The sequence below is a fragment of the Elgaria multicarinata genome, chromosome 11 (genome assembly GCF_023053635.1).
Source record: "Elgaria multicarinata webbii isolate HBS135686 ecotype San Diego chromosome 11, rElgMul1.1.pri, whole genome shotgun sequence".
In the NCBI taxonomy this organism is placed as follows: Eukaryota; Metazoa; Chordata; class Lepidosauria; order Squamata; family Anguidae; genus Elgaria; species Elgaria multicarinata.
Window position 1 is genome coordinate 8,177,969 of NC_086181.1, and position 60,544 is coordinate 8,238,512.

General features: G+C 44.6%; 2 protein-coding genes across 3 annotated transcripts; both read right to left on the minus strand.

Moving 5' to 3' along the window:
- Positions 1-20,796: 20,796 nt before the first annotated feature.
- Positions 20,797-30,027, minus strand: LOC134406638 (keratin, type I cuticular Ha4-like). Its single transcript, XM_063138155.1, has 7 exons — positions 29,533-30,027; positions 27,262-27,344; positions 25,634-25,790; positions 24,801-24,962; positions 24,553-24,678; positions 22,773-22,993; positions 20,797-21,100 (listed from the first exon to the last, which is right to left on the minus strand). Exons 1-7 carry the CDS (start codon positions 30,025-30,027, stop codon positions 20,797-20,799), a joined length of 1,548 nt encoding a protein of 515 aa, XP_062994225.1.
- A 7,803-nt stretch (positions 30,028-37,830) lies between these two features.
- LOC134406575 (keratin, type I cuticular Ha6-like) lies at positions 37,831-45,753 on the minus strand. Of its 2 annotated transcripts, XM_063138062.1 has the most exons (8): positions 45,298-45,753; positions 42,199-42,281; positions 41,869-42,025; positions 40,423-40,584; positions 40,197-40,322; positions 38,688-38,944; positions 38,442-38,483; positions 37,831-37,960 (listed from the first exon to the last, which is right to left on the minus strand). In XM_063138062.1, the coding sequence occupies exons 1-8, from the start codon at positions 45,751-45,753 to the stop codon at positions 37,831-37,833; spliced, it is 1,413 nt and encodes a 470-aa protein (XP_062994132.1). The 2 variants fall into 2 exon arrangements, with proteins under 2 accessions (XP_062994132.1, XP_062994133.1); XM_063138063.1 differs by lacking the exon at positions 38,442-38,483 and having other exon boundaries at positions 37,831-37,969; positions 38,724-38,944.
- Positions 45,754-60,544: the final 14,791 nt, after the last annotated feature.

Sequence of the window (60,544 nt, forward strand, 5' to 3'; positions counted from 1 at the left end):
TGCATTTTGTGTCAATTCAAAATAAAAAGGGATGCGGAAAGGGAAGCCAACTGTAAACAAATGCACTTGGCAGACCAGTTTATGTAGGCATTTGCCTGAGGTGACGTGACAAATTTGTTGCTGGAATTTGTGACTGAGACAAAAAAAATGAGAGCTCGGTGCCCATTCTCTCATCCATCCATCCATCTATCTGTGTTATTGCTATTCCACTTGCCCATTATAAATAATACTCAAGGCAATTAACAACAATAAAATGCAAGATAAAATACAAAATCATAGTTAAGAATAAAAGCAAATCAATTAAAAACACATCAATAAAACTAAGAAATGAGCAGCACCCACCAGTTAAAACCTACTTCAGCAAACAAGTAATCTTAAAAACCAAATGCCTGTCCAAAGAGAATTGGAAGAACGTCAAAGACCTTACCCCAAGATGAGTTCAGTTTCACAAATGAAATGGCACACAGGCCTGCTGGCTAACTGAACCCAAATTCCACCGCCAGTCTTGCCCCTTCCTCTATGCTCTGGACTGGCTGTTCTTTTTCTTTTCTTTTCTCCCCCCCCCTTTTTTAATGCCACATGAGGGTTCATGCATTTGTTCACTTATTTGTTGTTACCTTTTTAATTCTCTCTCCCCCCCCCCAGTCTCCTACTTTAAAAAAAGAAAGAAAAGGATTTTTTGTTGTTGTTGCAAAACTACTCCAGGGATCCCTTGGTGAAATCACAGGGCAGAGCCAGCCAGCCCTGTGCACAACCAGCCATTCCTGCTGCAAACCTGGAGAACGGGCTTTCCCAGAGCTAAACCCTGAAGAGGAATAACTATGTTTGGAGAGGATGTAGCAAGGACGCTTCCTGTTCAGCTCTTCTTCCTTCAACCACCGGCACAGGAATCCATTATAGTGGGCTTGTTCCAATGTCAGGGCTGGGGATATACACAGAGCCAAATCAGTCCTGTTTACTGGTACCTGTGGTGGAGTATAGTGGGTGTAAGCAGTGGAGAAGATGGAAAAGACTTAAAAGGTCAACATAATTAACTCAGTATGATGGGTACTGTAGGTGACTACAAAGTGGCACATGCAACAGCTACCCACGTGACTGCAAAGCCTTTGGGGGAGCGGAAGACCCAACAGACCCTGAAAAATTCTTGTGTTTTTCAGGGGAGAGAAGAAACCAACCACCCTGCACAATTCTTGTCTGGATGCAAAATCAGGCTTGTCTTAACAATGAGCAGCATTGCTTCCATGTTTCTAAGCTGCTGAAGGGTAAAGAAGGGATCCTGATTTGAGTAGTGGCTTACCTTTCATTCCTTCACATAATCAATCATTCGATAAGTAGGGTGGCCATTTATTCCTGGCCAAAAATGAAACGGAAAGGAAATGCATCATCAAAACTGAAGACAAAAGAGGAGATTGGTTTTCATAAAATTTGCAAATGCTGTTTATATGTATAGATGAAAATATAGACATAAATACTATAATTTAAATAGAAATATCATCTTACCATAGTCAGCAAGGCTGTGACCAGGTGATCTCCATGCCTGACGGGCAACTTCAAGGCCCCTGCTGGACTGCCCTTCAAACAGAGGACCCCTTTAAATAGAGGACTGTCAAGTAGGACACATGGCTGTCCTATCAATAAGGAAAGCAGTCATGCAAGGAAGAACAGCAGATCTCTCTTTAGCTGCACAGAAGAGGGGGTGAAGACAACAGAAAAATGTGCCTTCAACTAGAGTTGAGCCTATATATATATATATATATATATATATATATATATATATATATATAATCATTGTTCTAAGAATTTTCATTTTTGTCCCCCCTCTGAACTGCTGGAGAATATTTGACAAAATGCTTTTCCCATTCCAGAGTGGAGAATTTCAAGATCCTGTTTTAATATGGTTCAATATTATTTCAATACTGTTGAAGGTAGCAATCAGTTTGGCTCCTACACCTCCTTATCCAAGTCATTAATAAAAATGTTGAAGAGCATCGGGCCCAGGACTGAGCCTACGGTACCCTGCTTATTACCTCCCCTCAGTTTCAGCAGGTACTATCGGACCCTTTGAGTCCGATTCTATAGCCAACTGGGGAGCCACATAATAGTTGTTCCATCTAGCCCACTTTTAGCTAGTTTGCTAATCAGAATATCATGGAGCACTTTGTCAAAGACTTTGCTGAAGTCAAGATATAGTATATCCACAGCATTCCCACAGTCCACAAGGGAGGTTACCTGATCAAAAAGGTACCGCCCAGAGAGCTCCGGCTATTGGGCGGTATAGAAATGTAATAAATAAATAAATAAATAAATAAATAAAATAAAAAATGAGATCAATCTGGTAGGATTTGTTCTTCACAAATCCATCTTGGCTTCTAGTAATCACTGCATTGTTTTCAAGGTGTTTACAGATTGACTTTTTGTATAATCTGCTCCCAAAATTGCCCATGAATTAATGTTAGACTGACTGGTGTGTAGTTCCCAGATTCCTCCTTTTTGGCCTTTTTGAAGAAAGGGACAACATTAGTCCTCCAGTCGTCCGACACTTCACCCGTCCTCCATGATTTCGTAAAGATAATAGTAGTTCTGAGAGTTCTTCTGCCAGTTCCTTTATTACTTTAGGATGCAGTTCATTGGGCCTTGGAGATTTGAATTCATTCAAAGTAATTAGATGTTCCTTGACCATTTGCTTATCAATCTCTAGCTGCAATCCTGCCCCTTTTGGCTTGCACTTCATGTGAGGGGTGTGTTATAGACCCTCTTTTGGGAGAAGACTGAGGCCTCATCTTCACCAAGCAGGATATTGCACTATGAAAGTGGTATGAAAGTGGTATATAAAAGGCAGGAGCCACACGACTTCTTTATAGCGGTATTGAAGTGCACTGACAACTGTTGGGGCCCATTGACATATACCATATACCACTTTCATACCTGCTTGGGGTAGCTCCTGCCTTTTATATATCACTTTCATAGTGCAATATCCTGCTTGGTGTAGATGAGGCCTGAGCCAAAATAGGAATTGAGCACTTCTGCCTTTTCTTTATCATTTTGCCATCCTCATTGAGTAGTTGAACCACCATTTCTTTCCTCTTTCTTTTACTATGCACATACTGGAAGAAAGCATTTTTGTATGGTTCGAGAGAGAACAACTTCAGGAAGTGAACAGGTTTTTCCTTGTGTCTCAGGACCACTTAACATATTACTGATTTAGAGTGACAGATTAGGAAAGAAAGATGCAGAGGGATGTAACAGATTGAAGGTGGATCAACCCATTATGATAAAGATGAGGTCACCACCAGAAAACATAGCAGCCTTGGGTTGAGAACTTCCCCTTCACAACATGTAATAAAATCAAGAGGCAAACTTTGCCTCTTGATAACAAAAGAAATACACGTGAAAACACCAGCGAAATCGGGGCCAGCTTTCGCTACACAACATAATAAAGAGGCTCCTTGCAGATAGAACACCACCTTGGCAGTTGGGACAGGAAGCTGTATCCCAAACCTGGGATACTGGCTGAAATAGATTAGCCCAATACCTACTTTAAAAAGCAAGGGACAGTACCATCTAGTGGTATTGGCAATTTGTAAATAGGAAAGGAAAGGAACCTCTCATGCAAGCACTTGTGTCATTGCTGACTCCTAGAGGGATGCCTGCTTTCGCTGACGTTTTCTTGGCAGACTTTGTAGTGGGGTGGTTTGCCATTACCTTCCCCAGTCATGGTTACCTTTCCCCCAGCTAGCTGGGTACTCAGAAGGATGGAAGGATGGAAGGCTGAGTCAACCTGAGCCGGCTGCCTGAGAACCAGCTGGAGCGTGTTCAGAAGAGGGCAACCAGGATGATCAGAGGTCTAGAAACAAAGCCCTATGAAGAGAGACTGAAAGAACTGGGCATGTTTAGCCTGGAGAAGAGAAGATTGAGGGGAGACATGATAGCACTCTTCAAATACTTAAAAGGTTGTCACACAGAGGAGGGCCAGGATCTCTTCTCGATCCTCCCAGAGTGCAGGACACAGAATAACGGGCTCAAGTTACGGGAAGCCAGATGGACATCTGGAAAAACTTCCTGACTGTTAGAGCAGTGCAACAATGGAGCCAGTTACCTAGGGAGGTGGTGGGCTCTCCCACACTAGAGGCCTTCAAGAGGCAGCTGGACAACCATCTGTCAGGGATGCTTTAGGGTGGATTCCTGCATTGAGCAGGGGGTTGGACTCGATGGCCTTGTAGGCCCCTTCCAACTCTGCTATTCTATGATTCTATGATTCCGCTGGGATCGAACTCAGGCAGTGGGGAGAGTTTTGGCTGCAGTAACTGCCGCTTTCCACTCAGAGCCATACGAAATACTAAATAACTACTTAGTATTTCTAAGTGTCTATATAGTACATGTGACCACTGAGGAAGACCCTCCTTTAGGGTCGAAACGAGTTTGATCTATTTTTTAAAAAAATACCTTGACATTGAGTGTTTTTAATGGGTTCTTAGTATTTGTTAGTGTGTTCTTAATGTGTTCTTAATGTCAGACTACACAGCCCTACAGTGGCAATATACTTTTTTCTGCACTAGTGAAACTTATTAATGTATTAAAAGGCTTTTATAATACTTATCCACCTTTGTAGTATATGTGAACACTGATAGTGGTACGATCCGCCCCTTTCTCTTAATTTACTGTCTTTACTTTAAGGGACCTGGATAGCTCTTTTGCTTATCTAAAGATGAGGTTACCACTAGAAAACATAGAAGCCTTGGGTTGAGTACTTCCCCTTCACAACATGTAATAAAATTATTTATTTATTTATTTATTTATTTATTTATTACATTTTTATACCGCCCAATAGCCGAAGCTCTCTGGGCGGTTCAAAAAAATTAAAATCGTAATAAAACAACTAACAGGTAAAAAGCACAAATACAAAATACAGTATAAAAAGCACAACCAGGATAAAACCATGCAGCAAAATTGATCTAAAATTAAAATGCAGAGTTAGAACAGTAAAAATTAAATTTAAGTTAAAATTAAGTGTTAAAATACTGAGAGAATAAAAAGGTCTTCAGTTGGTGACAAAAAGAGTACAGTGTAGGTGCCAGGCGGACCTCTCTGGGTCCTGACATCACAACATTCCATATCATTGACAAGCAGGGCAGAGAAACACATATCTTGACATTAGGACACAGATAACTATTATTAGACATCAAGGGTGCAATGCAAGGCATGCTTGAACAGAAAAAAGTTGGCTGGGGAGTGCTGGGAGTTGTAGGATATTTTTGCACCCTAAGAAGGGAAAGAGTAAGAATTTTCACAGGGCAGCTGTATTTAGCAGTAGCCCTGTGTTTGCGATAATGTGTTGGTCCTCCCATATTCTGGTGCAGTGTTACAACTAGAGATGTGAAGGCCTGGAAAAATTAGGGGGGGAAAACATTTTTTTTCCAGGGATGGGTGGGTTCGAAAGACTTTTTTTTGTCCCCGTCCCCCCCCCAAAAAAAAAAATTAAAAAATGAAGAAAAAATGGATTATGGAATGTTTTATTTTAGCATGATGAATAACATGTTTAAAATAAGATGTTCATATATTTACAAATGATTTCTAAAAACTATGTACAGTTTCAGATTATTACAATGTCTGTGCACTGAGGACAAGCAAGTCCTAGGTTGCAAACTGAGACTACAACTCTCAAATGAAAGAGCAAAATGCATTTCTGCCTCTAGGGGGCACTGCCATTGAGCAGAGACTGAAACTGATAGTGATAGCTATAGTTCAGAAAATGAGTCTTGATTAAATTTCATGCATATTCATTGAATCTTGGTCCCCCTCCTTTTTTTTCTCAGTTCTTTTTATGGGAATGGGTGCTTTATGTCTGCTTGACACTGTGGCGGTCTAGCAGAGACATAAATAATTTTCTTTGTTACTATGGTTTTTTCTGTGTGTGTTTTTAAATTGTATTTTGCCTGCTCCTCATAAACTGGAAAAACCAAAGAGATTCCTTACAGTTCAGGAGCTTGTAGATCCATCAGTTAAAAAAAAAAAGTAAAAATTTTAAAAAGCAAATTCAATTTGTAATAATTGTTTGAATACACTGTACTTTTAATATACCAAAAGTGATGATTTTATACCAAACCAATTTGTACATAATTACACTTTATGTTCCTAAAGTAACAAAGTGACCTTCAATCTGTAAAAAGTGCTAATATTACATTTCCCCCCAAATATTTATTTATTTATTTATTTATTACATTTTTATACCACCCAATAGCCGAAGCTCTCTGGGCGGTTCACAAAAATTAAATATCTGTTAAAAAAATCTATTAATATCTATTAAAAAATATCTGTTTTTTTCCAGAAAAAATGGAATCCCCCCCCATGGCTTCAAAAGTTCTGGAAATTTTACATCTCTAGGTACAACAGCATAGTTGTCCTTCAGAGATACATGTGGCGGGGAGCTATGATTGGATGTGACTACTTGGCACATGTGTAAGCCATAGGTATGCAGTGAAATACACTTATGTTGCTGCTTCAAATAATAGTACACACTCAAAATGTGAAGTGAGCCATGCAGCCTGTTCCCATGCTCAGGCACTTGAAAGTAGGTCCTATTAACCTGGTTTGCATGTAAGGACAACCCAGAGTACAGCTTGACTATGGGTTGACTGTCGGTTGCCATTGAATTGTGGTGGTGGTTGAATCAGGGGTTGTCATTACATGTAAACCTGGAACTGTGGTTTAACTATGGGTTGTTAACCACAAACAATTCAGAGTTCACAACCCAACAACAAATCATAGGTTCTCTTCTTAGGTTAACTTAGCACTTAATGACAACCCGTGATTCAATAACAACCCATGCTTCAATGAAAACAACCCAAATTCTACCCATACTCTGGGTTGTCATTAAGTGAGAAATAGGCCATTCAATGGGAGTTAATTCCTAGAAAACACACTTTGGATTCTTTCCTTAGCAAGATAATGCTGGGGTCTTAGCTAATGTGAAAGTTTTGCAGAATCCCAAAGTCCAATTCTGTAGAATTTGTGGTTGTGATACATACTACTCATTGGCATATGTCCATCCTGGCAAAGGATCTCTGTTTTCCACCAGAAGTATAGCAGAGACAGAACCATTTGTTGGACAGGTTGTTCATATGACTCTAGACTCTGCTGGTGACACAGAGCCCTGGCCAAGCTCACTTCATGAACCAAGTGAAGTAGTTTGGTGATCACTTCAATATTTCTCCACACGTGCACTCCCATTACTATGCCACTGCACTGTCTAGCAAACAGAAGCTTTTGCTTTGTAAAAGAGGTGTCATCCACCCACTGAAAAACTGGACTTGGTTTTCTAAGGAAGCCATCATACAACTGCCTTGGCCTTCACAAGACAGGTCACAGCAAGATGTGCCTAAGTCATCACAGGTTGGCCTAACTGATGGAAGATGTGTATGTGTGTGTGTGTGTGTGTGTGTGTGTGTGTGTGTGTGTGTGTGTGTGTGTAGGGGAGTATCCTTGCATGATGAAATCCTTTCCCAAGTAATTATATTGGATCAGAAAGAGCTAACACTTGTAATACTTTAGTGTAGCTGTTGCCTTTCCAAAAGTTTAGGTCACCTGGGGAAGAGACCTACCACCCTTGCCCTTATATTTATTTAATTTAGTGTAAAACGTTGGTGCCCTTCCGTTCTGCCTGATGACAGGCCCTCATGGTGGCTAACCATCAGTAAGAATGAATGCATTATAACACAAAATAAGGTTCATTAAAAGGCAGTGGAGACTTACGATGGCGGCAAATGTCCACACATCAGACCTTGGATATTGATGCTGCTGGTGGTGCTGTGATGGCTGCTCTTTGAAGGTCCCAAGGAGACCACAGAGGAGAATAGCCTGTCCCCTGATGTGTGCTTCTTAGCAACCAGGGCCAGGTAGCACCAGATCTTTTTGTCTCTGGGAGGCTGTGGGGCGTCTCACATGGGCAGCTAGACAGTCGTCAACTCCTGGCTCTTCCCAGTGGCAGGGGCAGTCAGGGTGCGGGGGGGGGGGGAGGGGAGTAACAGCTAGAAAATGACCTTTTCTGTGGCCTCCAATTAATAAGACAATTGCCTTGTGGAAACCTCCCTTCCTGTTTATGATCTTGTATTATCCCTCAGGTAGCTGTGGCAATTGGTTTCAAGAGAGCAATTAAACAAGCACAAAAACCAAGCCCTAACTAAAGAATGTTAATGGGATGTATTCTCATTCTTTTTAATGAACAGTGTGGTTTAGTGGTTAAAGTATTGGGCTTTAAGTGGTTCAAATCCCTCTTTAGCCTCAGAGCACACTCGGTGACCGTAGGCCAGTCCCTATTTCTCATTCTAACCTACCTCTCAAGGTAGGCGGTTGTGAGGAAGGCATGTATGCACCCTGGGGCTCCCTGGAACGCCTTGGAACCTCACAACTATTTATGAAGCTTCCGGTGACCTAGGAAGGAGAATACAAAGGCAGGGATTTCGTGTATGCCTTAATAATGTTGTGTGGTGGTCAAGGGTTGTTCTTCTTTTCACCTTTTTAAAAAGAAATCTTCCCTGCTGCTCTCGAACTCCTCCCTTTCTGGTGCTCTTCTTGGAACGGCCATGGGAAGATGTTACCTCATGACATCATCCCATGGGCATTCCAGGAAGCATGGCTGACCAGGGAGGCAGATTGCAGAGACAACAGAGAGAGGCCTGTATTACTATCTTTTATATTAAAAAGAAGAAATTCTGACTTTTGACTCCCTGACCAGGGCACTTCCTGGAATGCCCATGATGTAACATCCTCCCCTGGGTTGGAGTTGGAAAGGCAGCATACAGTAGTACAAGTATTTATATTTTAAATTAAAATGAAGCAAGTTCCTTGGGCATGTGATAACATTCATTATTTAATAATCACCAAACTCTACTGCAGCTATCTTTTCCCCACCTCTCCTCAGTTTTCAAGGAGATCCCCACACTCCTATGAATGAGGGTGTTTTTTTTTTAAAAAAATGTCTTGGTTGAAAATATCTGTCTGCCTCAATTTCCATGTGTAACAACTGTCCCAGATCTCAAATAAGGTATAAATGCTAATATTAAAAGAGAAAAGAGGCATGGGCACCCCAGGGGAATGGAAGTCATCTAAGCTAAGCAGACGCTTCTCCAGGGTTAGCAGAGATTAATTTAACTGACTACTCATCAGAAGAAATGATAATTCAGATTCCTTCCGAGAGAAGATGCACTGTGCTTCTCTCATTCCATTGAGTAATTGGAACCAGCTCCCTCATATCTCAGAAAAGGGGGGAACGGCTTCCAAAGGCAGAGTATATGAAAATTCAGGCAAGTTTGAATATTGCCACTTCTTTTTTTAAGATATCCATCACTCGTTTCCATTGAGTTAACTGAATTAACACTGAGATTAAAAGGGTGGGTCTGCGAAATTTCCACTCAAATTCTGCTATTTTAAATTTGAATGTGGATATATTAAAATCTGAAGTTAGCTAACCCCCACATTTAATATTGGAAGTTAAGTTTTGTGTGAAAGTTATATTTTTAGAGCTAGTGAGCAGTGAGATGAGTAAGGAGAAGAAACCATCACTTCCTCATGCCCCTTGTTCTCTGGCTGTAGCTAGACCTAAGGTTTATCCCTGGATCGTCCAGAGGTCAAACCTGTTCATCTAGGGCCATAGCTAGACCTAAGGTTTATCCCTGGATCATCCAGGGGTCAAATCTGTTCACCTAGGTGACACACAGGGGATCCAGTGCTCAGGCAGGGCGAACCCTGGATGATCTCAGGATAAACCTTAGGCAGCTAGACTGAAGGTTTATCCTGGGATCATCCAGGGTTCGCCCCTGCCTGAGCACTGGATCCCCTGTGTGTCACCTAGGTGAACATGTTTGACCCCTGGACGATCCAGGGATAAACCTTAGGTCTAGCTGTGGCCTCTGTCTCTGGTATTAATCTGGCCCAAAGGAAGAGGCAAGCAAATGGGCTCTGGCAACAGCGGTGTGGAGGAGAAGGACGGCGGCCCACACAGAGATGGCTGAGCACTGAGAGAATCTTTCCCAACGGCCTCCCAAAATCAGGAATCAGCACATCACATCTAGTTTGTTTGTCCCTGAGGTAAAGAGAAATGTTAGCGATTCACCAGTACTGTACTGGGAGTATTGTACAACTCCCAGCATTCTTGCCCATTAGCCATGTGGGCTGGGGCTGATGGGAGTTTTAGTCCAAAACATCTGAGAGGCACCATATTCGGGAAGGCAGCAGTAATGAAATATGTTCAGGGGCAGGCAATTTGGGGTGTATGTAAAGTTCTTTTTAAAATCCAATCTGGGTGCATAGTTAGTTACTGTCCTTGATGGGTTATGAATTTTATAAAGCTATATGTAAATGGTATGCACAATACGAGTGGAAGGCACTTTACTAGTTAAAGTTCATAGATTTATATCGCTGAACAAGAAATCTGACCTGCTCCAAAGAAAATTTAGAAAGGGTTGGGAATTTCAAAAACTCCAGATTCATAATGTTTTGTTGGGAAGAATGATGGATGTTTAAAAGAGACTATTAAATACAGTAAAACCCCAAAGAACAGCATGATAACTTTTGAAGAAGGAGGGATGCTGGTGATTAGGAGTAAGGAGAAAGAACCACCACTTCCTCATTCCCCTTGTTCTCTGAAAAATTCAAATGAAGTTTTTGATCCTCCCCAGCAAGTCCAAACAACCAACACAGTGAATGAATTAAGGCAAGTTGGTAATTACCCTAAGAAAATAATGATGTCATGAGAATTCCTTATAGGTAGATGAAATGTAAATCCTGACTGTCAAGAAAAAAGAGAGAGGCTGTTACGTGCTTGTCAGTGGGCATAGATAAAAATAATCATCATCACAGATCGACTATTTCTGCCTTTCTTGAACTAATGCAAATCAGAGACTGTTTGCAGCAGACCCACCCAAATTTCCCTCTGCCTTGTGTAGCTCTTCACTGCAGATGGGTATAATCACAAGTCCGGAGCATTGAGGACTGCCTGGATGGTTGCAAACATAACTTGCCTATTTTATATTTAACTAGCATATTCCTTATATATGGTCCTCCACAGGCGTCTGTTTCCCAGCTTTTCTTTTATCCCCCCATGGCCAGACCTTACCTCAATGATTAATGACTCTCTTAATTACATAATAACTTCCTCCCATAGTTTGGCGGTGACCTATTTCCTAAAATCACACTAACCTGCAAACTAACACTAAAATCACCTAAATAATTTCCTAAAATTACACTAACCTTTGGCATCCTAACCAAAGCTGTAACAGGACTCAGTTCAAAGTGCTGGGCTTGACCTTTAATGCTATAGCTGTGTGCAAATGGCCTCTCAAAATTCTCCACCCCTTATTTGTGGACAGAGAAATGGGGATCGGGGAGCTATTTGTGAACTGCCCAGACAGCCTGGGCTATTGGGCAGTATAAAAATGAAATAAATTAATAAATTTCACCAAATTTCTCCAGGGGAAGGAACATTTTTTTGCTGCTGCTGTGGCACTAGCAGCAATTGTCTTGGGAGCCTATCTGCCATTTTGCATTCTCCACAGTGCTTCAGACCTAAAGTCATTCCAGGGCATTGTGGGGTAGAAATAGGGGTCACAACAAAAATGGTGGCAAATCTTAGGAGGAAATTCTGTAAGGTTTTTTTTTTTTTTTTTTTTTTTCAGGGGGAAGGAAGGAGGTGAAAAAAGAAATATCTTATAAATATTCTCAGAAAAACATCTCAGAAATTTCAGAACAGCTCTATAATTAAGGATACCTGTCTCCACATGTGCCTGTCCCCTGAAATCTTCAAAAGAGGCCCTTTTCTGGGTGCGTTCACCATCTATGGCAGATGGTTACCAGGGAATGGAACTTATTGATGATGTTGCCCTATATGTGGAATATTCTTACCCAAGGCTCTCCTAGTGCCTACTTTGATGTGATTTTGAATCCAGGTGAAGACCATTTTATTATTTTGTGAGGTCTTCTGATTCATTTTGATCTCTTTTATCCCGGCAGATTTTAAAAATGTTTTTAAGCCTCTTACAGACTTTGCTGCCATTGGCATACTTTAGTATGTCTTTAATTTGTTTTATTGTGTTTTGAAATGTTGTGAACAGTTCTTGGGATTTTGATTGACAGGCAGACTATACATACTTCTAAAAAATAAAGTAGTAACCTGTTTATTCACTAACTAGCTGAGACAGTGCTATCCAGCATAAGGTCAGTTACCAGCTCCTCAGCTCACATACTGTGACACCTTATTCAGGAAGAGGAATTATCAGTTCAGCCTTCAATTTCAGCGCATGAAAGTGGCTACAAAGCTCTCGTTTTTTTTATTTCAAACAGCACACATCAATCACATGTGAGACTTTGGATCAGTGTCTGGATATACTTCTCATTCAAATCCTTCTTTGCACAGCAGTGTTCAATCAAGTATGGGCAAGGACTACGCTCTGTAATGTGAGAATTTGTTATGATAATACCTGCTACTTGTTGTGGTTTTATTTTGTCTATTAGAAGGTGTGTGCTTTCAAAACTTTTTTATATACTCAAGACTCTTTTCATAACATTCAACTAAAATCGTTACAGAGCGCCTGTGCTGAAAAAAGCTGGAATCACACATTGTTTATCAAATGAAAACAAACCCCGTCATAAACTGCCTGCACACACACAAAATCTCCATCATTGTGCATCATTAAGGCAATTTGCTTCTGGTTTTTGGTGTGCTTTGTCTGTAGGGTAAGGTGTGTATGTGTGTGTGTGTGTGTGTGTGTGAGTGTGAGCATGAGCATGTTATGCAGAGAGCTCATGCTGTTGTGTAATGCTTATTCATAAGCCAAAGATAACACAACTCCTAACTTTCCAACTCAAGTCCAAATATGTAAAAGGCTTAACTGTATGTAGAGTTGTTAAGAGTTGAGCCAGCAAATGATGTCATTGTCCTATCTGCCACTGGATTGAAAAACACCCAGCAACTGTAGAACTGTTGTTGTCTTTATTGCTTTTTCCTTTAGCAAAAGGAGAAACTAACCAAACAAAGACAGCTTGAAGAGGGGCTGTCCACATCTCAAGCATGCCTTAGCCTTCAGACACGTGCGCTTGACTGAGACAGACACTGTGTCTTGTCCAGTAGCTCCTCTGAATGGACCTCCATGCCTGGTGAGGCAATCTATTCACTCCAGTGTTGACAATTGCCACACAGTGGAGAAAGTGTGTGTGTGTGGCATCTCATCGTACTGAAGAGAATGGGGCGGCCCCTGTTCACGTAGAGCTCTGGACTAGACTGAAGTCCATGCTTGATTCTGACTGACCCATCAGGATACAACACTTTGAAAATGTTTTGAAAACTGAATACGGAGTGTGTCCTGGGCCCCAACAGTTGCCACTACTGTTATAATCCATTTTAAAGCAATAGTGTAGATCCTGACCATGTATCTTTTAGTACAAATTCAGGAATTAGATCTAGCACTATGAAAGTGGTATGAAAGTAGTATTTGGTATGTGTCATGGGCCCCAACAGTTGTCAGTGGACTTCAATGCCGCTATAAAGCAGTCATGTGGCTCCTGCCTTTTATATACCTCTTTCATTCCGCTTTCATAGTGGAATATCCTGGTTGGTGTAGATGAGCCCTAAGGGCTGATTCAAATGTGCATGTTGAACACTTGATTCAGCATCCAATAGTGATTTGCATGTATGAATGGGCCATTACAGATATAACATTCAGAACTTTTATCTCTCTCTAAACACTCTGCTCTTCAATGAAGGCAATTCACAGGCTTGTACTGCTATAATCGAGGCCAGATCTACACGAAGCAGGATATGACACTTTGAAAACTGTTTGAAAACTGTATATGGAGTGTGTCCTGGGCCCCAATAGTTGTCACTACTGTTAGTGTAGATCCTGACCATGGGCCTTGCTAGACGAGGCCTTAGCGCGCTTTGAGACCTGGTTTCCCTGCTGTGCGTCCAGATGACGCACAGGGGAATCCGGGCCCAGGCCACACTGAAGCCTGCTTTAACGCGCCATAAGCGAATTCGCTTATGGCGCGCCTTTTCTGCAGCCCCGGCCTGAGGCTGGGGCTGCGGAACGTCTAGCAAGGTCCATGGCTTTTTGCGGCTACTCGCTTACTCGCGCTGTGCCCATTGGGCTGGGGGGATCCCGGGGGGGGAGATGGGGGGGGAAGGCCGGATAGGCAGGAGAGGGAGATGGCAGAGGACGACACGGGACAGCGAGGGAGAGGGAGGACGGGCGACACGGGACAGCGAGGGAGAGAGAGAATGGGCGACACGGGACAGCGAGGGAGAGGGAGGACGGGCGACACGGGACAGCGAGGGAGAGGGAGGATGGGCGACACGGGACAGTGAGGGAGAGGGAGGACGGGCGACATGGGCGACGGGGACGGGGAGGGAGGGCGGGGAAAGAGTGGGCAGGAGGCATGGGAAGGGATCAGGACCGGATGGGCGGGTTTAAGTAAAAAAAAGGCTCTTACCTTCTCTGGAGTCTTCGGGCGCATGTGGCCCCTTTAACAAAACAAAAAAATGGCCGACGCTGCAGGGCTTCCATAGTCCCTGAGCGTCGGCTGTCTAGGAGGCGGGGCAGCGCGCGTTAAAGTTAGCGCGCCGTCGCCCCGCCTCCAGGCCGGCTCAGCCGGCCTGGTCTAGCAAGGCCCCATGTCTTTTTTAGTGCAAATTCAGGAATTAGATCTAGCAGTAATTATGCCACACAGCTGAGACTCACTGAGTTCATCTTAGGTAAATTTGTTTCTGGATTTGTCTAGCTAGAATTTGGGCTGGATTTGTGTGTGGCAGGGGTCTAACTAGGGTGAATGTTGTTGTTGTTGTTAGTTAGTTAGTTAGTTTGTTTGGAGAGCTTATTAGAATTTCTGGTGAGTTTTATGGGTTCCATTACATATCTTTTGAGGCAGGCCTTTGATGAAGGGCTGTAGGCTATTAACATATGCTACTAAGATTACTCATGCATGCTGGGGATTTAGATCTTTAGGGCTAGATCCATTATCAGGCAGATCTACTAAGGAAAGTGTCACTCCAGTGATGTTTCTAGAAAATGTTCCATTTTTGCCCCTCTCTAAACCTGGATCTACTCATTGCCGAGACTAACTATGAATGTGCCGAAGCATTTGGAGCTTGTGTGCAGGCTGCAGCCATTACTGTAGGTATCAGTGGCACTCTATCACCTCTGCATGGTTCTTCTTGCTGAGGAAGCAGGGATGGTTGGAGCCTTTGCCAAAGCCACTGGCAAAAGGTAGCAGTTGCTCATGAGATAGTTCACTGGAGGGACCCCCGGCACTCTTATAAGAGGACACACGGGGGTTGTTAACTCAACACTAGGCAGGTGCCCAGCTGAAATATGGTTAGCAGTGCCCAGTGTGTGTCACTGAGGTGATGGCCTATACCCACACTGGGCACTGCTAGCAATCCAGCAGTTGCATGCCTATGTGTTCTTAACAGTCTGCACACCTCCTCTACCTCTTTGCAATGCGCTCTGGTAAGGATGCCATGGCACCCTTCACCATGATGATGGAGCTCAGTGGCAGATGTTAGTATCCTCTGGAGAACCCCACTGCCGTATGAAAATTTAGCAAGGACTCCAGCTTTTTAGAAGGAAAAGACGCTGCTTAACTTTGCAAACATACTCATTTTGACCCCTTTGGGCACTCTGTAGCTGCTGTAAATGCTATTTTTGGTGGATGGAGAAACACACACACACACACACCATTTTGGAGGTGGCAGGAACCACATGCGTACAACATGTTGCCCACCTCTGTGCTAAAGTAAATGTTGTAACTACAGCGGAATAACTGGAAAATGTTTCATGGAACATTTTCTGTAGCACAACCACCGGGTCTCTCCCATCTTCAGACATCGCTTCTACTTCAGTGCCAGGACCCCGCCTTGTTCATGTTCACCTGCTTCCTGCTATGGACCTGTTTTTTTCCAGATTCCAGCCACCTTTCCATTTGTAGAACCGGTTGTCCCTGCTGGCGTGGTCCAGTTTCTCAACGGACTGGAATGTTTTAGAGCCCAAATCAAACACCTACACTACCCTGTTTATAAACACCAGCTGAAAGCTGTGTTTACACCTTGTGCGGTTGATCCAACAAAGCCTTTGTTTGCATGCAAGACACATCCAGGGGCTTTTTAATTTGAACATGGGAGATTTCTTGGGTGTTCAAGCTTCCTATACATTCCAGGGCCAGATCTACACCAAGCAGGGTATAACACTTTGAAAACATTTGAAAACAGTATATGGAATGTGTCCTGGGCCCAAACAGTTGTCAAAACCATTATAAACTGTTATGAAGCCGTAGTGTAGATTTTCCAATAGTAGCGACTACTGCTAGGATCATGCTCTGCTTGGATTGTTGCTGTTCCATCTATATCAGCTGCACCAACTCAAGCCTTTCAAAGAAATAACAACATGATTTTTTAACTTTCTTTCCCCAGAGCTGAGAAGTTCAAGGCAGATGTTGCTCTGTTACACATGATCACGTCAGCCTCTGGCACCTTTATTTTTAGTTAGACCATGCTGATGTCCAGCCATGCTGCTAAAGGGCAGAGTTAGTCATGTGAGTCTGACATCATGTGCAGAACTTGGTGTGGATTGGCTTTTGGCACATGATGGCCCCATTCAGAAGACACCTTAAACCATGGCTTTAACCACGGTGGTTAAGCCAGAAAACCAGGCCGTGTTCAGAAGACACCTTAAACCATGGCTTTAACCACAGTGAATAAGACTTTCTGGTTTACCCACCGTGGTTAAAGCCATGGTTTAAGGTGTCTTCTGAACACAGCCTGGCTTTCTGGCTTAACCACCATGGTTAAAGCCATGAATTAAGGTGTCTTCTGAATGCGGCCGATGTCTGAAAACCATAGGTTAGATCTAGATTTATTCATAGTTTAAGAGTAAACTCATTGAAATCAATGGGGCTCTGGGTAATTTAAGTCTGATTGTTTTCAATGAGTCTACGCTAAAAATGAGTAAAACTGGATCCAACCCCAAGGATAACTTCCTGTATAAGCTTGTTTATAGGCAGTTTTCTTTGGAATTGAGAAAACTCAAGACATTGTGGCCATAGCTAGACCTAAGGTTTATCCCTGGATCATCCAGAGGTCCAAACTGTTCATCTAGGTGACACGCAGGGGATCCAGTGCTCAGGCAGGGGCGAACCCTGGATGATCCCAGGATAAACCGTAGGTCTAGCTGTGGCCTGTATCTTTGTTTATACAGAAATGTTCCTGTTGTGTTTGAAACAGCTCAGATGCTGTGATAAGTACAAGCCATGCCACAGTCAAAGCAGATCCAATGCCCAGATCTGGTCATCAAGACCAGATGGCAATGCATTATACTGTGCAGGTGGTTACCTGTTGGGGTGTTATATGATTATGGTGATCAGATGGCAAAGAGAAGAATCTGGCACCTGTGGTCATCTTCAAGACCTAAACTGCTAAAAAAAACCCTGGTTAGATAGTAGACCAAATGCTAGGCTTTGACCAGATAATTTCTGGGTTAGATTTTGCATTCATTTGCCACGACTAACATTGGGTCGAGTGTTGTTGTTTTTCCTGCCAAGCTAGCCATTCTGAAACTGGGTATGGCAAGTTGACAGCACTTTAGTTCCCCCGTGTGGTTATTTGTCAGTACTGGATGCTGGCTTCAGAATTGTTTTCTTCTGATAATTTCCCCATTGCTGCATTCTCATTCCAAGATAGATCTTCTGTTTGTGAGTTGTGTATCTTAAGCTATAAGCAATTTCATATTGAGGTGGGACCTTTTGGATGGGATCCACAAAGAAATAATGGTGGGAGGGAGAGGATTTGGCTGCAATTGATTTTCATTGTTTTGGGCTGCAATCCTGTGGTCAGAGGATGTCTCAGGGGCAATAAGATACTACAGACTTCACTCCACAGTCTTAGACAGAGAGAGATGTCCGCCCATGGAGGCCCTTCTAGGGTGGTGGCAGAGCTTTCTGCTGCTATGGCTGCCCCAGGGACAGGTGAGAGGAGACTTCAGATACACCAAATCCAAAGCCCCCTCTTTCCCAAGGGGCTGTGTTTACGGTGCCCGATTGGCGGCACTCCACCACCAAAGCCCGCGGAATCATTGGTGTGGGGCAGTGTGAGCTTTCCAGCAGCCTGGCTCACCAGGCCCGCCCCATCTGCCTCCCGCAGCTTCCAGTGACCAATGGCAGGTCACCTCCCACCCAGGAATGCCCCTGGAGCAGCACCCGAGGGATGACAGATGGGAATGACTTGGGCAGGAAAACTCAGATTCAATCCCCGACTTTTGTGCTCTGCACCTTTGGCACTTTGCCCTGGGGTGGATACAAATCAACGGCTGTGTCATATAAGCGATGCAGGCTGGATCTGGAGCCACCCTGGGCAAAGACAGCATATAGACAGCCCCCTAGACTAGACAGGGGAAAGACTATACTAGCCCTTGATTTGGCATGGTGGCTGTAGGCAGCTGTAGGGGACAAATCAAAGGAAAAAGAGGGCCGAGGAAATAGTGGTTCTTCAGCCATGAATGTCCCTTCCCCTACTCCCATAGTATAGTTCTGCTCATGATGTATCTATGGAAGGTATGGGCTTAGGGATCTTTTTGGATCCAATGGAAAAGGGAATTAAACACCTCTCCCCTTCTATCTATTTCTCCCTCCCTCCCTCCCTCCCCTCTCTCTGGGTGTATGGGTGTGTATATGCATATATGCATTAGGTTTTGACTTTTTAATTCTAACATGGGGAAAACCTGACAAGTGTAATGATGTGATTACATTTTTTGTGTGCCTGGTGATGTAAGAACATAAGAACATAAGAATTGCCCTGCTGGATCAGACCAAGGGTCCACCTAGTCCAGCACTCTGTTCACACAGTGGCCAACCAGCCATCGGCCAGCGACCAACAAGCAGGACATGGTGCAACAGCACCCTCCCACCCATGTTCCCCAGCAACTGGTGCAGACAGGCTTACTGCCTCGAATACTGGAGATGCCACTTTTATACCAATCTTGAAAATAAGTGTGGTGGGAGATGGTCACCTGGGCTGCTATTCCTCTTTCCAATTCCTTCTCAAAGGGATTATTTGGATGGTGGGGTGGATGGAAACTGATAGATTGTGTTTTGGACAGTGTGAATTATGAAACCTTGGAATAAGACAACATACATTAAACAAACCCATGCTGATAATTATTAGTGGGATTTGGAAGGATATAAAATTCACATTGTTGCACAAACTGACTTGCTTTTCTTTAGTTCGTAATCTGAAAAATCTGCCTGCTCTCTTCAGTCGGAAACATCGTACCTCAGAAAGCCTCTTCTGACAGCAGGTGGCACCAACGCCTTACGTTACCCTTCACTGTGAGAAGTTAAAACTGATAGGCTGGATCCAGACAAAGTGATTTGAATTTCGGTCTCACTGAAATCAATGTGAAAAGCAAGTCATTGACTGAAGTTATATCCCAATCAGACTTAAGTAGGGATACTTGAGGAATTTGTTCTGTGAACAATCTGATGTACTGATCTGTGTTTCTGGGACTAATGTATGGCTTGGAATGTAATTGTTCTTCAGATTTCACACTTCCCTGCATTTTGTGATGTAGTTCTCAGCTCAAAAATATTTTCAGGATAAAATGTGTTGAGAAATGTGTACTTCTTAATATGACACATTTAGAAATGTGAATTTTGTAAGAATATATATATATATATATATATATATATATATATATATATATCTGTTTATATTCTAATGTGAAGAAAATGGAACCACCTTCTGATTGAAGTGAAATGGACGTGGACTGGAAATAGACTGACCCACCCTAGACTTAGGGGATAATCTGGTGCATGTTTAAACAGAAAAAGGTCCTACAACTACCAGAATTCCCCAGGTAAATGGGTAGCTGGGAGTTGTAGGACTTTTTTTCCCCTGTCCAAACATGTATAGGATTGTGCCCTTATTATTATTATTTATTTATATAGCACCATCAATGTACATGGTGCTGTACAGATTACACAGTAAATAGCAAGACCTGGATGCAGCCCAATGAGATGTAGTAACTTTGGCTTGGATGAGCCATTACCTCCCCTCCACCCACACAGAGATCCACCAAGATTTCCATTAATGGAGGACGTAGTCTCAAACTGCTGTAGATCTGTTGTCAGGGAAGGACCATTTGCACGCCTTTTCAACATGTTTAGGAGTGAGCTCTGGGACTGAGCCTTGCTCAAACTAAGCCTTGCTTGGGACCCTTGGATTGGATCCATATTTAAGCGCACGCAACTGGGCTGGCAGAAGCAGTTTTCCCAGCCCCCTCCTCCCCCCAGGAACCCCTCTAGCCCCCTGAGAGGGGCTCTGCTGGGCGAGCTGTGGCATGATGGGGAGGAAGGGGGGATTCTTGAAATTCGGTAGAGGCATCTTCCATGTCAATGGAAGGCAGAACCTAGATCCAACCCTTTTCTTTCATCTGGGGACTGCCACTCTCTTGTCACAAGCAAAATGTTCCTCAGGAAACACAGTCCAGATGCCATGTTTTTGCTATGCCAGAAAATGAAAGTTTATTCAAATTTAACCAAAGAATCTTCCGTGTATAAAGTATGAAAGCAGCAGGGGAGGGAGGGATTACCATGCCACCAGAGCCACCTTCTACACAGTACACACTGAACTTTCGTATGGCTCCCAGAGGAACTTTCTAAGCACAGGAGAGGGACACATGTTTTCCTTTCCTTTCTCTCTTCAAGTTCCAGCCCCAATCAGTCCCTCCATGCCTTTGGATTTTATGCCTGGGCAGCGAGATTTCACATGCGGCAGATCTTGGTGCTGATTCGCGGGCCTGGTGGGCACGGGCCACACGGTGGTGGGCAGGGTGGCCTACATGGGCCACAGACAGGCGGTCCGCAGGGTGGAGGGCCACATGGAGCACAAACTGGCCCACAGGGATTGACACAGGATGGGGCCAGTTTGGGCTCGACCACCGGCATGCAGGGCTTGCAGTTTGGTGGACAGACGGGAGCACAGACGGGCTCTGGCACACAAACTGGTCGGCAGACGGACGAACGGATGGCGGTTGCACACTCCGGGTTGCAGGGACGATTGGGTAGCCTGGAAGAAGAACATATGTCAGTTTTTAGAAGGGGGGAACGATGTGCTTGGAGGAAAGTCAGTTTGAGAACATGAGATTATTTTTAAGAAGTAGTGAGAGGTGTTACGTGATGGGCCATCTTGAGCACTTCGGTTCTAAACACACTTCCCATTGGTCATGCTGTCTGGCAATTATGAGAACAGGCCAGTCCAACTGGAGGGGACCAGTTTGAGGATGACTGTACTAGCAACACTTACGCTCAAGCCATGCATCAACATCAGTCCCTGTTACAGCCCTTCTGAACCTTGGATTCTGGGATGTTGTTGGACCACGATTCCCATCTCCCCAGCCAGCAAGGTGGATGGACAGGGATGATGGGAATTGTGGTCTAACAATACCTGGGGACTCAAAGTTGGGAAAGACTGTGGCCTATTAGCTGATACCTGTCCCTTGTAAAACACCATCCCTATTTTCCTTTCTGCAGTGATGTTAGAAATACTTTAAAAATTATGTTAGTGCACTACAATTTTTCACATTTCAGCCTCCGTTCTCTACAAGGTGGGTAGATGCATCTAGATTTTACTACACATCCATTAACTGGGAACACATGGGCACTAAATGCCAGCACGCTGCTTCCCTTCTGCCCTCCACCTCATAACAACCTACACAGAAAGGAAATGCTCCTGTATGAGTTGCAGCTAGGGCTGTGCACCGCTTCCGCTCCAAATTCCGAACCGAAGCGGGGCAATTCAGACTGAGTCAGTCCAGTTCCAAAGTGGGTCCAGATCAGTCCGAAGAGGGTCAATCTGGTCTGAATTGCTTCGGATCGCTCCAGACTGATCCAGAAGATTCAGAAGCCCAGCCCCAGCCTGCCTGGACGGATGGCCTCACACCTGCCGAGCAGCTGCCCCCACTCGTGACCCCCCCAGATGTGTCCAATGAGTGTGCGAGCTGCCTGCTGAGCCATGATACCCCCTGCTCCTTACCCGGACACATCACAAGTGCCCGCAGCTGCCTGCCTTTTCAGAGAGCATCAGCTACTGAGTGGTATAAAAATGCAATAAATAAATAAAATGGCGACTCAACTATTTTTGTAAACAAATCCTGTGCAAAGCAGTCATGTACTCCACATTACAAGTTTAAATGGGATCATTGGGCATGTCCACAGGTGGGGCGGAGCAAGTCGCTTCAGATGTCTGAATCTCAATTCAGATCTGGATCTGAAGTAGGACAGCTTGGGTCCGAATCAGGCGGAGATGGATTGGGGGCAAATTTGGAAGCTCTGAATCGGCCTCTGAAGCAAGTTGGGGGGGGGGTTGTACACAGCCCTCATTGTAGCTATTCATTAATCAGCACAACCACTGTGACAGCAAACATTACATTTAAAAGAAAAGGATGCAGTTGTAATGATTTTACGAACACATCCTGTTTCAGAATCCCTCGCAGCAGAGGCTGTTGTGGAGAAAACGAATTAGCACAATGAAGAGCAAACAGCCTTCTCCAGTGGGGAGTTGGGGACAAGTAGCAATCCTTGGTGGGAGGACAGACGTTAGAAGCACACCGACGTTCCCCTATTTTCATCTGGGAAGTGAGTTCCAAAGAACGTTTCAACCATGGAGCTCCCTTCCAGGTAGGGGGAGCTCACTGGATCCCCACTGGGCCCGGCCCACAGCTTTAATTTTCCACACATACTTGCAGTCTTCTCCTTCCAGCATGTTGCGGTAAGTGGCAATCTCACAGTCCAGCCGGGCCTTTTCGTCGAGGAGGGTCTTGTACTCGCAGTTCTGGCGCTCGATGTCGCAGCGGATTTCGGCAAGTTGGGCCTCCACGTTGCTGATCAGGCACTGGAGCTGGGAGAGCTGAGTGCAGTAGCGGGACTCTGTTTCTTGCAGCGTGCACTCCAAGGCACCTTTCTGAGAGCGGGAGGAGGCAAAATGCGTCATCAGGGCGGCAACAGGGGCTCCTGCTTGCACACAGCACAACGTGAACGTAATGGACTACAGAGGTTTTTTTGTCGGCCAGCTTGATTATTTTGAGATTGGGAACAGTGATGGTTCCTCAGATTGCAAGACTGCATGTAGGCCTTGAACTGAGAATGCAAAATCAAGCCATTGACAGTGCAGCCCTATACAGGTCTACTCTCATTGAGAACATCCCATTCAGTTCTGTGGGCTTACTTCCGGGTAAATCTAGATAGATAGCAGCCTGAAGTGGCTCTTTTGTTTTTGGTGTTGTTGTTGTTTTAATCTGTGGTGCCATAATCTTTTGTGCACGTTGGTTTCCAAACCCAAAATATCAGAAGAGAACTGTATAAAGGTGGTTCAAGTGCTGAGCAAAAAGTTATAAATAAATAAATAAATTCAGCACCAACAAAAGGGGAATTCTGCACGATTGTGTTATTTCTTCTTTCTGTTAACCACGTGGAGGAGTCAGGAGCCATGTTGGTCACCAAAGCCGTGCAACTCTCTCACACCCCTGTCTTTCCTAGCTCCTACAATTTTGCTGGCCTTTGCCCATTTGTTAATGGCCTTTGTTAATTCTGCCTCCACAGATGCAAGCCATAGAAAAATTGCTTGAAAAATAATGAAAACAGGTTTTTCAGGATGGTGGGTGTCTAATTGCAGGCTCCTCTGATAAGTAGGAAGATTGCAGAGTTGTGGGACCTGTCACATCTGCACAGTTTAGCCACATGTTAAACCTGTCCTCACAGTTACTTATTTGTGTAATGTATTTCTTAGATGCCTTTTCAAGACTGTGGTGTTCCCAAAGAGCCTTTAATTTCAACCATTTGAAACTAAGCTAGTTGAAATAAAATTCAATTTCATATATTTAGGCTGAGGGTGTTGTAGTCCATTTTCTTCCGGGTGCCCTTTCAGTTGGCTAGCCTGGCGTTACGCAAGGAGTAGCCTGGTAGCCAGAGCGTTCATGTGTTGCTTCACGGAAGGTGCACAGGTGATGCAACACATGGATCTGTTCTTAGCTTCCTGGACCCTCCAGGGCTCTTTTAAGGACAGGATATGCTAAGGAAATGTTATAACCTGCCTTACGCCTTTGAGGTGGATCAGGAATTAATCCAGGTTACCAAATGAGATGTCGGCACCTGCTTTGCAGCACAACCTCTTGTCTTGTACAGATCTCTGAAATGAGGCTGATGTGGCAGAGGAAATGTCCTCTGATAGTGGAAGGATAAATGCAATATGCGGAGCTTGTATGACCCTCCCGTTGTTATTGTACTCCAACTCCCATCAGCCCCAGCCAGCATGGCCAGTGGTCAGGGATGATGGGAATTGTAGTCTGACAGCATCTGGAGGGCCACAGGTTCCCCACTCTTGTGCGACACACACACTAGACTTTGAGGATTTATCTCCCTGCTCCTTCAGAAGAACTCTTCAGAAGCAAGATATACAGAGGTTGCTGTGAATGCGCTATTTAACACCTGGCGATATGCTGGGCGTTCTGCATTGCTACTCACCATGCTCTGCTGAGCCTGTAGGTCGATCTCCAGGGCCTGAACGCAACGCCTTGTCTCAATTATCTCGGTCTGGCAGCATTGCAGCTGTTCTCCACTGGAGATCACCTCCCTGTTTAGCTCTTCCATCTGGTGAAATGCATTTAAAAATAAAGGTGGGGAATGAGAGGGTTGCAGGATTCTGCCATGAAAGAGGGTCAGCGAGGACTCATTTGGAGGGAAAGTACTTGGGCCCCCAGGGAGGACCATACCTGGGTACAGTACCAGTCTTCAACTTCCCGACGGTTTTTTTCAAGGTCAGCCTCATACTGGCATCGCATCTCATCCAGGACCTTGTTAAGGTTGCAAGATGGGGCGGCATCCACCTCAACGTTGATGCGATCGCCAAGCTGGGATCGAAGGGCACAGGACTCCTGGAGAAGGGGACAAAGAGGAGGACAAGGTATTGGAGACAACCTGTCTCCCTGATATATAACCAAATGCTGAATATGCTTTAATCTGTATATTGATGGTGGACCAATATTGCAAACTGGTTGGTTGGTAGGGACTTGTTCGACCCTGGAATAAATGTGATTTGAGGAGCTTCAGTGGGTGGGGCATGCTTCAGGCCCAGGGTCTGATGGTCATAGTTGGGACTGGATGGAAAGAAATTTCCCCTGGGTGACATTGATTTGTAACCCTTAGGGGTTTTGCTCTACACTCGCTGTGAATAGGTTCAGTTGATTGTATAAGGTCTGCCAAGCTATTTTGCTCTGCAGGCCCCTGCGTTCTGCTGGTGGTGTAGATCAGCCTTCTCCAACCAGGTGCCATCCACATTTGTTGGGCTACAGCCCCCATTACCCCCAGCCAGCACAGCCAATGGCTGAGGATGCTGGGAGCTGTGATCCAACACATCTGGAGGGCATCTAGTTGGGGAAGGTTAGTGTAGAGAGTGGGAACTGATCCAAAGAGGGGCTAACGGGTAGACAATGGTTCCTGCCTTTGGAGAAGGATTGGACTCAATGGCCTCAGTGCGCTTCCCGCTCCATGATTCTGTGTCCCTGCATCTCTTCTAGCCTTGGCGTGAGCAATGTTTTGGTCATACCTCTTCATGGTTCTTCTTGAGGCACATCATCTCTTCAGTCAAGGACTCGAGTTGAGCTTCCAAGTCAGCCCTGCACAGGGTGAGATCATCCAGGACTCTGCGAAGGCCATTGATGTCAGCCTCATCCCGCTGGCGCAGGCTCAGTTCATAATCATACCTTCGAAGGGGTGGAAGGAACATCATTACAGGAGGGCTGAGCAGACAGAATGTGATGTCTAGGCCTCAGAGCCCAGAGCACTAATCCAAGCCCAGATGTAGATCCCTTGGGCAGTGACTAGAAGCCAGCTTTCCCTAACTTAGGCCTTAGCTAGACCTAAGGTTTATCCCGGGATCATCCCGGGGCCATCCCTGTTCATGTAAATGACACACAGGATATCCCGGGAGCAGGCAGGGACGACCCCGGGACGATCTCGGGATAAACCTTAGGTCTAGCTAAGGCCTTAGTGTCCTTTAGGTGATTTGGACTAAAACTCCCATCAGCTACAGCAAACATGGCCAATGGTCAGCAGTGATGGGAGTTGAAGCCCAAAACATCTGGAGGGCATCAAGTTGGGAAAGGCTGATATAAGATGAAGAAAGCTGATACAGACTTTTGCTGGTGTTCTACGGTCCTCCATGAATATGTGCCAAATGTTTTGAGAGCTCTGGAACTGTCTTCTCTCCTGCAATTACCCTACTTCCTTTGTGGAATTTTATCGGGGTGGGGTGGGTGGGAGTCCCTTCTACTTGTAACCTTCCTGTGTTTTCCTACCGCTTAGTCCATCTTTTTGCTTACCAGAAAAATATCCATTATGGAGGTAAAGATGGAAGAGTTGCACAACATCTTTTGATTGGTAGTGCTAGGAGGCCTCTGTCTGGAAGCACCCTGTGTCTCATCCTAGATTGCCCATCAGTTATCCATGAACAGAAATAATCTATTTCATAGCATTGTCATGAAGAGGAAAGTATACATCCTCTGATGCTTATGGATAAGGGACACAGAATATCCACGTGATGTTATGAATTTCTTTATTACAACAAATGCAATCTTATATACCTTTCCTTGGAATGAACCTCACTGAATTCACTGGGACTTACTTCTACACAGACATGCAAACGATTGGACTGTTTATCCATCGTTTTGTAGTCTCTGTGAGAGGGTGATAAAAGCGTCATTTGGGACTTGGGACAGAATGGGACTTCTAAAAATTTGATAGTGATTTTGGGTGTGGATCTGAAATCAATCTGAAATCAAAGGGTGTGACATTGTATTTGCACTGTGTGTATGTGTGTATATGTGTGCATGTGTGTGTATATATGTGCACTGTTTGATGGGCTTGGGCAGGGACAGGCCATTGTTTTAGAGGAATGAAACTGAGTTCACATTCTCCACCCAATAAATTCAAAATACTCTGGGTCTTAATAGAACAGCCTCTAAAGTTTCTGAAGCATAATTTAGTTTGAAAATGTTGATCTGCCAACTCTTAACTGGCCCTATTACTAATATTGCCCATCAATTTTTAGCCTTGTTTTCCCAGAAATCTGCCGGTGAACCCCGTTCTCTCCTGGGAGTCATGTAGGGGGGTACAATACATCATAGGAAGGGTTGAAGAACAAGAGGGTTCGATCCATCCCACAAATAATCTTACTTAGTGCAGTAGTCATCCGAAGCCATTTTGAGATTATCAATGTCGAGACACAGTCTTGCATTGTCAGCTTTAGTGCAGCAAATCTGAAAAACAAGAAACTAAAATGTAGAAATGTGCGACTCATTTTTCAGCATTTAGGAAATGGATTCTGCTTGCTTGTTTTTTGTTTTTAGAAGGGATAAATGCACATTTTTATTGAAGAAATTTGCATGCAGTGTACATCTATAAACATTCTTAACTTTATTCCAAGGCAGCCTGAATATGTGAAAGCTCCATATTTCTTCAACGTGCGTGTGTGTGTGTGTGTGAGAGAGAGAGAGAGAGAGAGAAAGAGAGAGAGAGAGAGAGAGTTATACAGAAAAATGAAGAATTTACTTGGACTCATTGTTAACTCAAAAGCTTGTACAATATTAAATCATAATGAAGAAGCCCATTTAAAAAACATAACCTGCTATCTGCTTTGTATTGCTAATGTTCAAGTGGCTATTGCAGATAGGGTATAAGTTTTAGTAGCCTTTTCCAGCCGCATATAGCCAGCTGCTAAATTGCAAAGCAAAAGGTATAAAAGCTGTTGTCAGCACTAAACCACTTTTTCATATGTACGACATGATAAAAAAAGTTTATGCAAAAGTAGAATAATGTCAAAATATAAATAGGTTATGTATATAGCTCAAGAAAATGACTCTGAGACACTAAGGCCTCATCCATACCAAGCAGGATATTCCACTATAAAGTGGTATGGAAGTGGTATATAAAAGGCAGGAGCTACACTACTGCTTCACAGCAGTATTGAAGTGCACTGCAGGATCTGCACTACTGCTTTATAGTGGTACTGAAGTGCACTGACAATTGTTGGGAGCCCATTGACACATCTACACCAAGCAGGATATAACACCATGAAAGTGGTATGAAAGCAGTATATGGTATGTGTCATGTGCCCCAACAGTTGTCAGTGCACTTTAACACCACTATAAAGCTGTAGTGTGGCTCCTGCCTTTTATATACCACTTTCATAGTGGAATATCCTGCTTGGTGTAAATGAGGCCTAAGTAAGCAGAATGCCAAACTCATAGAAGCAAACAACAACATTTGAACACTTAACCTTGCTAGGCATTTGGCAACCTAGATTGGGGCACTCAGGGCAGGACTTTGGGGTGGAAGTCTAGAGCCCCCCTCAATGGAATGAGCAGGAGAGCCCCCGAATGCAGCAGGACTGGCTTACCACATTTTGGGGGAGGTGAAATAATACCCATTACTGTCTAAGGGAGGGGCAGAAGATGCTTGGAGGGTGACAACAAGGAAGAGGGCCTGCTGCCCTCCCCCCCCCCCGCAATTCCTGGTGCCAACATTGTTATATTTTCAGTAGCAGATTTATTAATTAATTTATTACATTATTATACAGCCTAATAGCCGAAGCTCGCCTCTTCTCTCAGGCACTTGGCAGCATATTATGAGGTTTTCAGGTCTTGGATTTTTCTTATTGTTGATTGCTTAAATTGTTCTAGACGTCTGTGTATGCTCTCTGTTTATATGTTCATATGTCAATGGGTTTTGTACGATGTATAATGTATTTTTAATGGTTTTTAATCTTTGCAAACCACCCAGAGAGCTTCAGGGTTGTATAGAAATGTAATAATAAATGAAATGAAATGAAATTATTTCCAGAGTCTAAAATTACGAAACCGCACCACTGAATGAACACATTCATTATTCAGACCTTCCTGCCTTCGGATCCCCCGGTTTCAGCAGCTTGCAAGAGTGTGTGAGGAGCTGGAGTTCATGAATGACTTTTTAAATATAAAGACCTAGATAGTCAAGCGTTTCATTATGCATTCCAGCAGACAGGGGCCAACAGCACATCCTTCTTGCAAACATCCCTGTGGCATCTTTCTGGCCACGGTCAAAACAGGCTTGGAGGATCATTTGTATGACCCTGCGTAGCAATTCCTATATTTGTATGAGACAAGAAATGGGTCTTTAGCTACACCAGCTTTCCATAACATGGTGCTCACCAAATGTTTTGACCAGCATGGCCAATGGTCAAGGATGATGTGGCCTGTAGTCCAAAACATATGGAAGCCACCACGTTGAGTAAGGTTGAGCTACACCTTGAAAGCTTGAAATGGCAAACGGAAGCAACCTCACAAACATGCTCACACTTTTCTTGTCCATTCTCCAATTAAAGCAAACCAACAAACATGTCCATTCATTCAGATAAAAGACTTCTGAATTTCCCATGGAACCCATTAGACCCCAAGACACCTTTATTACCTGCTGCTGGAGCTCATCAATGTTGCAGTAGAAAGGTTTGAAGTCGGTGCACACGTAAGCGTTCTCACATTCGTACCATTCGCGGATCTTGCTTTCCAGGTCGGCATTCTCGTGCTCCAGGCAGTGCACTCTTTCCAGGTAGTTGCCCAGCCGGCTGTTCAGGAACTCCATGGTTTCCTTTTCATTGCAGTTCAGGATGCCTTCATCACGGTTCCCAGCGAAGCAGTTGAGAGGGTGGGCAGGAGGTGGGATGCAGGGTGGCGGGACACAGGTGGAACCCAAGCTAGGAGGGGGAAGGCAGGTAGATGGCACGTAGCCCCCACTTCGGCAGCTGCTGGGCAGTGATGGGGTGGTCCGCCCCGGGGAAGGCAGGCAAACACTGGATCGGCGCAGAAGGCCGTGTCCGGGTCGGCAGTTGACGGAGACGGCACTGTTTGGGCGGCAGTTGGTCGTGACCCTGAGGGACCCACAAGGGCGAGGGGAAGTTGTAGCCATAGTAGAAAGGAAAAGCTAGATTTCAGAATGAGTTAGAAGACCCAAGGTACCCAAGTCTGGAAGGCGATTTCCCTCCTGGAGCCTTTTTATACCAGGAGCATTGGGTGTGGGCTCCTTTACAAGGCTTTCTCCTGGTGGCGATTCACCTGTGGCCTTCTCATTTAAGAAATGCTTAAAAAGCATTTCTTGGCCTATAAAACATCTTTTTGCCACACACGCCACTCGCAAAGTCAGGACTTCTCTTGATGGCTGTGCCTGGAATCATCGTTTTATGGGACACCATCAAAGCAACCTGTCATCATCAAACACCAGCTTTCAATAGCTGGGTGTGGGTCATTTCGACAGCATTATGGGCTTGATGTTTCACAGTGGGATGGCCTCCCTTCCTCTTTCTGCCCTAGATTGACCAACCCAAAAGCAGGCATGCCTAGGGTGACCATGTGGAAAAGTGGACAGGGCTCCTGTATCTTTAACAGTTGTATAGAAAAGGGAATTTCAGTCATTTGTATGCATGCAGCCCCTGGCAAAATTCCCTCTTCATCACAGTAGTTAAAGCTGCAGGAGCGATACTAGCATGACCAGATACAAAAGAGGGCAAGGCTCCTGCAGCTTTAACTGTTGTGATGAAGAGGGAATTTCACCAGGTGCTGCATGCATACAAATGACACCTGCTGAAATTCTCTGTTCTATTCAACTGTTGTACCTAGTTCAGAAATGTCAATTAGTTCAAAATATGGCAGCCAGGTTGGTCACCACTACACCTAGGAGTGAGCATATTATCTCACATTAAAATCACTCCACTGGCTGCCAATTAGTTTCTGGTTGAAATACAAAGTGTTGGTCATTACCTTTAAAGCCCTACATGGTTTGGATCCAGGTTACCTGCGGGATCGCCTTCTCCCGTACAATCCGCCCCTCACACTCAGGTCCTCCAGGGAGAACTTACTTCAGTCAGCCAAAACTAGGCTGACAACTGTTACCCAGAGGACCTTGTCTTCTGCTGCTTCCAGACTGTGGAATGGCCTGCCAGAAAAGATTCGTCAACTTAACACTCTCTCTCAGTTTAAGACAGCTATAAAGACTAGCCTCTTCCAGCAGGCCTACCCAGATGAATTTTAAACCAAGAATTTTAAGATATCTTGATTGTTTTTTGATGTTCTATTGGTTTTATATGCTTTTTAATTAATTTTATGAATTTGATTTATATTGTATTGTTGTACTAATGTTGTTCCCCACCTCGATCCAATATGGTCACCCTAGGCATGCCAAATAATTTCTCTTGACTGCACCAATACACAGAGGAGGTTGTATGTAGGATAATTTTTTCTGTAACTGCATGCAAAGTGCTTCAGTGTCCAAAGAACTTTGTAAAAGATATACTAGGATGTTTATTCTGATACTTTAGGGCTGTTCACACAACACGCTAACCCACATCCAGTGGTTGATTGTGGGTTGTTGTTGAATCATAGGTTGTATGTTAAAACATGGGTTAGTGTGTTGTCTGAACAAAGAATGTTTTCCTTACAGTGGTTTGTTAACCGTGCAGTGTGGCTTGTTAACCACCCTGAAGAACTCAACAACAAATCATGGGTTCTCAAGATGGCTTCTGCAAGAAAAATCAACAAGCCACCTTGCATAAATGTCCTTGGTTCAACATGCTAAACCACAGTTCAAAACACAACCCGTGATTCAACAGCAGTCCACACTGTAGGTTGATGTGTTGTGCGAACCCAGTCTTCCTATCGTGATTCATTGGCATGGTTCCATCTGGTACATCAGAGAAGGAGATGAGTGGATTCCCCTCCTCCCCCCGATACATTTTATTTGTGGAGATTTTATGGGAGGATTTTGGTTCACACTTAAGACATAATTAATTGCCATATTTTATGTCAGGAAGGGAAATCATCCAAATTTGGTGGTTAGATTAGTAGAGTATGGCTTCCACTTTTATGTGTTGCTCTGTCAGTACCTCTGGTAGCAGGTAACCTTGAAAATGTGGCCTTATGGGCATTGTAGTCTGGGCACCTGTTGGGTTGGATCTAGGATCTGCCTTCCACAAGAAATAGGGCTGTGCCCATGGATGGCCTCTCTGCCTGACCTTTGGAGATCCCTCCTGCTACACCCAACACAGCTCACCCATTTAGCAGGATCTCCTGACTCTCTGTGTAGCATCTTCAGGAGGCTGGAGGAGCAGCCATGGGAAGGTGGGAATGGGGAAGTCTGCTTCCACGAGATCAGCTCCTCATGCTTGAATCTGGATCCAACCCCTGTAGGTACAGACAGGGTCTTCAATAGACATTTGCCTTAAGAACGTAGGAAGCTGCCTTATACTGAGTCAAACCATTAGTCCATCTAGCCCAGTATTATTGACACTGACTGGCAGCGGTGGCTCTCCGGGATTCTGGGCAGAATGTCTTCCTAGTCGTACCTGGAGATCTGGGGGATTGAACCTGGGACCTTCCGCAAAGCATGTGCTCTATCACTGGGCCACAGCCCCTCCTTCATCTGTGTATGTCTAATCTCCTGCCCTGTCTAACCTTCCTATCGTCTGTTGTACACTGTTTGTATAACAGAACAAACTTTGTGCAGGTTTTCCAGACCAACCTCTGCCAAGGCTTCACCGGCAGCTATGGCAAGCTTCCCTTGAATATAGAAAGCATTTTGGATTTCACTAAACCCATAATGTATAAACACAGCTAAAGAATGGTATCTTCTAGTTATTATTTTTCTCTGCATTATTGTTTAAGAAGATAACACAGGAGCCATAAATTAGATGGAACATTTGCTCCAATTTTCCTTTAAGGGAATTGTTATATGCTTATAAAAACCTGTCTTTGGCTGTTCATCACCAAGTTGTTGCCACAAAGTGACACCAACCTGCCTATATATCTCAAGCAGCTTGGTAGAGAAGTAAATATGTTTACTGACCCCGCCAAAAAAGTGCAAACTCAACAATTCTCAAATTACAGAAGCAATTCACATATAGCAGTGCAGAGGGGGACGTGACATTAAAGGGACAGATTGGGATGGGCAACATCAAAATAAAGTTTCATGGAACTACTTCTAATTGACTCAAGTTTATGAGAGATAACAGCAGATCAAGCAAGGCTGGGAAGCATCAGAATGGAAATCAACACGTGATAGCAAAACTCAGCACTCCAGGAGGGGATCTACACTAATATATGAAACGTTGTTTTTACAGTCATTGAACGTTTTGTTTTTGAACGATTTAAAACGTAGCAGTTTTTAAAACGTTTACTTATGTTTTCTCTTTCCATGGGAATGCATTCCTTTTGGCCACACTAAGAGAATAAATCCGTTTGTTCTATTTCCCCATCTGCCAATTTCCCCTCCCACTTCCTCTTCTCTCCGAGACAATCCTCCACCTACAAACAATCCATGAAGTAGCCTCCCAAAAGTGAAACTGGAAGTGGCTGCAAAAAAGAGGCTTGAAAGAAAAAAATGGCTCCAACTTTGGGCGCAGAAATTACATAAGCATGCCCCCCCCCCCCGGAATGTGATTGGCTAATTAAAAAATACAGGAAACCCATTTAATATGATGAAATCGGCTATATCATACCAAATAGAACGACTTATTTCAGATAAGTTCAAAATAAAAACCGGAGAGAAGACAACAATAAAACGTCACAAAGTGAACGTCATGTGGCGTAATACTACGAAACGGACACTTAAAAATGGTAAGACACGTTCTAACTTGACTAGTGTAGATCCCCTCCAGGATGGAGATGTATCCAGCTAAAATGCTAAGAAAATGTAATCTAGCCTCCCTCAGCCATGCACCTTCCAGATATGTAGGACTCCTATCATCCCCAGCCAGTATGACCAATGGGAATTGAAGTCCAACACATCTCAGCATCCATTTGGGGGAAACTGATGTAATGCATAAGATATTGTTTCCTCCTTCCATTGCCCAATGGGAATGTACAGTTTTGAATGCTAGACACTCTGTTGGAGAAGAAATTTGTATGCAGAAAATGCAACATGTAATGTTTACATGGGGAGGTGTCAGAACTTGACTCGGATCAAAAGTGACATACACTGAACAGGAACTCCACATCACCAGCCCACCGCATGTGTGCAGGCGAATTTATTTGATTTAACGGCAAGAGGAAAATGTGTTCAAATGCATTCCTTCCTTCGTTATTATTTCACCTACTACTACAGATCTGGAAGTGGCCCCATAAGAGAAGCCAGGCAGATCCAGGGAAGCCTTTTAAAGACAAGTTGTTCAGTGTAGCAATGTGGGAGAGAGCATGGGACTAGGCCAAGTATGTGCACTGGCTGTCCATCTCAGTGGCCATCCATGACTCAGGACCAGCTATTTGCAAGCAGGGATCCTTCCTGGCGTCTCCACCATCATCTCCTGCAGAAAGCCACTTCAGTGCGTTAAGAGACTAGTTCCAGACTAAATTAGTTGCACTTAATTCCCATTGAAATCAGCGGAATTTAACAGAAGTCATTGCTAACTTGTCCCTCTGATTTTGATGGGATCTAAGCTCAGCTTACTAAGTCTGGACCCAATCCACTGTAAAAAGACTGTGTCCTCCACGTGCTTTGCTTGCCCCCTCCCCCAGCTTTCTGTTGGTACCAGGAGACCCTGGTGTGGGTATAAGGGCTTATTCATCAGGTGTTGGTCCATATATGAGCAACAGGTAACTTGGAACTCCTGCTGTTCATTTCTCGGCATTACAACTTCCCCCTGTGACGTTCCCTCTTTTGTTGCATCCGTGCTGCTCATTCCCTGCCTCTTCAGCCCCTCTCCTTCCTTCAGCTCATCTTTTTGAAGGCAGATTCTTGGCCCACTTGACCTCACAGGTCTCATTCAGCACAGCCCTCTGCCACACCCAAGCCACCATTATTGGCCTGCCCCCAAACTCCTGTTCCCAATCCAGTCAGGTCTTGCTACACCCCACAGCCAGAACCAGACAAGACTGTCAATAGCTCAGTTGTTGACAAAGTAGGAGCAGCTTTCATGGCCTTCCCTTTGGTTTTGTATAAAAATTTACAGGCCAGGAATTTGCTAGGCAGCATTTTGCACGGGAACAGGGGATTGCCTTAGTGCCTGGGGTCTCTTGGCTCGCAATGTTAATAGCCTAAGCCAGCCTTCCCCAACCTGGTGCCCTCCAGATGTGTTTGCCTACGCTCATCTTTTGGGGGCATTCACTGGGAGCATGATTATTTATATATTTATTACCAGTGGTGGCTGCTGGCTCCTAGGTCAGTGGGGTGATGAATCTACTCTGGGTGTCAGTCAGAACGACTCAGAACTCTAAAGAAGCTACCCAAAGGGCTGTTGGGGATAGAGTTCAGCTGTTTGGATAGCTCCTTTAGAATTCTGGCTGAAACCAAAAATGGATTTACTGTCCCACTGTCATATGAGCCATCAGTCTCCACTGTTCATTACGTGTCCGTACCACCCAATAGCCAAAGCTCTGGTTAGTAGAAGTATCACCCTCCAATGAATGACAGCAACTCAAGATGGTTAAATTCAAGATCTATAATAGAGATGTTGGAGCTGCAGGACTGATAGCTGTGATAGGATCAGGCTTGCTCAGGGAGTCTGAAAAACTGAGGCCATAGCTAGACCTAAGGTTTATCCCTGGATCGTCCAGGGGTCAAACCTATTCATCTAGGTGACACACAGGGGATCCATTACTCAGGCAGGGGGAAACCCTGGATGATCCCAGGATAAACCTTAGGTCTAGCTGTGGCCTGAGTCAAATAGAAGTGGTGAAGGGCTCATCTACACCAAGCAGGATATTCCACTATGAAAGTGGTATGAAAGAGGTATATAATAGGCAAGAGCCACACTGCTGCTTTATAGTGGTATTGAAGTGCACTGACAACTGTTGGGGCCCATTGACACATACCGTATACCACTTTCAGAGTGTTATATCCTCCTTGGTGTAGATGCATCATGGGCCCAAACAGTTGTCAGTGCAATTCAGTACCACTCTAAAGCAGTAGTGTAGATCCTGCAATGGACTTCAATGCCACTGTAAAGCAGTCGTGTGGCTCCTGCCTTTTATATACCACTTTCATGCCACTTTCATAGTGGAATATCCTGCTTGGTGTAGATGAGCATGAAGTTCTAGGGCCTATGGGCAGATTAAAAATCAACTAGTCATCAGGGTCCAGATAGCAATCACCCAAGAGTTCCTAAAGAACTCAGATATGTAATTGCTGGTAAAAAGAAAGGAACCTCTCATGCAAGCACTGAGTCATTACTGACTCTTGGAGGGACGCCAGCTTTCGCTGACATTTTCTTGGCAGGCCTTATAGCGGGGTGGTTTGCCGTTGCCTTCCTCGGCTGTTATTACCTTTCCCCCAGCTAACTGGGTACTCATTTTACTGACCTCGGGAGGATGGAAGGCTGAGTCAACCCGAGCCGGCTGCCTGAGAACCAGCTTCCGCTGGAATCGAACTCAGGCCGTGGGGAGAGTTTCAGCTGCAGAAACTGCTGCTTTACCACTCTGCGCCACAAAGGCATCTTGTCCCTAAAATGGGTTTCTCTAGCAGAGGATTGGAAAGTAGCCACTGTAACACTGATCTTTAAAAGGGAGACCCAGGCCGTAGCTAGACCTAAGGTTTATCCCAGGATTGTCCTGGGGTCAAACCTGTTCCTCTAAGTGCCACACAGGGCATCCAGTGCTCAGGCAGGGACGAACCCGGGATGATCCTGGGATAAACCTTAGGTCTAGCTACGGCCCCAGAGAACTTAGCTTAATGTCTGTTCCACCAGATATTTTGACAGGTAGCAGTAGTAATGATAAAAACAAGACTTGCTGAGGAAGAATCAGTATAGGTTCAGCAAAGATAAGCGCTGCCCCACCAACCTTTTTGAGTTCTTTGAGATTATCAAGAAGAAAGTGAATAGAGGTGACCTGGCAGATATTATATACGTGTACATTATGTATCAGAAGGTATTTCATGGAGTACCCCATCAAGGCCTCTTGTCTAAACATAGTTCTCATTGGGTAAGAGGATGGGTCCTCTTGTGTATTCATAACTGTTATATATCAGAAAGCACAGAGTAGGAGTAAATGGGCAGTTCTTGTAGTTGGGGAGGGGGAGTAAGAAGTGGCATCTCCCAATCAATGGGAGATGCCACTTCTTACTCCCCCTCCCCAACTACTAAGTACTAAGCAGTACTAAGCAGGTTATAAACTGCTTAGTACCTCTATGGCCACAAACTACGGTGGCCATAGAGGTACTAAACTTAAAATCGCGGCCTGGTTCTTCTCAGATGCGTCATCTTTGTTGATGATGGGACCGGCAGGGGAGAGGAGGCGGCAGTGGCAATGGCAGCAGGTAAGCGGCCCAGTGCTGCTCCGAAGCAGCCCAAGGTGCTCCAAAGCTTCGGAGCCGATCAGCTTCACCTTGGAACCGAGGTGAGGTGGGCCAAATCAGCCCACCTTGGCTCGGATTCAGACATTCATCTTAGGCACTGCACAGCCCTACTTTTAAGCAAGACGCGATGGAAATGAACACCAGCGAAGCAGAGCATAAACTCAAAATTCTCCATGCAATACGAGGAAAAACAAACCAACAGCTTTATTTTGAATTCCGACATTTCATCCCAGAGGCTGAATCACTACTGAAGGGAAGCAACTCTATCATTTGAAAAGTGAATATATGCACCAAAGTCCCAAGGAATGAAATGAATCAAGAAGACAGAACATTAGCCGTGAGCCTCCCGTAATATTTGCAAGCAGGTAACTGAATGTCAATTTCTTCTTCCCATCATGGTAGATCCACTTTGTTTCGACATTTTGCTGCTCTTTAGAGGGCTAAGTGCTGGACTTGTTCCCGAGAGGATATGATCTTTCCATCCTTAATCTCCTCCGTAATGGTGCGGATTTTTTTAGTGATCTGGGAGACTGGAGTGGGGCATTCTGGCACGCATGGAACCCTGGGGAGCCTGAGGTTGCAAAGAAATTTGGGGTGAAAATTGGAGAAGAGGAGAAAAAAAATTGGGACAACATGCTTAGTGTGGTCTAATAAAGTCAGTACTCATCCCCTTCTAGTCGAAACACAGAAGACCGTTGTATATCAAGGAGTCATTGTATATCAAGGATTATTTTCTGTCTAAACATGCATAGGATTGTGCATTTAAACTCTTTTTGCCTTAGACATTTCTCCCAAGCAGGAACCCTCCACCCCAAATCTGCCTTTAATTTTCACTTTTTGGTAAAATTAGGTGACAGTCTTAGGCCATAGCTAGACCTAAGGTTTATCCCTGGATCGTCCAGGGGTCAAACCTGTTCATCTAGGTGACACACAGGGGATCCAGTGCTCAGGCAGGGATGAACCCTGGATGATCCCAGGATAAACCTTAGGTCTAGCTGTGGCCTGAGTTCTTACAATGCCAACATGTAGTTCTTACTGTACACCTGTGTCTGGGAGGTACCATTTTGGCCTGCAGTAGGGGCTTCCTCACATGATTGAATGCTCCTCCGAACAAAAAAACCCAACAGCAGCCACACCCCTCATGTCATCTTTTATTTGCAGCTTATGTTATTTTGTAAGGAGGAGCGTTCCATTGTAGGTACTCCAACCCACTGGCTGAAATTGCATCCCCACCCCCCACAGGATGATTCCCTCAGTGAGAACTAGACAAATGTTCACAAGGTGTAGACTTAGATGTGCCCAATACTCCTTTGGGCTGTACATACTTGCAGTCTTCTCCCTCCAAAAGACGTCGGTACGTTGCAATCTCCGATTCCAGGCGAGTCTTGACATCCAGCAGAATCTTGTATTTGTGGCTTTGGCGTTCCATGTCACATCGGAGGTCACCTAACTGGACCTCTATGTTGCTGATCAGGCACTGGAGCTGCGCTAGCTGGGTGCTGTAGCGGGCTTCGGTTTCTTGCAGGGTGCACTCCAGAGCAGTTTTCTGACAGGGAAAGGAGAGGCACTAAATTGAATGGTTTTGAGAGGGGCAGCCACATTGCCTCATGCAGCAAGAACAACGAAGAATTTTGTGGCAAAATAGAATTTTGTAGAATTGCAGTTCTACCGCAATTCATTGAGAACTTCAATTCTATCACCTGTGAATGGCTTAAATGGAGAGAAAGATCCATTTGGCTGCTATGCAATGCCAGACTAGCTAGCAATCCAGGAAGACAATTCTTAGCTCTTACTTTCTTACATTGTTATGTCAGTTAGACAAAAAGTGTTGAAACAAAGGCCGTTGCTAGACGAGGCCTCAGCGCGGTGTGAGGCCCGGTCTCCCTCCTGTGCATCCAGATGATGCACAGGGGATTCTGGGGTCAGGCCGGGCTAAGACCTCGCTTGAACCGGCATAAGCGGATTCGCTTATGGCCCGGTTTTTCCGCAGCCCCAGCTTCCGTGGCTTTTCCCGGCTGTTCGCTTACTCACGAGTAGCCAGGAGAAGCCACGGACTGGGCACAGCGCTCCATAGGACTGCTGTGCCCTTTGGGCCGGAGGGGGGGAATCATGGGGGGGGGAGATGGGGGCCGAGGGAAAGACCGACCCGGCAGGAGAGGGGGGGAAGAAGAGCGGGCACGGGCATCGTGGAAGGGGGCGGGGGGAGAAGAGCGGGCACAGGCACAGGCCTGGCAAGCAGGGGGAGGACGGGCGAGCGAGCAGGCGGGGGGCATCAGGCATTGTGGGGGGAATCAGGGGCAGGGGGAGCGGGGGGGGGCTTTATTTTTTAAAAAAGCACTTACCTTCCCGGCGGTGCGCTCCTGCGCACATGGCCCTTTAAGGGGGGAAAATGGCAGACACGACGGGGTTTCCCCTTGCCCCGTCACTTGTTGACGTGTGGAAAAGGGCGACGGCGCATGCTAGTTGCAGCACGCCGTCGCCCCAACTCTTGGCCGGATTATCAGGTAGGTCTAGCAAGGCCCAAAATTAATTAAGAAGCCTTTCATATATTTAAATGTAAGAATAACAATTGAGGAGCATCCCAACAGAGATAGCAAGAAAGAGAATGGAGGCTGTATTAAAATCAATTGGGTAGAATGTTATGAGATGTGTAGGGTTCTGTAGTAAAATTAATGCTGGCCTAGCAGAAGATACATATATAAACAAGGCATGGAATATGGCTCCAGAAGGTTGTAGAAGGCCTTCTGGGCTGCGCAAGAGAGGATCTTCCACACCCACAAATCATCCTATTGACACACCATGTTCTGTTGGGCATCCAGATCAATCTCAAGGGCCTGGACCGTGTGTCTCAATTCAATGATCTCTGACTGACAAGTCTGCAACTCTTCGCCACTGGAGAGCACCTGTTGGTTCAGCTCTTCCATCTAAAACAAAAAGGAAATGGTGAGAGCAAGTGTCTCTGTTGAAAGGGAAGCCATCTATCCTTGGTGGCAGTTTGTGGAGAGGCCCTCCCAAGATACCCACCTTGGAGGAGAACCAAGTTTCAACATCTCGGCGATTTTTTTCAGCCAGGCTTTCATACTGGCTCCTGATCTCATCCAAGATCTTGTTCAGGTCACACGATGGTGCTGCATCCACCTCCACGTTAACTCTGGCCCCAAGTTTGGAGCGTAGGACACTGGCTTCCTGCAGGAAGGGACAACGCATTTTTCATCAGTGAACATGATCAGGTTTCAATTAGATGTAAAAACCCGATCACAAGGACTGGAGGATGGGTTGGGATGGCTCCACATGGCACTTAGTTTGAGCTGGCACAGGAGAGAGGTTGGAGCGAGGTTGGCTCTCCCTAAACTTGTTGTTTTTCTTACACAACTGCCCCACTCCATTGATTTTCCTGACTTCATCCATCTAACATACAGCTGGAAATCCTTCCCAGATGTAGGGGTTGTTGCTGTGTAGCTGCAGACCAGATAGAAGAAGAGTTAACTGCCAGGCTGTGACTTCTCCTCCCACCACCCACCTTGTGCTACAACAGAGAAGTGGTGTTTAGGTTTCCCAGATCTGTATGCTGCCAGCGGTGGAGTTCCACAGTTATTAGTTTTCAATATCTAACAGTTCAATTAAAAAACAAAACAAAACAAAACCCTTCCATGACATTCAGTGGTGTTTGCTCCGTACTGCGTGAGTAGCCTAAACGTCTTTTCTTTGAGGCATAAAAACTTGCAAGCTTTTTCTGAGGGAAATAGCCCTCCAAAGGTTATGATCGTGCCTTCTTTGTGGTACTCCCTGGTGTTCCTACTGCAGTTCTGTTTTGCATTGCAGAACACTCGTTTGCTTCTCCTCACCAGGCCAAGTGTATTCCAGTGCTGTTTGTTTATGTCAAAGTAAGGTCCGAGTGGGGTCTGGGAAGTTGGGCACAAGGGAGTCTGTCAGACTCCCCTACCTCTGGTGGACTCTCGTGACAACTCTAGTATCTAGCTAGCCTAATACAGAAAGGTGTTGTGATGGCTATATATTATCTCCAATATCAGAAACAGTATAAGTTTGTATACCAGTTGCTGAGAAACACAAGTGGTAGAGTGCTATTGTGCTTATATCCTACTTGTGGGCTTCTTATTAACATCTGGTTGGCCACTGCAGAATGCTGGACTAGATGGACCCTTGGTCTGACCCAAAACAGTTTTATGTTCTTACACTACTTTGAGAAAGGGTTGCACCAGGGCTCTTGAAAACCACCATAACAGAGGGAGCTCCATACATGTGGAGCCGCTGAGAGTATTTCTCAATGTGCCCTTGATGGTTTATTTGGTGGATTCTCAGTTTGGTGGACTATCAGTATTATCAGTTGATCCTCAACATCACATTGGTGCATTGGGAAAGAAACCACCCATTGCACATGGAATGACATTAATCATAAATAACAGAATGTAGCAACTGCAACCTTTTCCCCCAGCCATGCTTTGCTCTTACCTCCTCATGGTTCTTCTTGAGGCAGAGGAGCTCCTCCTTGAGGGATTCAAGCTGAGCTTCCAGATCAGCCCGGCATAAGGTCAATTCATCCAAAATTCTGCGCAGCCCATTGATATCGGCCTCAACACTCTGGTGAAGTGCCAGCTCCGTCTCGTACCTTTGGAATAGGAGATGTTAAAACAAAACAACCTTGTCCTCCATTCATTATGGGAAAAAATAGTTTAAATTAGGAGTCATTCTATGTAGGAAGGAAGGTTATTATCACAGGCCTTTTCTAGCTGAAGTCACCTCTCCAGAGTAAGTTCTTGCTCTTAAGTTAGACTAACTTACTTGGTCCTGAAGTCATCAGCAGCTAGACGGGCATTGTCGATTTCCAAAACCAGCCTGGCGTTGTCTGTCTTGGCACACAGGATCTGCACAAGAAATCACAGAGCTGTGAGTTGTTCTTTAAGGTAGATTCCTGAAGTGAGCAAGGGGTTGGACTCGATGGCCTTATAGGCCCCTTTGAACTCTACTATTGTATGATTCTAAAGATGTGAAAAAAGCATGAGGTCATGATTTTAGAGAGCAGCATTTCTTATTCTGGGTGTTCTGTCTGGATGATCTGGGGAAGGAAGTTGGATAACACTGGTAATAGATTAATGAAGATATCATAAATGCTGGAAAAAGCATCACCCAAAATGAAGGGCTGGCCTTAGTGTCAGTAGACCATATTGCCCAAGGTCATTCAGTGAATTCATGCAGTTGCACTATCAGGGCAGAACACTGGGGCAGAAGTCCAGGGCCCCACTCAGTAGATGAACAGTGGGCCTCCCAAATGCAGCAGGGCTGCCTTACCATATCTTGAAATAAATGAATAATACTCACTACCATCCTTTGGAGAGAATAATCAGGCCAAAAGACTTTTAGAAAGTGGCAACAGATGAGAGTTTTAAGGGAATTTGAGCTGATGAATAGCAAAGGCAATGTGCCAAGTCAGTATGTATTTTGCCAATCTAAATATCTTGTGTTCATGCATTTGACGTGGTTCTTTAGAAAAAATGAAGTGATGGGAGTGATCAGGATTCAGACAATGTTTCCTCCTGCATTCTGGAATATTCTCCCCCTCCACAAGATGCTATTTGCCCCGAAGGGATGTTGCTTCTGATACCAATCACAGCTTCCCTCCAGTGGCAAATGGCAGCATCAAAAAATGAGTTTTTTTCATGGGGACCATGGTGTGGTTGAAAGGATTAATCCCGTCTTCCTGTGTACAGTATGGTCTTGATCCTGAATCCCCCTCCCCAATTTCTGGTATTTAAAAACACAGACACACACACACACCCCAAAAATATATATCACACATTTAGCATAAAGTGAAGTTTGGCCCTAAGTCACAGCAAGGAGCAAGGAGCAGGTAGTGCTAAGCATAGTAAGTACCAATGGGAAAAGCATGAAGAGATAATGGGAGACCACATCTTTCTCATGGTCTGCTGAGAGATAAGACGGAGAAGCTACTTGCTTTCTTCCGTCTTCCTTCTTCAAGTGGATAAAGAGTTGAAGCAGAATATTCCAGCAAATCAATACGATTTGCCTGCCACCAAAATATTTAAAGCCCTTAACTAAGATCAAAATCACTTTGCCTGTTAAGCCCTTGTTTACCTGGCTTAGCCACCTCCCGATCTTCATCCTCAACCACAATGAACTGTAAAAATGTGTAAGGAACGTGTTTTCTTGGGACCTGCAGATGGCCATCTTGCAGCAACCCAGTAGCGACCTTCGTCAAGTGAGTGTCACCATGGAGAAGCCCCCTCCCCTCTGGTATCCAGGGAACCACCAACTGTGGCATGTTTCAGGCACCAATTAATGACCCATCTCTTGACCAGGCCTTCCCTAGTTGATTGGGCTGCTAATTATGGGCTCATCTACACCAAGAAGGATATTCAACTATGAAGGCGGTATGAAGGCAGCATATAAAAGGTAGGAGCCACACTAGTGCTTTATAGTGGTGTTGAAATGCTCTGACAACTGTTGGGGGGACATGACGCATGCCATATACCACTTTTATACCACTTTCATAATGTTATATCCCACTTGGTGTAGATGTGTCATGGGCCCTAACAGTTGTCAGTGCACTTCAGTACCACTCTAAAGTAGTGGGGTAGCTCCTGCAGTGCACTTCAATACTAGGGGTGTGCACGGACCCCCCGCTCCGCCCCGCGGGCTGATCTGAAAATTTCGGATCGGCCTGCTCCGCTCCGCACCGCTCCGCCCATACTCCGCTCCTCTTCGCCGCAGAGCTCCAGCTCCGAGCTCAACAGTGAAGGGGAGTGGCGCCAGGTAAGGCTGGGAGAGGAGGGCGGGAGGTTTACCGGGCCCTGCCGCCATCGCCGCCCATGCGGCGATGGCGGCAGAGCCCGGTAAGGGACCAAGGGGGAGGGGGGCCTTACCTGCCTCCGTCCGCGGTCCGTCGGCATCTTCAATTGAGCCCGCGGTTCAACCACGAAGTCTGGGCCGCAAGCGGCCCAGACTTCCTGGTTGAACCGCGGGCTCAATTGAAGACGCCGACGGACCGTGGATGGAGGCAGGTAAGGGAGAGGAGGGTGGGGTGGGGTTACCGGGCCCTGCCTCTGTCGCCGCATGGGCGACAGCGACAGCGGCAGGGCCCGGTAAACCCCACTTACCTTTCCGGCGGAGCTCTGGATCGAGGTGAAGGATCCGCCTTCACCTCGATCCTCTTCGCCACGCTCCGCCGGCCCCCCAATCCTCTTCGCCTCCGCCTTAAGGGCAGGCGAAGCCCCCCGCTCCGCTTCTAATTCGCCGGTCTGATTAGAAGCGGAGCACATCCCTATTCAATACTGCTATAAAGCAGTAGTGTGGCTCCTGCCTCTTATATACCGCTTTCATTCGGCTTTCATAGTGGAATATCCTGCTTGGTGTAGATGAGCCCTCAGTCTGTTAATTATGGTGTGATGTTTTTAATGTTTTATAAATGTTCTGTATAAATGGATTTGCACTGATTATGATGTATTTTGATCTTTCTTTGTAAGAGATATTCTTAGAAGTATTTTTAAATATGGTTGGCGGTACATAAATTTATTAAATAATTGAGTAAATAAGAAAGAATGTGCAACTGCATTTACTAGCATGTCTTTGTTATTACTCTCCTCTTTCACATACCTTAGTTCTCTCTCACTCTTCCAACCTTAGATTGGAAGCTCCCCGGGGCAGGGACTTGCCGTTTTGCTTACATTGCAAAAAACCCAACAAGCAAAATCTACCACTTCAAACATCAATTGATTTCAACAGAAGAACATTAAGCATGTGCTTAGCTCCCACACTGAAATCACCTCTGGCTGCATTGTGCCCCATGTACAGGAATGCTGCCTCACAAAGGAATGATGATGATGATGATGATGATGATGATGATGATGAAACAGCCACCCTTACCTGGTGCTGGAGTTCCTCAATAATCTTGTAATAAGACTGGAAGTCGATGCACACATAGGGGACTTGGCATTCGTACCACTCACGGATCTTGCATTCCAGGTTTGCATTTTCCTGCTCCAGGCACCGCACTCTCTCCAGGTAGCTTGCCAGGCGGTCATTCAGGCACTGCATCAGCTCCTTTTCATTGCAACTGAGGATGCCTTCATCATGCCAGCCGTAGCTTCCAACAAACGCAGGTCCGAAGGAACCGTTTGGCGGGCAGATGCTGGGCGGGCAGGTCCCAGATCCCAGTTTAATGGAAGAGGATGACATACTCCTGCTACCAAAGGCAAGGCTAGGCACTCTGCACGAGCCGCCAGAATGGACGGACGAAATCCGAGTGAGCCCCCTAGAAGGGCCACACAGTCCCTTGACGGAACCAGAAGAGACGGTCTGAGCATAGTACTTGGAAGCCATGGCGCCAGTGAATGAGCTGAACTAGGGATGCTTTAGCAGATTTGCACAGCAGCTCAGAAAACCCCAATTGCCACAGAGTGAATTTGCCATTCCCCGCTAGGCTTTTTTATACTCCGCTGGTTGGGCGTTGACATATTATATAGGCTCTTTCTCTTGGGAAAATTTATGCCAGCTCTCTTCTGAGCATTGCAGAGCTTGTTGTTTAATTGCCCATCAGGAGGCAACTTCCTCATAAAAACCCGAAATGGGCTCAGATAAGTCAGGACTCATCACTAGTGATTCTTCACCATTTATGATGTGCATTTTTATAGCCTCCTCAAAGAGGCCTTTGATCATAATTAGGCTGTGGCTTTCATTAATGGAGCGTGGGGATAGTAGGTGGCAAATGGCACTAGAACTCGAGTTGCACTTTGGGGTGTGCATGTCTAGATTGTTACACCAATGGCACAATTGTAAGCATCTTGATGAAGAAGCAAGTGCCATGGATAGGGTGACCACATGAAAAGGAGGACAGGCTCCTGTATCTTTAACAGTTGAATTGAAAAGGGAATTTCAGCAGGTGCCATTTGTATATATGGAGAACTTGGTGAAATTTCCTCTTCATCACAACAGTTAAAGCTGCAGGTGCCCTGCCTTCTTTTGTTTCTGGACACTCTAGTGTAGCTCCTGCAGCTTTAACTGTTGTGATGAAGAGGGAATTTCTCCAGGTTCCCCATATATACAAATGACACCTTCTGAAATTCCCTTTTCTAGGCAACTGTTAAAGATACAGGAGCCCGGTCCTTCTTTTCATATGGTCACCTGAGCCCTGGTACTCAGCTGCTTTCTTCCCAAGCACCTGTGAGATTGCAGCCTGGAAAACTCTAGGGGCGTGTCTACACCAGGGGAGGGGAGGGGGAGGATCTCATGATACGATGATTGCGAGATCCTCCCCCTCAGTCCACACGCGGCGCGCGACGTCCTGGGAGGAAGGAGGATGTCGCGCCCGCCATTTTTTTTTAAAGTGCAAAGGTGAGTGTTTTTTCCAAAAAGCCCCGACCCTGCTCCCCTCCCCACCCCCGATAAACACGGAGCACTTGAAGAGCTCTGTGCCCTGTGCCTGGTTCTCAGCTCCTCACATTTACTTGCAAGGAGCCAGGATGAAACCAGGACAGCCGCCCACATGTCCCGTGGTCTCGGGATGATCCTGAGACTGCGGGGAAAATCAGGCTAAAAGCTGTCCCGGTAATCCCGGGGAAATGGAGGTATTATCACTCCCTGCCCCTGGGATCCTCTGTGCATCGTGTGGATGTACAGGGATGATCCCTGGGTGATCCCCGGGCTAAGGCATTGTGTAGATGTGCCCTACGTCTTCCAAACAGCCCCTTCCTCCCCCTCCATATTCCTCCTTAAAGGCAAAATTGGCAACTTTGCAATGCATCAGTGTTGTTTCCTGCTCCAGTTGTCAAAATTATTTTCATAATATTCGTGGGTGTAGTTGCCTCCTTTTCTACTAACTTGGAGAAGTGAGTTTTCTCCAAGGGCCAAAGGCCTTCCAGCTGGAAAATTGTAGGACTGTTTCTGGCTATGGGTATCTTCAACCTCTGAGTGAAGTGATCAACTGCAAATAAAGAAGGATGAGAACTGCGCAGTCCTTCAGTGTACTTTGGAAAGGGATCTTGAGGAACGAGCCAATACTTCTTCACATAATGCAGAACAAAGTTATGGAATTTAATGTCAGAAGATGTAACGATGACCACCATATTATATGGCTTTAATGAAAGATAAGGCTATCAGCGGGTACTAGTCATGCAGTATCAGAGACACTCTGAATACCTGTCACTGGGGCCATAGCTAGACCTAAGGTTTATCCCAGGATTGTCCTGGGGTCAAACCTGTTCATCTAAGTGCCACACAGGGCATCCAGTGCTCAGGCAGGGATGAACCCGGGATGATCCTGGGATAAACCTTAGGTCTAGCTACAGACTGAGAAACCAGTGGGGAACAAGCACGAGAGGGTTCTTGCTAGGGATGTCAGAGAAATCTACAGATTAAGTGAGTTTAGATTTCTATCGGAGCCATGGATTCAGCAGTGGACCGGCTTTTCATGAGTCACACAGATTCTGAGGACTTGTGGACCCTTAAAAAAAAAAAAACCTTTCCAGAATTTTACACAAATTTAGTTGTGGAATAAATACCTAAAATAAAATAAAAAGTCCCCAAATACCTAAAACAAAATAAAACATCCAAAATTCTCATTTACCCCATAGGCTAAAGTGTGAAAATACACATTTGGGAGGGGGATTTGTGCACATAGGGAGGTTTTGCACATTTTTGCATGTGTGAATTTGCAGAAGTGCAAAGTTATGCAAATGTCCGCAAGTGCTGATACCTTCCCTGAGTCCCCTGTGCCAGGCAGCAGGGTTTATGAGCTGCCATGTTAAATTTCCCACAATGCCCCAGAGGGAGAGAACATAGACATGGAGGCTCACATCTAACTGCCCCTGCTGCCAGGTAAGCCCATACCTGGGTGTGTGTGTCACTGACATAGGTGAGGCTCAGCCTTGAAACCAGACCTCCTTGATTGTGGGCTTCTCTATGGCTGCTGAAGGAAGCCACATGCAGGACTAGATGGGCATCTGATCTGATCTAGCAGCAGGGCTCTTCTTATGTTCTTAATGTTTACGAAACATGTATGATTTTACCCCATTAATACCAATGTTCACAAAGGTATGAATATTCTCATGTGAGAAACCTCCCCCTCCCCACCCCCCGGTTCTGAACCGCCCCCCTCCTCTGACAACTTCGCTCTGTCTTTGAAGAGATTCTAAATCTGTCAATAAATAATGGACACCCAGCTTCCTGGTTTCTTTTTTCTCTCTTCTTTTTTTTTTAAAGTTGAGGAATATTGCCACCCCTATCAGCTGCAGTCTTCCACAATATGCTGCCCTCCAGATGTTTTATACTACAATTCCCATCAGCCCCAGCCAGCAGGGCCAGTGGGCAGGGATGATGGAGATGGTAGTACAAAACAATTGGAGGGCATCGGGTTGGGGAAGACTGGTCTACTGACCCAGGCAAGGTGTGCACAAGGCCAGGCCTCAAAGACGATCACACGTTCCCTCTCAACTGTCCACATTTTCCTGAGAAGGTTCTCCTTGTATTTTGAGAACTCCTGGGGCCCGTCTACACTTGTCTAGATGAAACGTAACAAGTTGGCAGAGATGACGTCAGCAGTCACGTGATGCTGTTGTTGTTACGTTTCTTCTGACTTTTAAAACCGTTCCACTTTCTGTTAAAATCATTTTAAAACTAACAATGTGCCCCAACCTTTCGTTGTTTTCAATGCCGTCTTTCAAAGTCATGTCTCGTGACCATGGTCTTTGCTTCCTGATTAGGACAAGTGAGGGCTTTTCTAGACAAGGGGAGGGAGAGCTGGCACAACGCGATGAGGGGGAGGGGGAGGGGGAGGGGGAGGGAGGGCGGTGAAAGAGGGGACAGAGGCTTAATTTTTTTAAAAAAACTGCTTATCTTTCGGGGCGCACGTGGCCCCTTTAAGACGCTGCAGGGCTTCCCTCGTCCCTACGCGTCGCCCCGCCTCCCTGCCCTCTTATCCCGGCAGGTCTAGCTCAGAGTCACCGGAAGAAGGAGGTTTACTTCAGAGCCGGTATGAGCATAATGAAGAACGTTCTAAAGAAGAGTGTGCCGGGGTAAAACGATAGAAGAAAAGGTATTTCGATTGACTGGGCTCAAGTTGCATTTTGTAACGTAGCAAGGGAGGACGCAACAATGCACTTAAACAACGGTGTAATGAATAGTGTAGATCCTGCACTGATATAGTCCATGCATTATTTGGAGACAAGATAACCTGTAGCTGAAGCATCCTTGATAGCAACTAGCTCTCCAATTAACTCCACATTTTTTTAGGTTAGCTGCCATCTCTCTTGGTGTTACACCATATCCATTGTTCCGATAAAATACAGCCCCTTGCTCATATTCCTTATTGCCTGTGTGTTGCTGAGACAAAAACACAGAAAGTTCCCCACCTTCAGCTCTGGGAAAACCGCTTTCAGGGCATCACTCTTGTAAGACCCTGAACCTTTAAAAGTGACATTGGATAATGGTTTCCTCTCTTTTTGTGATATCCTGTTACAATTCTGAGTGGCTCCCTCCTTGTTACACTTCTGGAGGCAGGCAAAAACTTTTCTGGTCCAGCAGCCCTTCGAGTAATAATCTGGACCTTGTTACTGTGCTGGTTTTTGGTTTTTTTTAATTGTCATTTCTCTTTTAATCTTTTAAATGTTTTAATACTATATTTTAACTTTTGTATAGTTCTATTTATATGTTTTAATTGTATATGTTTTAATTTTGTAAAGCTTCATTGAGTCCCAGAATTGGGGGAAAGGTGGGATACTATTATTATTATTATTAATAATAATAATAATAATAATAATAATAATAATTTACCTTCCCTGAACAATCTTTTCTCTAGACTTGAGTCCTTTATGTTGCAATTCAAATAAGTTCAGATTTCTTTGAATCTGACCTACAGAGCCCTCAGGAGACTGTCATTTTCTGAATTGCATAGATTCCGCAGACTTGTAAAATGCTTCTTTTTTTTTTTTTACTTCGAGGAGGGCGGATTTGCACAAATGCACGTCTGCGCAAGTGTGCATTTGCTCTAATCCACATTTGTGGAAGTGTGCATTTGCAAACAAACAAAGTCTTGTACAAAAAAATCTATTGCTGCCAATGAGTGGATGAGGGAACAAAAGATGACTGACAATCCGCAAAACACATATGGAATGGATTTAACAAAACCAGAACAATCCTGCCTCTATGAAGATAGACAGTCGTGAGCGCCATGGGTGCACGGAGTCCTTTGTATGGACTCTGCACTAATGCTGTATCTCTGTGCTGGACCATTCAAGACAGATGTGAAGCAAATGCATGTTGCATTAAAGACCTTGCAGATTTGATGCCTGTCCCAGGCACAGCAGGCAGTACAGAAAACAAATGACAGCTCAGTTCCTTTTTCAAGAATCAGACTCATTCCCATTTAGCAGTCATGATTTTAACCCCCTAGTAGGGAAGTCTACTAGCTAGAAAAAAAGGAAACAGGGGAGGGCTGCAGTTGATGCTAGCAAAATTCTGCCTTTATAGAAATGTTTATATGCTTCTCATCTCAAGATTTCAGAAGCCTCTTAAATTTTTATAAGCTTCCCTCTTGAATGGCATAGGTGCACACACACACATTTCTTAAGTTGCATTGCTGAGAAACACTGACAGGACTGAGCGCTGAAAGAAAGGAGCTGGAGGAAAACTACTGATTCCTTTTGGGTTTAGCGGAGGCGAGCAGAGTGCTCACAATTATTTGTCTGCCAGCTCAAAACTTCCCATCTCAAATCTAGGTCTTCACCTTGGTAACAGATTTTGTGGAAACCATTCTCTCTGATGTTCAGGCTACGAATGCCACTGCTTATGTAGGCAAAATCTCTCCCACAAGTGGGAGATTTCAGAAGATTTTGTTTGGGGGAGAAAAAAGCCTGAGGGATGAGAAATCCCTAAAACAAGCCAATGGAGACTGAGGCCACAGCTAGACCGAAGGTTTATCCTGGGATCATCCAGGGTTCGCCCCTGCCTGAGCACTGGATCCCCTGTGTGTCAGCTAGATGAACAGGTTTGACACCTGGACGATCCTGGGATAATAAACCTTTGGTCTAGCTACGGCCTTAGTGGCCCTGCCCTGCTTGCAGGGAAAATGGAAAACTGAGGACAGTGAATGGAATGAAATGGCTGGGATCCTGAACATGGGGAGCATCCCACACTGTAATGGTTTTAGCCCTACTCAGGCATTATGCCTGAACGGAGCACATGAATGCATGTAAGAACAATGGGGTCATGCCTGTCAGCTCTGCCTACAACGTCCCCATCTTCTAAGTCCCCCATCCTCCCTGTATTGAGAAGAGTGGAACCTTTTGGGTGAATGGGAACCCCAAGGAAGCAGGGGTCCCAGTTGCATGGAAGTTTCTACTTGGGTCCAAGTAAATGCAAGAAGAAGCCCCCTTCAGTCCACATGGCTCAAGATGGAGAGGTTGTGGACTTAGTGGGAGGGGGCAACCGAAGGTTGTTCTGGGTGGGGCCAGTGCATTCAGACCTGCCCTTTAATCTGTGTTCCTATACCCTATTCAGGCATAATGCATAATTCCTGAATAGGGTTTTTCTTACAGGCTCCACTTGTAATCATCCTATATTACCTGTACCACTTCAGGGCCAAATCTACATTAAGCAGGATATAACACTTTAAAAACATTTTGAAGACTGCATAGGGCGTGTGTCCTGGTCGTCAACAGTTGTCAGTACTGTTATAAACCGTTTTAAAGCTGTAGTGTAGATCCTGCCCAGGTTGAAAGTGGAGCTCACATGATCAAAGGCTTCCTTATAGAAAAATAAATCACTTCAGATAGAAAACTAGATGTTAAGGTGAAAGCTTCTCTCTAATATGATAGTTTTCTTTAGAAAGATTAGAAGACTTAAAAATCAAACAAACTGGGGAGCATTTCATCATGTGAGACCTCATCTGCAATCTGAAGTGATACAATCCAGATACAGGTTCCCTGTGATGTAGGCCTACCAGACTTTTCAACTGTCCCTACTTATAATGGACAGTGCCAATTTTCTGGTACATGTTGCTGGTAAACCTCTGCCCCATTTCCCTTATGTTCCCTTTGTGGAAGATTTAAAGGTAAGCAATGCCCACCCCAAACTCTATGTGTTAGTGATCCGAAGTATCTATATAGATACTAACCCCTCTCTCTCTGTGAACATTCTTTCTTTGCCATAAATATTATGATTCTTAAAGAAAGCAAAAATATCCAAAGTGCCTACAAAACAAAATCACATTCATTTACAAATCTGACACTTAAAACACACACACAAAGTTAGCCATCTTGGTCCATGAGAAGAAAATCCAAAATCCACAGTTGAGCAATACCTTTATTAGGACCAACCAAAATTCCACAAAATCATGCAAGCTTTTGAGTTCCCCAGAAGTCTTCATCAGGCATAAAATAAGGCAATATGGAAAGGCACTAAGTCCAAAAAACTGTGGCGAGGTGTTATGGCTATGAGGTCTGCAGTTTAGATTGATTCAGCCTCAAAACAGAGATTTTCAGTCTGAATGAATTAGCCTGTGCTAGGTGTTGCAGGTATCAGATGACACCTAGAAATGCATTTTGGAAAGCAGTAGTAATGGCTGATCCTCATTTCTGAAAACGTAACGGACAACTGCCTCTGGCCTTGGGTGAAACACCCAGGTTCCTGAGGGAGCCTAGAGCAGAAGTGCAGAGGAACCTGACAGTCCTAGGTAAAAAAACTGAACTGAAGCCAAATTGTGAATATTACCTAGTGGTTGGAGGGGATGGAGCCCTCAGTACAATGTCCCTCTTCAGGTGGTAGAAAATCATCTTCTACTGGTACAGAATAGTTGTTTCTGTCACTGCAAAAAGCAATTGTTTGGCATTGCCCAGTTATTCAGTATTTATGCCCCAGTGTTCCAGCAAAGATTGGTAATGAATAGACTGTGCAGTTCTTTTCATATTTTCTGCCTTGTCAGTCAGGATGTGTTCTTCGTCTTCTCCATATATGCAATTCATTTACTCCCCCACCCTCTGTATTTCAATGTGTGATTTATCTTCTAGGTTCTTCATTATTGCAATTCTGATACTTAGAAGTTCTGGGCCTCTCATAACTGTGGTGGATTCCATAGTCAACATGCTGTCAGATCGCACAATTTTCTTGCCCAACAGGTCATTTTTGGTGGCTACATCATATTGGAAAGCCATGTGGATTTCATTTGAAGTCCAGTCCAATTGAGAGTGAGCACTAATTCCACAAGATTATTTTTTCCCTCTTGGACTTGTGATCTGGATACTTTGGATCATTCCCCAAGCAAGGATACCCGCAGAGTTTCCATGAAGTTATTATCAAATGAGACACTGCAGTATAAAAGGCAAACAAACATTAACAAAAAGTAACATTCTCCTCTCCTTTTTTTATCCATAAAACAGACCATCTTGGCTGTATCCAACATATTCACAACTGGTCCACTTATGAGAACAGTGCCATCCAGCTATTTCTGTTTATTTTCATCTTGATTATTGCAACTTTTCACATCATCTTCAAGTGTTGGTCCACCACCATGTTACTTTGTACATTGGGTATCACCACCCATCTTCTCTCGTGCATAATGCAAGTCAACTGTATCCCAGTCCAGGAAAGCACCAGATCTGAAGCCACAGGAATGTATTCCAAATCTTCCATCCATGTGTCTGATCTTCTGCCAGTACATTTTGTTCTTCAGCTCCATTGCTGTTCACTTTTTTTTATATCCTTCTAGAAGAGTTTTATTTCCTTTACTCCCAGCTGCTCTGTGTTTCCATAGTCAGCTCTCAAGAAAATATGCTCTCTTCTACCCTTCCTTCCCTGTTCTCAATTTTATTTTCTGCCTGACCTGATATTAAGTGTCATTTGACTTAGTGACTATAATTTAGATCAGTAAAGTGCTTTATTACATTCTCCATAAAGGATGCTCTGCATTGGGCAGCGTATGCAGAGTAGCCAAAATACTTTGATACAGGTAGTATTTAACAAGCTGTAAAGATGAACTTTGCCAAGCCCCTTGTTTGATTTTACTTGCAAGCTGGAATGTAAAATGAATGGCAGTTTTCATTAGCTTCCCAACAAACACAATTAATAAGACTTGGAAATGAACCAAGGTTTCATGACAGGTGCTAAAGATACCTGAATCAATAGGATTTTGTAATAACTTCTTTATAAAACTTGCAAAACGAAACATCCTCTTTCAATTAATCTAGTTGCGCACTCGTTCAAATTTTTAAATGAGATTTGATACCACTTCTAGGTTTGAGCTCAGTAGGATTTTTACTCCTTGAAATAGGGCTGACTTCTAGGTTGTTCCATGCCATGTGTGGAAGGGGTGTTAAGGCTTCCAGGGCATACCTAGGTTTGGATTTTTCAACCCACGTCCACATTTCAGCATGCCATTGTCAGATCTCTTCTAGAGGTTTTGGTGGTGGTGTGGTAAACTGTGGATAGGCAACGACAAATTAACGGGTGCAAACTTTCTCACATTTAAAAGAGAAAGCAGGTATGTTTCAGGTACGTGAAACCAGAGCTTTGTTAAGAAGGAAAGATATACCAACTATGCCCTTATCTGGACAGAGATAGCCTAGGTACGGTTATCCATGCTCTGATAACCTCTCGTTTGGATTACTGCAATGCGTTATACGTGGGGCTGCCTTTGAAAACAGTCCGGAAGCTTCAGCTGGTACAAAACAGGGCAGCCCGCTTACTAACAGGGCCGACGAGACCACATCACGCCAGTCCTTCTACAACTTCATTGGCTGCCAGTCCAGGTCTGGGTCCAATTCAAAGTGCTGGTATTGACATTCAAAGCCCTAAATGGTTTGGGGCCAGGTTATCTGAAGGAACGCCTCCTCCCGTATGTACCTGCCCGGACCTTAAGATCATCTACAGGGGCCCTCTCCGTGATCCCTTGCCACAGGAAGTGAGGCAGGTGGCTACTAGGAGGAGGGCCTTCTCTGCTGTGGCACCCCGGCTGTGGAATGAGCTCCCCAGAGAGGTCCGCCTGGAGCCTACACTGTACTCTTTTCATAGCCAGCTGAAGACCTTTTTATTCTCTCAGTATTTTAACACTTAATTTTAACTTAAATTTTAAATTTACTGTTCTAACTCTGTATTTTAATCTTATATCAATTTTGCTGCGTGGTTTTATCCTGGTGGTGCTTTTATACTGTATTTTGTATTTGTGTTTTTAACCTGTAGTTGTTTTATTATGATTTTAATTTTTGTGAACCACCCAGAGAGCTTCAGCTATTGGGCAGTATAAAAATGTAATAAATAAATAAATAAATAAATATAAATAAAGAAATATACTCATATAGTCATAACTAAAGATTGTGGGGGAGGGGGATGCATTTGATATGAGCCAACCTAATTTGCACATCCCAAATTAATATGCAAATTGGATGCAATTATGCTTCAGTGTTTGCATTTCTCCTAATTGATACAGTACTCTGGTTTAAAAATGCATGTAATGGGAAAACTGCACTGAAAAATGCATGCATTAGGAGAAAAAGTGTATAGAAAGGCATATACTGTATTTGGTAGTTGGGGATTACGTATAAAAATGCATACACATTTTTATGTGCACAAAATTGCATATTTGTGCAGACTTTTCTTTTTTTAAAAAAAAGGAAAATGATGCAGAAATGGGACAGAATTAACTTGCACTTGGAAAGAAAGAACCTTATGGAAAATGAAACGGACAGATTTATCTGTTCCTAGCCACAACCCAATCTGCCGAAAGCTTTGTATCTGTACACAAGATCACGTGTTTATCTATGAAGCCTGATTATTTATATGTTCTGTAATGATGCTCTCCGCCTCAAGCTTCAGAATTCAACACTGCCACATAGAGGCTGTGCTAGAATAATAGTGAATAATGTATGGGGTAAGAATGTGAGTTGAGCAGACAACCTTTTTGTTGCTTGGAACTATCAGCCAACCCACGCCATAGAAAAACCCAGCCAGATGGCAACTTTAATTCTGATTCAGAATTACAGAGCATGACACTGAAAAGTTGCCAACTTGTGCAAGGTTTTTGCCATGCCTCTTGGTTCAAACAAACCTCCTGTATTTATAGACTTTTTAACAAGGATTATTTCCCTTCAAGGCTTTTTTTTTACATGCTGTTTTCTTTTCTATAAAACAAATAAGGACACCCACCCACCTTGCTTTACAATGGGAGTTGGCCTTTATACCTGGATTCTAGGATCTCTGCCAAGGAGCCAAGAAATGTGGTAAGTTTACTTTCTCCACCTCCTTTGAGAAGTCATATATCACAAAGAAAAAGGTGGTTATTAGGAAAAAAAACTAGACTGAAGAAGAAGGGGAAGTAAATTCGACTGTAGGAAATTTGCAGTTTCTGTTCCATGTATCAACAATAAGAGATGCAAAAAAGCGTTTTGAAGAGCACATTGTTAATCATACTAAGGCCAACAATAAAGAATTCTTTAAATACATCAGAAGCAGGAAACCAGTTTTGGAAGCAGTTGGACCATTGGATGTCAATGGAATTAAGGTAGTACCAAAGGAGGATGGGGAGATTGCAGATAAGCTGAATGAATTCTTTGCACTGCAGAAGATACAGGACAGATGCCTGTGCCTGAGCTGATGTTTTCAGGAAGGGAGTCTGAGGAACTGAGGCAAAAGATGGAGTTCTCAACCTTACTGACAAATTAAAATCAAATAAATCACCAGGCCCAGATGGTATCCATGCTAGAGTTCTCAAAGAACTCAAATATGAAATTGTAGAACTCCTCACAAAAATATGCAACATGTCCCTAAGCTTTACCTCTGTACCAGAAGACTAGAAGATGGCCAATGTAACACCAGTTTTCAAAAAGGGATCCAAGGGATCCAGGGAATTATAGGCTGGTTAGCATGACATCTGTTCCAGGTAAATTGGTTGAAAACATTATTAAAGATAAAATGTGTAAGCATAAGGGCAGGTCCTGCTGAAGAAGAATTAACAAGGCTTCCGCAAAGGCAAATCCTGTCTCACTAATCTACTAGAATTCTTTGACAATGTCAACAAATGTGTAGAAAGGGTTAATCTGGTGGACATTATTTACTTGGACTTCCAAAAGGCTTTTGATAACAGGCACATTGTCCTTTTCTTCTTGTGCAGGCTACAAACATAATAGAAAATGGGCATTTCAGGCTGCAATCCTATACTCACTTACCTGGAAGCAAGCCCCATTGTTTACTTGGACTACAAAAAGGCTTTTTGATGAAGTCCCCCACCAAAGACTCCTGAGCAAACTTAGCAGTCATAGAATAAGAGGAGAGGTCCTCTTATGGATCAATAACTGGTTAAAGAACAGAAAGCAGAGAGTAGGAATAAATGGTCAATTCCCCTGACGGAGAGAAGTAAATAGTGGGGTCCCCATTGGGACCAATTCTTTTCAACTTGTTCATAAATGATCTGGAATTAGGAGTGAACAGTGAAGTGCCCAAGTTTGTGATGACAACTAATTATTTAAGGTTGTTAAAACTCAAGGGATTATGAAGCGCTCCAAAGGGATCTCTCCAAGCCCTGCTGGGAGAGTGGGCATCCAAATGGCAGATGCGTTTCAATGTAAGCAAGTGTAAGATGATGCATGTTAGGGCAAACCCCCCCCCCCAACTTCAAGTATAACCTCATAGGATCTGAGCTGATGGTGACCGAACAAAAAAGAGATCTTGGGGTTATGGTGGACAGCTTGATGAAAATGTCCACCCAGTGTGCGGCCACTGTAAAGAAGGCAAACTCCATGTTAGGAATTATTAGAAAAGGAACTGAGAATAAAACGGCCAGTATCATACTGCCCTTATACAAATCTATGGTGTGACCACACTTAGAATACTGTGTACAGTTCTGGTCACCAAACCTAAAAGAAGAAGAAGAAGATATCCTAGAGCTGGAAAAAGTGCAGGTAAGGGCAACTAAAATGATTAAGGGGCTGGAGCATCTCCCCTATGAGGGAAGGTTATGACAACTGAGTTTGTTTAGCTTGGAAAAAAGGAGGCTAAGGTGAGACATGATAGAGGTGTACAAAATTATGCATGGTATGGAGAATGTGGATAGAGAGACATTTACCTCCCTCTCTCAACATACTAGAACCTGGGGTCATCCCATGAAACTGATTGGTGGGAAATTCAGGAGAAATAAAAGGAAGTACTAATTCACACAGTGCATAGTTTAATTAAGGAATTCACTACCACAAGATGTAGTGACGGCCACCAATTTGGATGGCTTTAAAAGTGGGTTGGATAAATTGCTGGAAGAGAAGGCTATTCAATGGCTACTAGCCCTGATGGTTTTGTGCTATCTCCAGTATTCGAGGCAATAAGTCTGTGTGCACCAGTTGCTGGGGAACATGGGTGGGAGGGTGCTGTTGCACCATGTCCTGCTTAGTCAGTCTGAAAGAGCAAATAACAAACCCAACACATATTTATTTGCAAGAAAAGCTCAAAGGGGATGTTTATTATCGAAAGCGTTACAGAAAGTTGCATCTGCTGTGAAGAGCGAGGCAAAGCTTCTAAGAGGATGCCATTAAGGAGGTGGCCAAGCCGAGGCACACAAGTGGAGGGAGGTTTCTCTTAGCCATTTGTGGGCATGCCAAAAATGCTCAGTGCTTTCTCATAAAGCGACAAGCACAGGAGGATCCTTCCCACAGATGCATGCAGTTTTCAGAACCAGAGCATCGGTCCTCAGGAGATTCAGTACTGGCCGGAACGGACTTTGGTGCTGGAGCTGGTTGTGATACTGCCGCCGTCGCCACTGCTACCACCGCCATGCGTGATGGTGGTGCTACCCCCACCGTAGGATCCTGTGATAAAGGGAGGAAGACCAGGTGAATAAAGAAGGCCAGGAGGCCCCTGGATCACATGCCTTGTCATCAAGGTTCATCATAACCCCTCATATCATATATATTTTCCCATCAGTTTCTAATTCCTTAAACTGCATAACATATTATTCACCATTTTAATTCAGGAAGTAAAGCTCCGCAGTTGACATCTCCCAAACTAATGACGTTTCAAGGGGATGAGGAGTATCTTTTGTGGATTTGAAAAGACCCTGGACAGCTTTCTTGAGAAACAAGCAGAGCAGAAGGCTTACGGAGCAGAAGGGAGCAGAAACAAGCAGAGCAGAAGGCTTACAGAGCAGAATGCCAGTGACAGCTTCCCTCCCTCAACAAATTGCAACTTGGGAAGGCGGCCATTTTTTGTCAGGATTGTAGCCCAAAGGGGGAAGCTGCCCTCCTTTCCCCATGCATCATAGCCCCAATCTAGGGAGGTAGGAGGATGTCATTTCAGTTCTCAAGTCAACGGCCCCATTCGCAAACCCACCTGCAAACAGGAGCCCGTGTTTTCTGAACCCCACCCCTGCCGCAAATCCCCAGTGGAGGCCGGTAGCTCCAATGTCTGTGGAGTGGTGAATCCACTCTGGGTTTCAGTCAGAACCAGTCTCGATTCTAAAGGAGCTAACCCAGGTGCAAAAGCTCTTTAGGCTTCTGACTGGTTCTCCCAATCCTGATCCCACCCCCACTCCAAATCTGCTAATTTAAAAGAAAAAAAGAACATTTAGCAGCAGAGTGTATCTTCAATACAGCCAAGCCAATGTTGCCCGCATGGACTGACAAAAGGCCCCAAGCCCAGTGCTCCACTAGGTCAGCCGGGGGTCTTTGCCAGCCCCACCACTTTTGAGGAGAGATGCCTGGGATTGAACCTGTGACATATGCAAAGCATGTGTTAGACTGCTGAAGTATAGCTCCTCCTTAGGCTGTGCAGTATAATTAACTTTCCTGACACAAAGGTCAAATTTGTAAGTCGTGCTTTTGCCATTAGGGTCATGGGCTGGATCCAGACTTTGTCATACCTACTTAACCTCCATTGATTTCAATGGGTTTACTCTAAGCATGACTTAATTTGGATCCCACCCCTTATTTCCAACAAAAAGCCTCTGCAGAGCCACTTCAGAAATAGATTTACGCTGGATCAAGTGCACTGGTAGAAGTGGATTTCCCCACCCCTCCAGCCCCTCGAAAATGCTCCACGCAGAGTCAAGGGGTCCCTGCTGAATGGCGTGGGGTCGTTCTGCAGGGAAGGAGGGGTCCGTTGGCATTGGGAGGAGGCACTTTCTGCAAGTGGAGTTCTTCCTCTC

What these genes read in the sequence shown, in the direction of transcription:
- LOC134406575 (XM_063138062.1), bottom strand. Translation starts at nt 45,753, where the DNA reads ATGGCTTCCAAGTACTATGCTCAGACCGTCTCTTCTGGTTCCGTCAAG. An exon ending in GCTGATGACTTCAGGACCAA is followed by an intron (nt 42,026 to 42,198) that starts GTAAGTTAGTCT and finishes CCTATTCCAAAG; the next exon opens with GTACGAGACGGAGCTGGCAC. An exon ending in TCAAGAAGAACCATGAGGAG is followed by an intron (nt 40,585 to 41,868) that starts GTAAGAGCAAAG and finishes CCCTTCCTGCAG; the next exon opens with GAAGCCAGTGTCCTACGCTC.
- LOC134406638 (XM_063138155.1), bottom strand. Translation starts at nt 30,027, where the DNA reads ATGGCTACAACTTCCCCTCGCCCTTGTGGGTCCCTCAGGGTCACGACC. An exon ending in TTGATGAGCTCCAGCAGCAG is followed by an intron (nt 27,345 to 29,532) that starts GTAATAAAGGTG and finishes CTTGTTTTTCAG; the next exon opens with ATTTGCTGCACTAAAGCTGA. An exon ending in TCGGATGACTACTGCACTAA is followed by an intron (nt 25,791 to 27,261) that starts GTAAGATTATTT and finishes ACCCCTTCGAAG; the next exon opens with GTATGATTATGAACTGAGCC.